The 72089-nt window shown below is 38.1% G+C and overlaps 4 protein-coding genes, 2 long non-coding RNA genes and 1 pseudogene across 6 annotated transcripts; 2 read left to right on the forward strand and 5 right to left on the reverse strand.

Annotated features, from left to right (window-relative positions):
• Nucleotides 1–8408: 8408 nt before the first annotated feature.
• On the reverse strand, nucleotides 8409–8502 carry LOC147487905 (small nucleolar RNA R71; annotated as a pseudogene).
• An 11580-nt stretch (nucleotides 8503–20082) lies between these two features.
• LOC147487906 (uncharacterized) lies at nucleotides 20083–22514 on the reverse strand. The gene is made up of 6 exons (XR_015202387.1): nucleotides 22378–22514; nucleotides 22239–22291; nucleotides 21928–22160; nucleotides 21388–21762; nucleotides 20657–20729; nucleotides 20083–20497 (listed from the first exon to the last, which is right to left on the reverse strand). It is a non-coding gene; the product is annotated as an uncharacterized LOC147487906 (long non-coding RNA).
• A 771-nt stretch (nucleotides 22515–23285) lies between these two features.
• LOC147487907 (uncharacterized) lies at nucleotides 23286–30643 on the reverse strand. The gene is made up of 4 exons (XR_015200737.1): nucleotides 30517–30643; nucleotides 23752–23856; nucleotides 23510–23671; nucleotides 23286–23419 (listed from the first exon to the last, which is right to left on the reverse strand). It is a non-coding gene; the product is annotated as an uncharacterized LOC147487907 (long non-coding RNA).
• Nucleotides 30644–34713: 4070 nt separating this feature from the next.
• Nucleotides 34714–38107, reverse strand: LOC147487908 (uncharacterized). Its single transcript, XM_086574188.1, has 7 exons — nucleotides 37622–38107; nucleotides 36251–37300; nucleotides 36108–36160; nucleotides 35592–35885; nucleotides 35443–35506; nucleotides 35229–35305; nucleotides 34714–35119 (listed from the first exon to the last, which is right to left on the reverse strand). Exons 1-7 carry the CDS (start codon nucleotides 38105–38107, stop codon nucleotides 34714–34716), a joined length of 2430 nt encoding a protein of 809 aa, XP_086430314.1.
• A 5644-nt stretch (nucleotides 38108–43751) lies between these two features.
• On the forward strand, nucleotides 43752–45514 carry LOC147487909 (bifunctional protein FolD 4, chloroplastic-like). The gene is given in 7 exon segments (XM_086574189.1): nucleotides 43752–43772; nucleotides 44059–44149; nucleotides 44269–44356; nucleotides 44451–44691; nucleotides 44794–44961; nucleotides 45345–45411; nucleotides 45414–45514. Coding segments are annotated over 7 exon segments (777 nt in total).
• Nucleotides 45515–46808: 1294 nt separating this feature from the next.
• LOC147487910 (protein FAR1-RELATED SEQUENCE 5-like) lies at nucleotides 46809–51882 on the reverse strand. Its single transcript, XM_086574190.1, has 3 exons — nucleotides 51580–51882; nucleotides 49142–49204; nucleotides 46809–49043 (listed from the first exon to the last, which is right to left on the reverse strand). Exons 1-3 carry the CDS (start codon nucleotides 51880–51882, stop codon nucleotides 46809–46811), a joined length of 2601 nt encoding a protein of 866 aa, XP_086430316.1.
• Nucleotides 51883–61163: 9281 nt separating this feature from the next.
• LOC147487911 (uncharacterized) lies at nucleotides 61164–61895 on the forward strand. Its single transcript, XM_086574191.1, has one exon. The coding sequence runs from the start codon at nucleotides 61164–61166 to the stop codon at nucleotides 61893–61895; it is 732 nt and encodes a 243-aa protein (XP_086430317.1).
• The last annotated feature ends 10194 nt before the right edge of the window (nucleotides 61896–72089 follow it).

A 72089-nucleotide genomic window follows, 5' to 3' on the forward strand; every position in this document is an offset into this window, starting at 1 on the left:
TACTTGAAATTTGCTTTCATTATTTACGTTTTTCAAAGATATTGCCCCATAAGGGGTGACAGCAGAGACAATGAAAGGACCAGACCAACGAGTTTTTAATTTTCCTGGAAAAATGTGTAATCTTGAGTTGTACAACAAAACTTTTTGACCAACTTTGAAATCTTTTTTCAATATGTGCTTGTCAGGCACTCTTTTCATGTTGGCCTTATAAGATTTCGAGAGATCATAGGCATCACTCCGAATTTCCTCGAGCTCATTTAACTGAAATTTTCTCTTTGCACCTGCCGCATTAGTATTATAATTGAGGCTTTTGATAGCCCATAGAGCACGATGCTCAAGTTCAACCGACAAGTGACAAGGTTTTCCAAAGACGAGGCGATAAGGAGACATCCCTATAGGTGTCTTAAAAGCTGTTCTGTATGCCCACAAGGCATCAGATAATCGTAGAGACCAGTCTTTTCTTGATGGATTAATAGTTTTTTCCAAAATGGATTTGATCTCTCTATTAGAGACTTCTACTTGGCCACTGGTTTGAGGATGATACGGAGTTGCCACTTTGTGCGTGACTCCATATTTCTTTACTAATGATTCAAAAATTTTATTACAGAAATGTTTTCCCCCATCACTAATAATAGCTTTTGGAACACCAAATCGAGAGAAAATATTTTCTTTTACGAACAAAACGACCGTTTTATGATCATTAGCACGACATGCCAATGCCTCAATCCATTTTGACACATAGTCAACTGCTACCAGTATGTAAAGGAAACCATGCGAATTTGGAAAGGGACCCATGAAGTCGATGCCCCATACATCAAAGATTTCCACAATTAAAATGGGATTTAAGGGCATCATATTGTGTTAAGTAATGCGTCCTAGTTGCTGGCAACGGTTGCATGCTTTGCAATGCTCATGTGCATCTCTAAACAGTGTTGGCCAATAAAATCCACATTGTAGAACCTTGGCCATTGTTTTCTTACCACTAAAATGACCACCACAAGATTGTTCATGGTAGAAGGATAACACGTTAGTGTGTTCCCAGTCTGGAATACAACGACGGATTAGTTGGTCGGAACAATACTTGAAGAGATAGGGATCATCCCAGAAATAAAATTTCACAGTGGATAAGAACTTTTTTCAGTCATCACGAGACCAAGATGAAGGGACTTCCTCGGTAACTAAGTAATTTACTATGTCAGCGTACCAGGGGGACGAAAAAATGGAATATAAGTGTTCATCCAGAAAGGAATCACAGATAGGTTCTCTAGCAGTATCAACATCACTGACAAGTCTTGATAAATAGTCTACAACCACATTTTTGTAACCTTTTTTATCTCTAATTTCTAGAGTAAACTCTTGCAAAAGGAGAATCCATCGGATCAACCTCTATTTTGCATCTTTTTTAAGCTAATAAACGCGCAGCACCGCGTGGTCGATTAGAGACAATTGTGGAAGAACCCACTAGGTAAGGACGAAACTTATCCAAGGCATATACAACGGCGAGAAACTCTTTCTCAGTGGTTGTATAGTTACGTTGAGCTTCATTAAGGGTTTACTCGCGTAGTAAATGACAATTGGCTTATCTTCTTGGCGTTGCCCTAGTATAGCTCCAATAGCATAGTCACTCGCGCCACACATTAATTCAAAAGGTTTAGACCAATCAGGTGGTTGAATTATGGGAGCGGTAGTTAAGGCGGATTTTAAAGTCTCAAAAGCTTGTTTGCAATTGAAACTGGAGTAAAAAACGGCATCTTTAAGCAAGAGATTGGTTAAAGGTCGAGCAACCTTTAAGAAATCTTGAATAAATCTCCTATAAAAATCTGCATGTCCTAAAAATGCGCGAATGTCGTGAACTGTTTTTGGTATAGGAAGTGAAGCAATTTTTTCTATCTTACCTTTGTCGACTTCGATTCCGTCTTTTGAAACGATATGTCCTAAAACTATTCTTTTTTTAACCATGAAATGACATTTTTCCCAATTAAGAACAAGGTTTTTCTCTTCACAACGTGTAAAGACCTTTTCAAGATTTGATAGACAGCTATCGAAAGAATCTCCATATATTGAGAAGTCGTCCAAGAATACTTCTATAAAACGTTCAACCATATCACTAAAAATGTGAAGCATGCAGTGTTGGAAAGTACTAGGTGCATTGCAAAGGATGAAAGGCATTCGTTTATATGCAAATGTACCAAAAGGACAGGTGAACGTAGTCTTTTCTTGATTAGCAGGATCTATGACTATCTGAAAATATCCTGAATAACCATCAAGAAAACAGTAATACGCATGACCGGCTAACCGTTCAAGCATCTGATCGATGAAGGGCAGTGGAAAGTGATCCTTACGAGTTACTGCATTAAGTTTGCGATAGTCAATGCATATTTGCCATTTCATTGGAATACGAGCGGAGATGCATTCATCTTTATCATTGCGCACAACCGTAATGCCAGATTTCTTTGGAACAACGTGTACTGGACTCACCCAAATGCTATCGGATATAGGGTAAATAATACCTGCATCGAGTAATCATAAAACTTCCTCCCGTACCACATCTTTCATGGTTGGGTTTAGCCGACGCTGCAGTTCACACGACGTCTTAGCATTTTCTTCAAGATGTATGCGATAGGTGCATACATTTGGGTCAATGCCCTTAATGTCATCGAGGGACCATCCAATAGCAGAACGGTGTTGTTGAATGACATCTATTAAACGGGATTCTTGATCATCAGTCAATTGAGATGATATAATAATTGGATGACTACCATCTGGATCAAGATGTACGTATTTTAATTCCGAAAGAAGAGGTTTAAGTCAGGGGCAGGTGGAGTGGGTATTAAAGATTCTTGATTAAAATCGTCTTCCATAGAGTAAACAGATTGATGTTCCTCCAAATCGCTGGACCTCACGGTCGTAGGGTCAAATAGTGGTATTGACCCTAATAATTCGTTTACTTCTTGTGTATAATCATTGTCCTTAAATTCAGAATCGCTAAAGGAAAGAAATTGGTATACTTCATCTTCAGGAAAAGTGTTTGTTAAATACTCTTGCACAATACTGTCAACCCTGTTCACCTCACCATCAATGTCAGGCTCTGGAATTTGTTTCATCATCTTGAACACATTTACCTCGACCGAAAAATTTCTGAAAGACATGGTCATGGAACCATCCCTACAGTTAATAAGAGCATTAGCACTTGCTAGGAACGGACGTCCTAAGATGATAGGAATGGAATCACATGCAACTTCAGCATCCAAAATAACAAAGTCGACAGGATAGAAAAAGTCTTGGACTTTTACAAGGACGTTTTCCACAATTCCTTTTGGGTACTTAATGGAACGATCGGCTAACTGTATAGTCATGGTAGTGGGTTTCAGCTCATGAAGACCTAGTTATTTAAATAAGTAATATGGAAGTAAGTTCGCACTAGCTCCTAGGTCTAGTAGTGCAGTAGCCGTATATTTGTCACCTAAGGTGCATGGAACCGTTGGTCTACCAGGGTCCTTGTATTTGACTATACCATTATATTCAATAATGGATGGAAACTGTTCGGTGAGGAACGCTTGTTGAGGAACATTAGTTCTCCTTTTTGTGGTGCACATATCTTTCAAAAATTTTGCATGTTTTGGCAATAACTTTAAGGCGTCGAGAAAAGGTAAGTTGATTGTCAAATTCTGAAAAGTCTCTTGAATTTCAGCAAAATTCTCATCAGGTTTATTCTTTGCCAAGCGTGCAGGAAACGGTGTCTTAGGGCAGAATTTGGCAAAGGGGTCCGCTTGCTTGTTTCCTAAATTCTGAGATGTTGACTTTGTTGTATTTGGTGAATCCTCCGTAGGTTCATTATTGGAAACATATTCATTTGAACCGTCGGATTCCTTTGGTTGATCATCTGGCATATATATTTGATTGTCTACAGTTTTTCTAGATCGAAGAGTAGTGATTGCGTGCACCTCACCTTGGTTGGAAGTACTTGTACCCGGTGCATTGGTGAGTTCAAAGCGCGTTTTTTGTCCTTAGGGTTTGGAACTGCTTGTCCAGGAAACACGCCTTTCTGACTCTTTTCTTGTGCCAATTGTTGAAGTGATTGTTGGATAGACGTTAAAATTTGAGATTGTTGGTTCATGTAAGCTAAGAAAGTCTCACTTGTCCTATCGATGAACGAAAGCGCGGGTTGTCTAAATGTACTAGATCCACGATTATTCTTTGAGAAGTTGTTAATTATAGTTGGGATTTGGATTGGCTGGAACAAGCCTACGGTTGGTTTGATAGTTAGCATCCGAAGTATTTTGAAATTGATTCTGACTTTGTTGGTATTGTTGATTATTGCCTTGGCGGTATGGAATAAAGTTGTTGGTTGGTCGAACAGTGGATTAGCGAAACCCGGAGGAGCCCCAACAGTTGGTTATTCCGCTAAAAGCGAAATTAAATTCGATCTTTGTCGCCAAGGTGCATTAGGAATGTTGAATGCACATGCCTCTTCCGATGGTTGAGAAGGGAGGCATATAACAAGGGACAATAAGCATCGATGGATGGTCGGCTGAGACAAAAGAACACATGGGGATGTGTCAACGTTCATGACTGTTTTGGGAGTTGATCGTTTACTTGAACTGCAAGGGCATCTACTTTTTAGTTAGGGATTACATCAAATTTTTAATTCGGGATCGGGTTTTACCTCAAAATAGATGTAGCCTTTGTTACTGATATCCTTTGATGATCCGACGGCTCGGTGTTACCCCGTGTGTACCTTTTTTCGCTCGTTTTTCAAGAAAAGTATATGCTTCAGTAGCTCCTTTGTCCATGAAGCAACCGCCTTTCATTATATCAAGAGTTTCTTTTTGATGATCAGAAAGTCCATTAAAGAAGGAACGAACAAGGACGGCTTTGTCTAGTTGGTGATGAGGACATTCTAAAAGAAGATCAGTAAAGCGACTCCATGCTTCCGTAAACGATTCATGAGGATTTTGACGAAAGAATTGAATTTTCTGAAGAATTTCAGAAGTTTTCTTTTGAGTGTAAAATTGAAGCATGAAAGCTGGAACAAGTTTATTCCATGTGTCTATGGATTGTGGCTGTTGTCCTGCAAGCCAAATTGACGCTTTTTCTGCTAAGGTGAATGGAAATAGCCGAAGCAAGAGTTGTTCCTTAGAGAGACAATTTGGATGGTGAAATGTTGTGGCCACTTGTTGAAGCCTACGAAGATGATTATGCGGTTTTAAGTGATCCAAACCATGATACACAGGTAACAAACTAAAAACGCGTTTGGTGGGATACGAAAATCACCGACAATGTCCTCAAGTTTGATGCAGGAAGAAGGTCCTTCCTATAATGCAGTATAGAAGTCCGACAGGGGCTTCTCAGCTGGTGGAGGATCGTCAGCCATAACTGCAGAAGTTAATGGCGACGAAGGAACTTGATGAAGGTAATTAACAGAAGGAGAACAATTTTTAGGTGAGAACTTACGTAGTTGCTTATCGTATTTTTTTCGACGATAGGTATGTTCAAATTCTTTAGTGGAACCAGACCTTAATCTCATGCAAGCATAAAATTAGATCTAATTGATAGAAGGAACTTATTATTACTTGAATTTTATGATTCTCTTAAAGATTTTAGAGTTGAACAACGTAGGCCTAAGTTGCTGCTAATGTAGCAGTGAAGCAAGGAATACGTGTGTATAAACCAACAGCCAGGTTACAAGAGATATGAAGGAGGCTTTCCGTGCAAGCACGGTTCTAATTAAGTAACCTCAATCTTTTAAGTTTCCTAGACACCGTTGGAATATGATTAAGATTTATGGAATTAAAATTTATGCAAGGTCGTTCTTAATTATTATTATTATTATTATTATTTTTTAAAGATTTATGCAAGGGTGAAATTACAAGCATGCAAATATGATCTACTCATATGATACTAGATGCAGTATGATAAGAGCCCAAAACTGTAGTTTTAACCCCTTAATAATCATCTTTGTTAGACCAATTATGTGAATAATAAGTAAGAGTTAACGATTCTGGCGCGTTTTATGCATTTCGGGTTTCAAAGTCCATTATGTGCGAGAAATGTACCACTTTAGCGAGATAAAGGAGCAAAGTCGCTGAACTTCTTCAAAGCCGTATCTTTGGACTCGGACCTCGAGAATTGGGCATACCTTATGTCAAAACGACCGGCTCGGAAAAGAGCTTTGTAATGGTCCAAGCCTTGACCCAATCAGAGGAGCAGAAGTGGACGAAAAGTCTGTGGAAGTCAACTGCAGCTGAAGAGGCCTTTTTGAATTGAAAGAAATGGGTTTTGGGCCTGATTCTCTGGCCCAAAACATGGCTCCAAGCCCATGCACGAATTTTGGATCTGAATGTATAAGAACAAAAGCTTAAGTCTTTGTTAATGGTAGCATATAGTAGATAGTTAGGTTAGAAAATAAATTAGATTAGTTAGCCTCCATTAAACCTTAATTCTAGATCTAGTTTTCATTAGATTAATTAAGTTTAATTTAGTTTCAAATCCCTCATTAGATTAAACCTTTGAATCTTGTTCTTCATTTGATTAGATCAATAAAGTAGTATTCTTTATCCATTTCGATTTTGTCAATTCCAATTCTAGATCTAATTTCAATTTATGTCCTTAGTTCAATTTAGTCATTAAATTAGATTTCATTATTGTTTAATTAAATAAATTTCAATGCTTTATATTATGTTTAGTTTTAATATAAATGGAAATGATTGGAATGATTCAAGGCTAAACCTCCATTAGAGGGGTTGTGAAGCCTTGATGAAAGCTTGATTCGATTATCGTAAAGTCGTCGTAAGTAATTTCCATTCCACTCTAGAAATGATTAGTTCACCATGAGAATGGGTTTAATTGTTCACATGCTAGTTATAAATTGGTAGAAATGCCATGTATGATTAGGGATTAGGAATAACCAATTGTTCTCAAGCGATTCAATTCAATTCGATTCTTACGATTAATTGTCGTTAGTGGATTAAGTTGAGTTAAGGTGGAATCAATCCCCTCTAACTCCTTATCATAGAATCAACGTAGCATTCCCTTAGTATTCCGATAACCGACTAGTTGCATCTTGTGGGTAGTTGCATCAGTAGTATAATTCCCTTTAAAACTCTCATAGACTTAAAAGCGACTAGCTAGATTAGAAAACATCCATGCTAGAGCACTAGGAGTGGAACGAACTTATCTACTCCACTATATCTCATAGGATTGAGAGTAGAATTCTTTGATAACTCAAGATAGCATCAAAATAGTTATAGTTTACTTACGTTTGGATTCATAGTTCATTTTAGAGGTAGACTATTCATTTTCATTTATCAAATGGGCATTGCATCTTAGTTGCACTTTAGCATTGTTTTCATAATAGAATTAGTAATTTTAAGTCCCATTTCACCCACCCACCCTTGTTTGATTCATCTTTGTGGTTTGCCGTTTCAGTTTTGGAAAAATTCAGCGAAAAACGATCGAAGCGCCAGCGCCAAAGAGAGCGACCAGCTATCTTCTTGGACTTCGTTTCTACACTAAAAGCGCCCATATCGCAAAGAGAGCGACCCAGCTATCTTACTTGGACTTCTCGTTTACACCGAAGCGCCCAAAAAAGAGCGACCACCGCTATCTTCTTGGACCTCGACTTTGCCTTGGCGCCCAGCGCCAAAGATAGATAGAGCGCCTTTCCCTGAAAATTCGGTTTTCCGCAGGGGTGATTCAAACTTCGAGTTGTCAAGTTTTTCAGTGTTCTATTCTCTTATAAACACTGAACACGTACCAAGACGCTATTCATAAAGCGAAGCAAGGGCCTTGTCAATCGTATTCCTTTCTTCCACACCTCGCATCTCCTGTTAGAGGTTTATACTAGTATATCGAGAATTGTTTGGAGTGTTGCATGTGTAGTTAAGCTCGACTTAGTCTTGCATGAGATTAAAGATGCAGTCGCACAAAACACCGAGCGTAAATACACAACAACATCAACAATCAAGTCTATCTAGTATACCACACACTACACCTCTAACTACTATCACACACACCATACGATATAATGGGGAAGAAAGAGAGACTCCTCTCGGACTTCTACAAAGCCTTGGCGATAGCCCCAAATCTTGCATCGTTCTAGCAAACCCGGTGAGGGATTTGAGAATCCCTCCAAATATTTTTAATTTGTTACCCGTTTTCATGGTTTAGACCATGAAAAACCTTACCAAAGATATCGCGTAGGATTGAACAAGTCCTAACAACATTCCACCATCCTACGGTTGGTTGAACAAATTAAATTAAAATTATTCCCTTCACCTTAGCCCGATAAAGGGCGTCTTGGTTAACTGCCCAAAGCCTAATTACGTGTGGACTTCGTGGGCTAAACTTGTTGACTTTGTTTATGGAACATTTTTACCCACCCCTAAAGACGGATGAGATGCTTTCTAAGATTCATTTCTTTTCGACAAAATCCTCATGAAACATTTTTGAGGCTTGGAATCGTTTCACCGATCTGCTTATAGAGTGTCCACATCATAACTTAGCTTAAAGACACGTTAGTTAGTTGCCTTTTCAAAGGACTTCAACATCACCATAAAGAAGTCCTTGACATAATGAATGGGGGGTAGTTTCTTAAACAAAGGAGCCTCGGAGGCTTATAAATTTTTAGAGGACCAAACTAAAGCGTAATAATAATTGGGGGGTAGTGGCGATTACTCCCGCTCATTAGTTCTTCTTCCACAGTTAAAATTTACCGGTATGTTTGAGGTTAAATCAGATCCACGAGCTTAAAACTCTAATTGAATCCCTCACAAAAAGGTAGATGCCATTTACGTACAACAAAAGCCAATCCCGTTATGAATGTAAATTCAAATCCATGTAGTTTCTGTTGGAGCCACGAGCATCCCGAATCCCACTCGTCATAGCCTATGAGCGGGCTTGTTCCATTAATAGTGAACCTAACCCGCGGAGACAAAATCCAACTTCGGTTGGAGAAATAACCAAAACGCGTCACACCTCAAGGGTACAATCATCAATATGTTAGGCCCATAAAGCTTTAACCAAGCCCCACTACGACAAGGGACGAGTGGTCGGGTAATTTTAATAATTATAACAACCAAGTGCAACCCGACAAGGTCAAGCACAAGGTCAAGGTAATTATAATAATTATAATGCTAATAGAGGTATCGTTCCGGTAAATAATAACTATCAAAATCCACGATAAATAATTCACGGAAATAGTTCGATAACACCACCCGTGAAACACTACACCCACCCAACCGGATCGTCTTGACACCTTTATACAAGTGAGCCAAAAACTTTTCCAAACCATGGCTCAATCCAACCAACAACTTCTAATCCGTAAACTAATTTAACCCAACGGTTGGCTCAAGATAAAGCCCAAACCAAAGGTGTGTTTCGAGTAACGCAATACCTAATCCTAAAACAACAAACCACGACCTTTGAGGTAACGGATAATACTAGTAATGAATATGAAAATGTAGGTGAGATAAATGCAATCACCACTCTCCGTTAAAGCAGAGTGGTTGATAACAAGGTAACTATGCCTATAGTTACCCCACCGATAGTTCCCTACACCGCTATATTACTAGATCTTGAAATAGAAACTGAAGAGCCTACCACCGTAGAGGTACCGGTTACAACAAACCAAAGAAAGCGAAGCTACGAGACAACATCCGGGGAGATACCATTGCTAAATATAGGCGAAACCACCGTTTCCACAAAAATTAGCCATGTTAACTAAGGATACAAATTATGAGGAGATTAGGGATGTTTTAAGAATCTAACTATAAACCTTCCCTTCCTCGAAGCTATTAAAAGCTACCACATCATGCTAAGTTTCTTAAGGAATTGTGTACTACTAGGCGTAAGACCAATATACCAAAAGACGCTTTTTAACGAACAATTCCCAACCTTATCGAACATAATGGAATTGTTAAGTACAAGGACCACAATTAGATCGCCCCATCTGATAATGCACCTTAGGAGATTCCTATCGGACGACCGTTATTAGACACGGGGGGCTAGTGTTAACTTACTCCCATTTTATTTGTATAGACAAATAGGTCTAGACAAAATGCAACCCACTAAAATGGCGTTGCAATTAGGCGATCGGTCTATTAAGTATCCTAAGGGTGTAGTCGAAAATGTGTTGGTAAAAGTTCGGGATTTCTACTATCCGGCTGATTTTGTAGTCCTCGATCTGAGGAAATTAAGCTAACGACTCTCCGATCATTTTAGAAGCGCCCTTTCTTGGCAACCGCCAATGCGCTCATTAATTGCCGTGATGGTTCAATGTCCATGTCTTTTGGCCATCTTGTTTGTTGAGGTCAATGTTTTTTAAAACAAGGACCGCGATTACCCGATTAGCCTATGGATGGAGAGGTTAGCATGATCGAGAGCTTTGCTCGAGATTATTTCAACAACACGCGTTCCACGATAGTCATATGCCCAAAATTCTTTCCTTTGGAAAGTCGGACTCAATATTTTCTTTCCTACACTAGTCGATACACATGTTATTGGCGAGGATGGGATAGATGACTTTCTCAAAGGCGTAGAGGACTACCATAGTAATGTGGATATGACCAATCTAGATGAGGAATTTGATGAGTTTCTTCGGTGGGTGACAATTCACCCTATCAAGAACTAACTAGCACAACATCCACCTCGATTCCCCTCCTTCCACCCTTTCAAAGGAACCCGAGTTTGCACTTTCGATCCCATTGTTTCTTACGTGCTCTATAATTTTTTAAATCCTCCTAACAAACAGATACTTCAGAAGGACAAACTTTGTGACACCTTCATTTTCAAAATTGAGACAGTCCCTACACACACAATGAATGAGTTCAGTGCTAAAACCAAATCCTCATTGTAATGTACAAAGGTCTTTCTAGAACTTATCCATACCTACCATATTCTCCACAACCATTCACTTTTCCACACTTATTTACTAGAACACCCACTCATTCAAAAATGAAAAAGAAGGTGCATGATAGGTTACACAATAGGGTTACCCAACTTCGTTTGGATTCCACTAGGCTGAGTCGTAGGAAATCTTGGTGTTTCATTGTATTTGGATATGTTTGCTGTGATATTTATTTATGGAATGATCCACAACTATTTCGGTTGTTGATATATGATCAACTGCATGTTCATACATATGTCTTAGATAAAGTCTTGAGTACCTGACTATAAACGACTCAATTTCTGTGTTGGTGCATTTCCTTTCATTCCAATATATTGGTGAGTGCACCATTAAGGTAACCGGCCCTCCCTATGGAGTGTGTGGGTCATAAGTACCGATCCTAAGTCCACGGTTCACATAGTTCCGCGTTTTCCACTCTTGCATGTTTTCTCGGATTTTTGAGTCATGTTTCTCTATGGTGTGAATTATGTCTTTATTGCTTATTGTTTTTCCTTCTAAAACTAAAATAAAAAATAAAAAATAAAATAAACATAGTAATCTAGGAAGTCTCGAAATCGACTTTAAAAGACCATTGCTAAAACAAATTTTCTAAAATTCTTGTAAAAATTTGTTTGGGGTGGGTGTGTTAAATGTTTCGTACTAAATGTTTTATGTCCCACTAGAGTTGCTTAGGCCGTTTTATTGTATTACGATTCGGATTGACATGATCTATTAATTTAGAGTTCATTAGTTAAGCATAACTTCGTCATGCACGCGTTTTTCCACTATCTCATATGTCATCCGAAGTCGGAATAGAGTGTTTTATGGATCATTGGATAGGAAATTCTCTCTGATCATTTCCATATCTCATTATAAATATCGGACCCGGTAACGGCGGGAATTTTGATTTGAAATTCAAAAAAATCGAAAAAATCGAAAATTTTGATTTTGGGCTTGGGCCTGACTTCATACCAGCCCATGGAGAGCGGCGCTTCGGCGCTCTTACATTCTCACGACCAGTTCATCGTTTCATCTTCCATTAACGCCATTACCAAGCTCCAAACCTAAAAGAAAATCAAAATAAAAAGAAAATACAAACAACCCACGCCAAAAATCAAATCCAAACCTCAAATCGACTTCAAAACACCAACCATCACTACCACCACCGATTTCTATTATCAAAACCACCGAAATTTAAAAAAAAATTTTGGTGCTGCCGCCACCGCGCCACCACCACTTTTCTTTAGGTCGGTCAAGTTAAACCACAACTACAACACCCTCTACAAACCCCAAACCGTAATCAAACTCTAAATGGCTCAACGCCGTATTATACCGGAGCAGATTTTCACCGCCGACCATTTCGGCGCCCGTTTTACGGTGTGAAATGGCTAGTAGAGACTGGAATAGTCTCGGTACTTTCGACGAAGACTTCTACCATGAAGACTTGGTCAGACGGTTCTACAACACCCGGGAGTTGGAGGGGAGTAAGATTTTTGTGTTGGTGAGGAAGAAGAGGAGGGAGTTGACTACGGGGCTGTTGGCTGAGATTCTAGGCATTCCGCCTAGAATCAATCTGGATGCCGTTTTACAGGAGCCCCAGTTTGACGGGGTTGAGCCGTTGATGGGCGTTACTGTCATCAATGGGAGCTACAATCCAAACTCCCATTGTGTGCGCCAGGCTTCTCTGAGGACCAACCAACTGGCTACAGCCCAGTGGATTGGTCGGAATGTCCTAGGCAAGGACAAGGTCAGTGACATCGGTCTGACCTGCCTCCACGTCCTATGGATACTCCAGGAGCGGAAGTACGATTTCTGTATCCTGGAGTTTTTGCTGAACATGATCAGGAGGTTCGGACGGTCGTTGGCACCTCTTCCTGTGCTTATCACTAAGATCATGTTGAAGATGAAGGCAACTCCGGCTTCTGAGAGGATTTACATTACCCCCGCGGGAACCCGCCGTATCTATAGGGAGTGTGTCCAACAAGTCCGGAAATTGCCGAGGATAGGGAACAGGTGAGGAGGACGAAAGCGGAGGGTAGATGAGGATGAGTCGGAGGAGGATGAGGAGGATGGCACCTGCTTTGATCACGGATGCCTTCCGAGGTGTTGGTCTGATCTTGGCGCATGACTATGCTACATAGGGGCATCGTTCACTCAACACTCTACATGCCGACCTCCGGACTCGACAGAGCGACTATTCATTCGCAACCGAGCTCCGCGCCCGGAGGGAGGATGAGATGGGGCTTGCGGCGAGGTGAGATGGAAGCCAGGCGTCGGTTTAGAGTAGAAGATGCTATACGCTTCCCACCTCATCTGAGACTCTACGCCTCGAGAGGAACCGGCTACTACTAGGCATGGCGTCGTCGACGGAGGGACGGCTAGCTTCTTTGGACCTTCCTCGGAGTTCGAGGAGCCACCACCCAGAGATACCCTCCGCCACCGGTGGCGAGGTGTTTAGAAGGATGAGCAGTGATAGTCCCATATTTATGTTTAGTAGTTGTTGTTTTATTTACTTTTGTTGTCTTTATTGTAATGTAATTTTTATTTCATGAACGGATTTTGTAGTGATACTCGAATGAAAATTTTAATATAAGGGGTTATTTTCAGTTTGTGTGCTTGTTTCATATTAATCCCACCTTCCAAACTTGTTTGGGGGTGGTTTGATCATTTCACGCTTTATTTTTTATAAAAAACCCTAGTGTTAGAATTTACTGCGGAGTAAGGTGAAAATATGGCCGTATAGGCATATCTGTGATTGAGAATCATTGTAAGATGAAATCTAGATTAAATAGGTACATTCAGTCATAAAATCCAAATAAGAGATACTGGGTTTGAATTAGAATCCAGGAGATGAGTTGTTTCCGTTTTCGAGTTTGGAGATTTTAGGATTTCCGGAAACTGCCGAAATTAGTTTTGGCAACTTTCCGATCCATTCTAGCAACTTTAAGCCTATTTAAACTTGATACAATCTATCCTCACAACTCACATTACACCTAAACTCCATCACTCACCCTTCAAACCAGCGATTCCCGTTTTAGACTTCATTTTAGCAATTCTGCAACTTCGGGGCTAGTTGGCGTTTCGAGAAAAAATTTGGTCGAAGCGCGCCCAGCGCCTAAATGAGTGCGACCAGCTAAAGTTCTTGGAATTCAAAATACAAAGAAGCGCCCAGCGCTAAAGTTAATGGCGCCAGCCTGCGACTTCTCGGACTAGAAATTTTCCAGTTTTCGCGCGTAGTTTCCGGATCATTCGCAGCTATTCCAAAGCGTAATTTAGAGATGACATCTCCAATATTGATACCGGAACAGTCTTTCGAAGATTTGTTCCAAAGCATTACTTACGGTGCTTGGTTTCGCGAGGTGATCACATATGTTGGTAGGGAACCTCTTATGGTAAGACCGGCTGAACTTTATTCTCCAGCACTTGCATCTTATTTTTATAATAACTGCATTTTCTTTGAGAGACCGGATGGAGAACAAGTGTTCTCCATCAACATTGACGATGAACCAATGGAGATTACCAGGTTCTTGCTAGCCTTTGTTCTTGGACTTGCTATGCCCGGCTGAGATACAAGACCCATGGTGCTATTAGATCGATAATATGCATGTCTACACCTATGAGTCTTTGCACGCAGGAGGCTTATGGGGCAGGCATTTTCCGTATTGAGGACCAAGGGGACTATAACGCGTTGCCGCCAATAGCCCTGTCCATGAACATAGGAACTGTTATGTTTTGGATAATGCTAAACATTTTAGGGAATGGCGTTTTCTTACGTGAATGGCGCCACTTGCAGCGTTTTCCTTGCTTTAGCCAATGGGCGCCCGGTTCTATGACCTTCCCGGGACTTTGATGTCTAGTTTAGCACGAGCCTATACTATGAGGCATAAGTACCTTCTTATGCCTGTTCTAATTTCAATATTATGCTATGTTTCTTTCCTGTTTTTGTACACGTTTCACGGATTGGATTAAGGTAGACACGGTCGACCCACCAATAGTATTATCCGATCTTTCCGTGCAATGACTTGGCATGGGTGGCGGATACAACCTCACCAGTTGCACCCTACACCCCATCGGACCAAGTGGCACTTAATAGGTTAACAACCATAGATGATAAATGGCGTGAAGCCCGGCAAATTATCATAGCATGGCAGATCGCCGAAGGAACCTCACTTCTTTATAGAAGAAGGGATGACGAAGATGACGAATAACAAACAACGAAGTGGAGGTAAGTTTTAGTTTCGTTTGTGTCCGCTTATGTCCCAAGCAATTTAATTATGTTAACCCCATTATGGGTGGAACTCTTATAGAGTTGTGTTAGTTTTATTTCCTATATTAGTACGTTCTAACATTGTTTTGCGGATGTTTACGAATTTCCATTGCTTCAATGGTATTTTTCCTACCCTCTTTATTTACAATGCTTTGAGGACAAAGCATGCTTCTTGTTTGGGGGGCATAGAATCAATGGTAATTAAGACATCTGTTAGGATATAGATATATATAATATGCATTTGTTTTGAGTTAAAATTTCAAAAATTTAAAAATATAAATAAATAAGTTTATGCTATACACTTAGAAATATTGGTATTGTTTTCTTTCTCCATGCTCTTAACAATCTAGAAATCTCACATAGTTGTTGCATCAGAATAATTGTTAGAAACTTAGGTTAATACGTAGGTAATAATCTTTGCATCTATCTATAAATATATTATGTGAGTATCTATGATTGTTAGCAAGAAAGTTTCAAATCTAGGCTAGAGTACTTATTCTACAAATCCTGTGAGAATATAGCCTAAAGCCTTATATGAGCGAAACATTTGAGAAATGACACAAGGGAGAAGTAAAATCCGGATAGAGAAATCACACGTCCACTTGCTTGATCACTAAACCATATCCTAAGTGAGAATTTAGGCCGCTCTTTGGATCGATATAGCCAGAAATTCAAACCTATGAATTATTTTCCGCTAGTCACCACTCGAGCCCTTTCTTTAGCCTTCCATACACCACAATTCCTTTACCTTTACAAAAACAAAACAAAATAAAAAAAAAAAAAGAGAATAAATCAACCTACCCAATTTAGAATAAGTCCGAGAATAGAATGAGTGAAGAAAGAAGAAGAGAAAACCCATTGTAAACAAAAATTGTTACTTGCTTCCGGAAAATAAAGAAAAGAAGTTTCCATCCAAAGAAAAGAAAAAAATAGAAATAAAATAAAAACTCCAAAAAAATAGAATAAAAAGGAGTCAAAAGCCAAAGAAAAGAAAAAGAAAAATATGGCTAAGGATGGAAACAAAGTATAGAAGCAAAAGAAAATAACAAGGTTTTCTCTAAGTTACATAATCTGAAGACTCTATTATCTCGGACTTGTCCTTTTGAATATCCATTTCCTTCCTTCTTAAACCATCTCCTAATCCCCTGTAACACCTAATAAAGACCTCTAGCTCAATTAGGAATAGGTTAGTGTGATAGTAAAGTGGCAATGTGTTTGATTGACCCCGGGCTTCCTTGTTGTCATTGAGATTGTAAGGTAAAGTGTGCCCACTGTACATTAATGGAGTAAATAAACTTGAGTGCAAAAATCGAGTGTTGTTTCTTGACTATTATTGTGAGAACCTATTTAAGGGCCGCTTATTCCGAAGTTCGAAAAACAAACCTCGCTAACATTTGATAGTACTACTCATTGTATATATGTTTATTGTAGATGATGATCGATTATTATGCATATATTAACTTAGGGTTTTGACTGGTTATTCTTATGTAATCGCTAGAGAGATGTATAGATAGTTGAGCATGAATAAGGAAACAATAGTTTTATTTTCTTAGTCGTTGTAGTATAGATGAAGTTTGTGAGTACCTTCACGGAAAACTCTCACGAGGCTATAACTTCGTCCACTAGGGAATTCCTAGTGGTTTAAGGCCTTGTTGCATATGGTCAATGCAATCGCACTCAGCGAAACGAGATTAGGTAGAACTCCATTTTTGGTCACTTATTCTAATTTCTCATCTTTGCTTGAGGACAAGCAAAATGTTTGTTTTGGGGGTGGTTTGATAAGAGCCCAAAACTGTAGTTTTAACCCCTTAATAATCATAATCGTTAGACCAATTATGTGAATAATAAGTAAGAGTTAACACCGATTACGCGTTTTATGCATTTCGGGTTTCAAAGTCCATTATGTGCAGAAATGTACCACTTTAGCGAGATAAAGGAGCAAAAGTCGTGAGAACTCCGAAAGCCGTATCTTTGGACTCAGACCTCGGAATTGGGCATACCTTATGTCAAAACGACCGGCTCGGAAAGAGCTTTGTAATGGTCCAAGCCTTGACCCAATCAGAGGAGCAGAAGTGGACGAAAAGTCTGTGGAAGTCAACTGCAGCTGAAGAGGCCTTTTTGGACTGAAAGAATTGGGTTTTGGGCCTGATTCTCTGGCCCAAAACATGGCTCCAAGCCCATGCACGAATTTTGGATCTGAATGTATAAGAACAAAAGCTTAAGTCTTTGTTAATGGTAGCATATAGTAGATAGTTAGGTTAGAAAATAAATTAGATTAGTTAGCCTCCATTAAACCTTAATTCTAGATCTAGTTTTCATTAGATTAATTAAGTTTAATTTAGTTTCAAATCCCTCATTAGATTAAACCTTTGAATCTTGTTCTTCATTTGATTAGATCAATAAAGTAGTATTCTTTATCCATTTCGATTTTGTCAATTCCAATTCTAGATCTAATTTCAATTTATGTCCTTAGTTCAATTTAGTCATTAAATTAGATTTCATTATTGTTTAATTAAATAAATTTCAATGCTTTATATTATGTTTAGTTTTAATATAAATGGAAATGATTGCGGAATGATTCAAGGCTAAACCTCCATTAGAGGGGGTTGTGAAGCCTTGATGAAAGCTTGATTCCGATTATCGTAGAGTCGTCGTAATTTCCATTCCACTCTAGAAATGATTAGTTCACCATGAGAATGGGTTTAATTGTTCACATGCTAGTTATAAATTGGTAGAAATGCCATGTATGATTAGGGATTAGGAATAACCAATTGTTCTCTTGAAGGCGATTCAATTCGGATTACTTACGATTCGTCGTTAGTGGATTAAGTTGAGTTAAGGTGGAATCAATCCCCTCTAACTCCTTATCATAGAATCAACGTAGCATTCCCTTAGTATTCGATAACCGACTAGTTGCATCTTGTGGGTAGTTGCATCATTAGTATAATTCCCTTTAAAACTCTCATAGACTTAAAAAGCGACTAGCTAGATTAGAAAACATCCATGCTAGAGCACTAGAGGGAACGAACTTATCTACTCCACTATATCTCATAGGATTGAGAGTAGAATTCTTTGATAACTCAAGATAGCATCAAAATAGTTATAGTTTACTTACGTTTGGATTCATAGTTCATTTCGTAGGTAGACTATTCATTTTTCATTTATCACAAGAGGCATGTGAAGATACTTTACTCATACGCATGCTACTATCACGAATAGGCAAGGTTGTATCATCGATAAATACTTCCATACGCATAAATATACATCGGTTATAATGTATATGCACGCTAATTTGTAGATCGATATTAAGTAGATGTATATCAACAAGAATAATGAGCAAATTTGAATCACTCATACGTATCTAAATACAGTAGTATGCGAATATAGTATACGTACACATATAAATACGTCAATGCTAAAACTAAACATGCAACGTATTATACATAAACTAAAATACGACTCTTGTATTGCATAATAAATTTATTTCGGCAATACTCATTGAGATTGTGAGTGTCATATAGAGAGCAGCTTCACCCTGTAAGGTTTAGAAACAACTTACCCAACTCAGATTTTAACCCTCGTTGGAATGTTCTCTTCTTTCTTGACAAAATCAAAATATTATACAAGACGTGTACTTATACGTAGAGAAATACTAAACATGCAACAATAGACACTTATGCGTAGAAAGACAGATAACCATGCAAAACAGTACCATTTATATGTATATATACATTAAGATGCAATTCATGCCCAGTTAATCGTATATAAATATTTACAGGTATATGAACATGATTCATGCATATTTCTAGGCTAACACGTAAATAATAATCCATAAACTAGTACATAATAACTACGTACATGGCATTCATGCAAAAACAGTAAAAATTTGGAACCTATTGTTTCCCGCAAGTACGCCAAAGAAATGAAACAGACGTTTCAATCCGTCGACGTAAGTAATCCCAGAAGATATTCGAATTTTTTTTTTCCACAGTTCCAGAGAGTTAGGCCTGGATATGGATCAGGATTTATCAGTGGATGCTGGAGGTAGAACATGAGCAGCAAAAGAGAAAATAGACCCACGGACGTGGGTTACACCTGCGGACGCGAGTCTAGTACCGCGCACGCGTGTCGATTATGCCACAATGAGTTCAAATTTTCACAGCAACCTTAGAATCTTGTGTAGTTTACTTTTCCGGTCCTAACTCTTTGTCCCTGGAAGTACAACAAAAAATTCGAGAGAGGTCAGGTCTTTTGCGAGACAAAAATAACGAAAATAAAACAAAAACGTAAAAAAGAAACGAAAAGGAAAGAAGGATGAGAGTGGGGGTTCCCCTTGGAGCAATTTCCAGTCTGTAGCACAAGCCCTTAGTCTTTAGAATGGCAGCGACGCCATTTTGATATTCAAATTTTTGCCTTTTGCTTTGTTAAAGATTTGAATCTCTTCTTTGGCGAAAGTGCGAATTCAAAGATTTTCCTTACTCACGATCTTCGTGTTCATATAGTTTGGAGTAAGGATCACTACACCATATTGACTGATTTGTAACGGATGCACATCCGTCACAAAAAATATTAGTAACGGTTATCTTGCGTTAACACAAAAGCGTGACAATCAACAGTAACGGATATTAGTCACGTTTTTTTTCCGTAACAAAATTTAGTCACGCATACTATCCGTCATTGAAATTAATTTCAGTGACATATGAAAACCGTTACAATTCCATTACCAACGTTTATTCGCAACTGAAAAAGTGTTGGTATTTTCCCTTTCTGACATTTTATAACCGTTACTAATTTTCCATTCCTAACGGTTAGTCATCCGTTACTAATGATTTCCATTCCTAACGGTTCTGTATCCGTTACTAATTATTTCTCATTTATTAAAAAAAAAATGGTCATGTACCTACACCCTTTTTAGTCTATAATGTATCAATTAAAATCTTCCATTCATCAATAATTCGATCTAGCAAACTCTAGCAATTAAATTCTTCTATTCATCCACAATGAAAAATAATGAACAACATAGATGTTCTAATTATACGCCCCGCCCCGCCAACCAAGTAAAATAGCAAAGTTTATACAGAGGGACGTTTTGCGATGAAGTTAGTTCCCTATTTGCTGATATTATTGCACCTGGATTTGAAAGTGGTGGCACACTCCAAAGGTATACATCTCCATTACTATATCCAACAACGACTTTACTTCCAAAGGGGCATGCCCAACATGAAGAAGAAACTTTCTTTGTTTCATAAGATAATGACAGCATGTTTCCACCCATAAGAAGAATTCCCTTACTTTCTTCAAGTCCCCATAATACAATAAGACCATCTCGGAAAATTATAAGTACCCTACATAGAAACAAGAGTCACGAAACAATATAGGAGATCATAGATTTACTAAACTTTAGACGTTGACTACTAACTAACTAGTGTTTATGGGAGAAAACCTTACGCATCTCAAATAAAGAAGTATATTTTCTAATTGTTTATGTAAATCCCAGAGATTACCTCTGACTCTCAGCCATAGGTTGTGGCATTATGGACAAGACTGCATTGTCATCAACAACTTCAGTTGCATTCCCTAGAGAAACACAGTAAATTTAGTTTATTTGCACATAAGTTAAACTGAAATCAAGTGTCTCACTAGATTCATAGATATCATCCAGTACTCAGTCCAAAAATAGATGCCACAACAGTAGAATGCTTTTACAAGGAACAGAAGTAGAACTAGAAGAAAAGAAAAAAAAAATTTGTTTCGCACTAAGCTTCTATTATAAGCGAAGCGCTTGCATAGATATGAGTAATAACTAATAAGATTTCGAAAGTTGAGAGAATAATAGAAACTTGCATAGATATAAAATAGTCACCTATAAGTAGAAATAATACAAGTTAAAAATCCCTTCTTTCCTTGAGACGACTGAAAAGAAGGGCATTTCATATTATGTGAAGTACACTAATTTCCTAAGCACCATAACTGGTAGCTGGTAACAGTGAGTAGAAAACAATTCTTCTATATTTTGCAATCAATTACTTAGACAAAAAGGACTCAGCATGAAGTCAAACCCCACAAGAACATGCATTCAACACTTCAACTAAAAGACTAAAAGAGTACTAAAATGGTTATGCGTCCCACCTCAAAGTACCAATTATTGATTTCCACGAGAAAATTATTTTCCATATAGAGGTCATAGATTTCAAAAGGTGCATTACCACGCAAACTTAGAAATGCAATTCATTACCTGGTTTTCTGAGGCATTTCCACCAACATCTAAGAAATTAGCAGGAGTTCCACCATGCAACTTAATTATATCCATAGTAGCCACAGCCAATCCTGCACCATTCACCGTGCACCCAATCTCACCATCCAAACCAATATAATTCAAATCAGCTTTCGCAGCAGCAACATGTCCAATAGAGCGAGAAGAAAGGCATTAGACTTTTTCTTATCTGGGAAAGAAAATCTACATTTATAATCCAGGGATCTTTTGCTCGCAGGACTAGTTACATAAGATAATCAAGAACTTTGAAATCCTACATAACGTTCGGATAGTTGGAAAAGCTTACGCATAAGAAGTTTGTTGAACGACTATAAAAGAGGTGATGTCTTGGCCAACCTGATTGGGAAGTAACCATTATAATTGATATCAGAAATAAAAAGAAAGACACAGTCTGTCAGGTTCAGTTCTTCGATCTTAGTTGGGTTGGGCGTGTTTGACCAGAAATGCAATGCGTAGAAATCAAAATAAAGCATAAACAACTTGGCAAAATAAATAACTGACTTGCCTCAACAGTAGGCAGCTTCTGCTGCCATGGAGGTTTGTCACTATAAACAAAGCTATGATTAACTCCCAAACCAGCTGCAAGCTTGGCTGCCTTATCTACAACAGTGTTACCTTCCCTCCATATATGAGAGATAAAGAAGGATTGAATATTTTGCAAACAAGACTCCTACCTTCCTTTCAACTGCCACGGTATGTTTCCCATTCTAAAAGCTGACATTGTCCAGACGTTCCTGTAATTCAGGTTGTGAAGCAAGCTTGTAAAGAGACTTGCACCATACTTTAAATTCAATAAAGTCTCAAGAACATACTTTTTCCTAAATTGTACTTGCTCCTTCTGAAATTGGATGTTGGAGCTTCTTGTCTGCAATTTTGTAATGTGGAGCTTTAGAAGAGCGAGCAAAAACACAAGAGCAAACCATATCAACATTCTAAGAAAAAAGAATGCACCTGCGGTGGTAGAATGGGTCTCATATCCTTAGTGATTGGAGATTTTATGCTACTAAATATTGCCTGCAAAGAACCAAGATGTAAGAAAAAGTGGTCACGCAAGCATAAGTAAAATTGCACAACTGAAACATTAGAACCTTTCTCTCTCAGCACTTGATATGCGCTTACAGAGTAAATTACTTGAAAAACATGAATCATATTTTCATAATCGTGACATGGAATGCAAAGCATGTAAACTAGTATTCATTTCATCAATGTTTAAAAATACAGTTTTGCTATCAACTATGAGGAAATTAGAAAAGATTCAGCAATAGAAAAAGTTGATAATGATTTGCTAGGAAGTAGCAATTTAGCAGTTCTGACTTTGTCATCCCAGAGAAATCAACAAAGACAATTACATTAATTAGCTCATATCCATAAACTTAAATTCCTTTTAAGTATTACTATTACCTACATTTCATTGGAGACGACATAGTCACCCATTTTCAGGAATCTACATTCTGTATCGAAATGACTATCCAAAACACACACGTGTTGAGTCCATTGGCTTGGCCCTTTTTAAAATGATCAATGTCTCAAACCAAAAGTGTGATCCATAAAACAGGTGGAAGGTTCAAATGGATCTCCAGTGGCTACTTCATGAGTGGTCTACTATCTACACAAACCATCTGGTCTGTTGCATTCTCTGTCCTCTTTAAGGGAATATTAAGTCGATTTGAAAGTTACATCAGTTTCTTAGAAGAAAAAAGGAACACAACTGAGTTTAAAAATCAATGATCAATCAAATCACAAGCAAGAATGTGCACCAAGTCACCTGATTGTCTATGAGCAACAACAGCAAGAAAAAAGAAAATAAACGCGTACTGTCAACAAATGCATATTTTAAAATGACAGCTGGAATGAAATTTGTCGTTCAAGCAGGTTACAGTGGGAAGGGGGAAGAGGAGAAAGAACTCTTAAGTGCTGGTAGTTGAAGGTCTATAAAGACGAAGGCTAAATCGATTCCCATCATCTATTATGTCAACTAGTGGTCTAGCATAACCTGTAGAACACCTAAAGACAATAAATCAAAATGAATTAAAGAAAATGCTATAGAGAAAAGTTCATAAGAATACTGAACAAAAATGCAAACCTTCAAGACCAGCAGTGAAGAGCACAAGATCTGCAAATTCACTTGTCTCTTTTAAAAAATTAGAAAGATCTTGCATTCTGGATCTTTGGTAAATCTCCTTATTGCAACATCTCTAGCAGTCATTGCCATGCTTCCCACTAGCTGGACACATTGTATTCTAGACTGCAAAAAGTTTAGTCATTCCTTAGGCCAACACCATACAACACACGCGCCATAGTTAAATTGAGGAGGGCTGGTTGTACCTTCTGTAGGGAGTAATTTATCAAATCCAAAAATGAAGTGAACTGACTAAACACAATCCCTTTTGCAGCACCATCTCTTTCAACCATGAATCTGATTTCTTCCCTCTTTGGAAACCATAGGAATCAAATTTCAGAAGTTTAAGTCTCTTGGTCTTTCCTGGTGAAATCCTACACTCTGTAGAGTGTGAGTTCGGGAAAGGCAAATCTTGGTGTATCTACCTGTTGTGGTGAAATCCTCCACTGAGTTACAGTGCGAGTTCGCTTAGGGCAACCAACATTCTTGGATTCCTTCAACGGTAAAATCCTCCACTACTAGAAAGTGTGAGTTCGTCTGGAAGAAATCGACATGGATCTATCAGAATTTGAACGGCCAATGACCATGAACAAGGAGGCCCCATCAAAAGGGAACCCTCCCGAGCTCATTACTGTTACAACCCCATCAGTTGCTACAATCAGGAGCTCAAATGTTGACGCTGTAATCCAACAAGTCCAACTTCCAATGGAATCACCTCAAAGGAACATGGCCTCTTTCGCAGATAAGGTTAGAGGAGCACAACCTCAACACCTGGACGTTGAGGATCTTCTTGTTCCAGAAATAAAAGGTAACATGCCCTCAATCAAACTACCTAAGAAAGCAGTTGAAAGGGGTAGACTTTACTGCAGATACTGCTTGGTGGGTAGGTTGGATACGCAAAAAATCAGGATGGATGAGATCAGGTCCATAGCAGCAGCTAAATGGAGCCCGCAAGGTGACTGGAAAATTATCCCACTAGGAAAAGGATTCTTCATCATTCAACTTACCACTGAGTCTGATTGGAGGAATATATGGGGAGGGGGGCCATGGAGGTTTGGTGAGCAAACTCTTCGACTCTCGAAATGGACACCAGACTTCGACACTGAAGTCCACACCAGAACAAATGCTCTCATCTGGATTAAGTTTCCGAAGTTGGGTAAGCAATACTGGGATTATGAGATCCTAATGTCTATGGGTAAAACGGTCGGCTACCCTATAGGAGTGGACAAACACACTCTTGAAAGAGACTTTGGCTACTATGCTAGCATGCTGGTCGATATGGATATTTCCAAACCTATCCCGAATCAGATTTGGGTGGAAGAGGAGGAAGGAATTTCCTTTGTGCAGGACATTGAAGTAGTGAAAATGCCTAAGTTTTGTGGGCATTGCAAGTCAGTGGGCCATTTGGTTGCTGAATGCAAAGTACTTCAGAGGTCTACCAGTAGGGATGCAGCCGCAAAGGAAGCGCCAGAGCCTGCTCTTAATTCCAGGAAACAAAAAAAGAAAAATAGAAGTAAAGGAAAAAACAAGCAGCATGAAGGTACAAGCGGTACTAAAGACTCAAATAGCGAATTCATCAATACTCCAGTGGCAGCGCAGCCCAGAGATGATAATGTTATTGAGGTAGAGAAGGAAGCTTTGCAAAGTAACAGAGCAGATACAGAAGATACATATGGTGGGGTTCACACCTCCAAAAATACACAAGCATCTCACCTTGGTGATGGGAATGCAACTGACAAGGAGCAATCGGGGTCTGTTGAAGGGTCAGGACAAGCTGAGACCATTAGGGCAACTGATGCTGTCCCCCTTTTAGCTCTGGATGGGTCCTAAGGAGCCGTAAAGGTATTTTCTGGGACAACAGAAGGGTCAGGACGTGTACAAGCTGAGTCTCAGGCTCATGGTTTGGGCAATAATTTCATTAGGGGCCCTGAAGCTGCCCCCCCTTCAGCTTTGGTAGTTTTCCAAGCTGCAAGAGAAAATGATTTTTCTGTCTATGCTTCCTCCGATAGCATGAACCTGGACAGAGTTGAGGCAGACGTAGCTTCTAGTCTACCCATCACACCAAATCGGTTTCGGGCTCTTGAGGAAGCAGACACTTTGTTACAAGGAAATTGGGCGGATCAAGTCGATGAGTGGCAGGTCAACTCAAGGAAGGGATACAAGCCTCAGTGGCAGGTTCAGGAACTAACTGCACCGAATACTAGGGCTAAGATCAACACTGCCAAACAGAAATGAATACAATATACAGGAATGTGCGGGGAGTCAGACGACAAGAACCTTGGTTACATATTGAGGAGCTGATGTCAACTCATAACCCGGATGTTATTTGTATAGCAGAACCACTTATTAAGCCGCCTACATTGCTACCTCCAGTGATTTGTGGACATGGATTTTTAGCAAACTTCTTGCATAATGATATCCCTCACAAGGTAGGTAACATCTGGGTGTTTTGGAGGGAAGGGTTGGCCGTCTCTTTAGTCAGTCTTTCCCATCAACAGATCACAGTTCGTGTAAATAGTTTCCTTATGTCCTTTGTTCACGCTAGCAGCTCCTATGGTCTCCGCAGAGAACTATGGCAAGATCTTTCCCAGTTGCGGACGAATAATGAGGCATGGGCAGTTATAGGAGATTTCAATATAGTCAGTTCTGTGGTAGAACGAAAAGGGGGCTGCCGACCTTGTCTTACGGCTATGAATGAGTTCAACTCTTTCATCCACTCTAATGCACTTATAAACTCAACCACTTTGGGCTATAAATTCTCATGGTGCAATAAAAGATGGGGAAGTAGGAGAATGCTCCAGAAGCTTGATAGAATGTTGGTAAATCAAGAATGGCAGCAGGGGAATGTGGGATGGCGGAGCAAAATTCTCACACAAAAGCTCGATCACAACCCTATTGTAATGAACTCCCCGTGATCCCCAAACCCCACAACATCCCTTTTCGGTTTAGAAAGGCTTGGACTCATCATGAGTCACTAAAGGCAGTGGTAGAAGCCAGCTGGAACGAACCTCTCTATGATGTGCCTATCACGAAAGTGGTCAAAAAATTAAAAAGACTCAAGCAAAAGTTGAAAATCTGAGTTCTGAAATTTTTGGAAGTCAAGCTCAAAGACATCAAAGTCCTTGAAGATGAACTAGAGCAAATTATCAAAGCTCGGAGAGAGTGATCCTTTGGACCCCACCTTGCACCGGGGAATTTGACAAGGCCTCGAAATTGAGGAAGTCATCCAAGATGTCCACAATCTCTCCCAAAGAGAAATCCAGAGTATCAGATGCATTAGAGGGGGAACGGAATTCAGCCTACTTTCATGCCATTATTAAAATGAGACTTGCGAGATCTCAGATTACAGAAATTAAGAACCGAGAAGGTACTATTCTTAGTGGAAGCCTACCAAGAAAAGTACAAGCACCAAACAGTAGAGATGGATGAGGGCCTCATGAATCTGATTCCTAAGCTGGTAACAGAGGATGACAATGCCTCACTCTCAGCCATTCCTTCTTGTGAAGAGGTCAAAGTCGCGGTCTTCTCTATGGATCCAAACAGTGCCCTGGGGCCAGATGGATTCCAAGGCATATTTTACCAGTCTTTCTGGAGCATCATTGGACGAGATGTTAGCTACGATGTTATCTCCTTCTTTAGAGACAATGTTCTCCCAAAAGGCATGAATTCTAGTTTTCTTGTTTTAGTGCCTAAAGTTACAAATGCTATTGATGTAAATCATTTTCGGCCTATATGTTTAAGTAATTTCCTGTTTAAGATCATTACTAAGATTTTATCCTTGAGAATTAAATTCATTGTAGGCAAGATCATTAGCGGGGAACAACTAGCTTTTATTCAAGGTAGAACAGGCACGGTGGGAATTGCTCTGGCCTCGGAGATGATCAACGAATTGGATAAGAAGACCAGAGGAGGAAATGTGGGCATAAAGCTAGACATCACTCAAGCTTTTGACTCTCTCAGCTGGGAGTTTTTGTTGGAGGTCCTCAGAAGACTTGGATTCTGTGACCAATGGTGCTCTTGGATCTCTACTCTCCTCAGAAGTGCCAACATCTCCGTTATGATAAACGGTGGACCTTGTGGATTTTTTGAAGCAGGAAGAGGGCTACGTCAGGGGGACCCATTATCTCCCATTCTTTTTGACATAGCGGAGGATGTGGTAAGTAGAGGAATAAACATGCTTTTCCTCTACTTCAAGATCAAGCACATGACGGCAGCTGGATCTTGCCCTATCCCCACACACATACTGTTTGCGGATGATGTGTTCCTATTCGCAAATGGTGGCATACGGGGACTTCGACACCTTAAGAGACTGCTCACTGCCTATGAGTAGTCAGCAGGGCAGTATTTCAACAGCTCCAAAAGCAAGCTTTTCCTAGGACCTATGAGCAGAGAAAAGAAAGAAAGAGTAGGCAGAGTTGCTTGAGTACACTGAAGGAACTCTTCCAGAAAGGTACTTGGGGACCCCGATCTTCAAAGGGAGGGTCACTAGAGCATGCATACAGACACTGGTTGACAAAGTCAAAAGACGAGTGAGCGGCTGGGCAGGAAAGATACTTTCTTTTCAAGGAAGGGTGGTCATTGCCCAATCCATCCTCACTAGCTTGCCAGTGTATAACATGTCGGTGTACAAGTGGCCTTCAAAGTGTATCAAAGAATGTGAAGCAGCTATAAGAAACTTTGTGTGGTCGGGGAACCCCACGGTGAGAAAAGGTACCACCCTTAAATGGGAAAAGGTGTGCCAGCCCCTAGAGGAAGGGGGTCTCGGCTTAAGGAAATTCAAGGAGCTGAACTTAGCACTTCTCATGAAGCTTGCTTGGGTTTTCATTTCGGGAACCACAGAGTGGAGCTTGTTTATGCTTGCAAAGTTCACCATGGCATCAAGAAAGCTGCTTACCTACTTCAAAAAGTCAACTATTTGGTCAGGCATAAGATGGGCACTTGAGGAGCTGTCACCTAACTTGGGATGGATAGTGGGCCAAGGAAAGGACATTAGGCTGTGGCAAGACGACTGGGCAGGTGCTGCTCTAGCAGATAAAGTCTAGGGGGTCAACTGGAAAGGCCTCAAAGCGAAAGTATCGGACATCATTACTGAGGGAGAATGGAACATTCCAGCCAAAGTGCAACAAGTGTTTGGCCGAGCGGGCATAGACCTTCTCTCCTTGCCACCACCTTCTGGAGATGAAGAGGATGTTAGAGTCCGGAAATTTATGACAAATGGTAAATTTACAAAGAAAAGCCGCTTTCGAATCAATCGGCGTAAAGGACAAGTGGTGGCTTGGCACAAATGGGTATGGAATAAATTTGTGCATCCTAGAACCGCTAGTACCGTCTCGAAGCTCATTCACGCAGCAAAGGCCGACCGATGATGGTAAGAAAGCAAGGCCCACATGGTCTCTAGATGCGGACTCAGAAAAAAGAGGAGGAATCGGTATCCCATATTCTTTGGGAATGTGAAGTTACTAAAGAGCTTTGGTCATGGCTGTTTGAAGCTCACAAGTTGCGTCCAGTTCTTAGTTTGGAAGGTGTCCTAGATGCTCCCAAGTTGCTAAGCCCTATCAGAAAAGAGCTTTGGAACGCTGCTGTGGCACATCTCATGTCCCAGATTTGGAAGACGAGGAATAGAATTTTTTTTGAGGACAAGAGCTTGAACAGAGACTACATCAAAAACGAAGTAACCAAAGGTGTTCAAGCCTCGGGTAGAATAGCTTCTGGGTATATGTTTAACTCTGCAGAAGACTTGGAAGTGCTTCACTCTTTTAACATCAAGGGCAGAGCACGTGATAGATGTATACAAGAAGTCAGGTGGAATTCACTTGAAGCTGGTGAAGTCAAAGCAAATACAAATGGTTCTTCGGCTGGAAATCCTGGTAATGGTGGAGCAGGGGTCATCTACAGAGACCACTCGGCCCAGGTTATCGAAGCCAAGGCCTATGGGCTTGGGATTACCACCAACTTTGTAGCGGAGTGCTATGCCATTGTTATGGTAGTGGAACTAGCAGTGGTAAAAGGTTGGAATCATTTATGGATAAAAAGTGATTCACTAGCTGCTATCATAGCTCTTAGTAGGGACAACGCTCCTTGGGTGCTCAATGCAAGATGGCTTCGAGCAACCCATAAACTCTCTAGCTGGAGACTGTCCCACACTTACCGAGAAGCAAATTTTGGCGCTGATGCTATTGCCAAGATGGGAGCAACTCTAAACCAAGGTGAGGAGTGGTGGAGCTCCGGCAGACCCAGCTTTGTCTCTAGCCTAGAAAGTCCCTACAGGACTTACTACCGGTTTAACTAAACTAGGAAGAATTTTTTTTCCTTTTTGTTACCTTTGGATGTAAGCTGTCTACTCTCGATGTAACATTCTTTATTAGATAAATAAAATATCCCTACTTGCGTGCAAAAAAAAAAAGGAATCAAATTTCAGATGGAAGTTTGTAACAATTAAATCAACTGCTAATAAACCATTAAAGAAGCACACCAAAAAAAGGAAACACTAAATATCTAGATATCTTAGATCATCAAAATGTGTCTTGAATATAAGTGACCACTGGCTAACCACATCACCAACTCTACTCTTGAAAACTATATTATATGGGTTCCTACAATACATGTAAAGTTAGTAATTAATGTAGAAAGTATCTTCTATACTCTCCGAAAATGGACGCATATTTAAGGGGTCTAATAAATACTTGATGATTATGATATTGACCAAACTGAATTCAACTATTCAAGATTCAAGTGAAACTTCAAGGGACTTCCCTTTTAGCAACTGAAATCCTAACAATCCTTTTACACATTAAGTCCAAATAAGATGGAAAACTTACTTCATAATGATTTAAATCAAAATCTTTCCAATCCCACGTAACCATTTCGTTACATATAACAACTTTGCTTCAGTTTCTTTTTATTACAAGAGAATTATAGTAAATTTCATAGCAAGTCAATAAATTTAAAAAACCATAATTCATAAAACTTACCAAAGCATCTATTTTCGTGCTTGTTTGGAATTATGGGAGAGAAATTCTATTCAAAATACTTGAGCATCTATAACCCTTAATGGTTGTTTTAGGACCCATGTCTCCTGGATTCACCTTTGCTGTGAAATCAACAAAGGAGTGGTTTTGAACAGAGGGACAAGAAACTCGGTCCTAAGGTCAGCAAGATAATATGTAAGACAAGCCTTACAAAAGCGTGCTCACAAGAATTAACCCGCAGAAAAAAAACAAAATGTTAATGGAGAAAAAAAAAATAAGTCACGTCCAGACAACAAGGCTCAGTAAATTGACATAAATATTTTAAAAATATGATCGCTAACCACTGGATCTTCTGCTCGGTAATGACTAATGCCACACTCCTGTTCACTAATATAAGTATTATTTTGACTCCTCGATGTGGAACTACGTCTGTCTTTTATATAATGAGCCTGTAACAGCAATAAAATGTGACTATTAGTTATGAAGTGCAACTTTCTATAGCATTTCAATACAAGTACATCGAAACCTTTTCATTGTTACTTACTAAAGTAAATATGATAAGCATTACATTAGTAATTACTTTAAATCAGTCTTACAAATTCATACAAAAATGCATACAAGCAATTACAACTATCAGACAAGATATTGTCTCATACAGGACACAAAACTCGAGAGTTCGTGTGCCAAAAGGACCGAGATTAGTATGGACAGGCAATGCCTAACAAATGAATACCTCCCAGGCAAGCACACACTTTTCAATGCCCCTTCCAAAAGCCCGTGTTGGAGAAAAGAAGCAGAACAATCTACACTAAAAGAACCACATAGCTAAAACAGGGAAGGCAAGTGTGTAATGAACGTGGTGCATCCTATTCGGGTAGCAGAAGGCTATGAAATGGCTTCTAGGATATCTGTTGAACATTTAGAGAACATTACACAGAAGTTTGTTTTTGATGGCACAAATATTGAGCCTTTGGTTCAGACTTGCATGACGACTTTATCTTCAAAGATGTAAAGTCAACTATTATAGCTACATCACATAGTAATCAATCATAAGAGATTACGATTCAAACTAATTAATGACAAGTTTTTTTTTTCTTGCAGTGTCAATCGATGCAAGCGCACTTTGGCCGAGATTGCTGTTAAAGCAGTTGTGGCTATTGCAGACTTAGAGAGGAGGGATGTCAACTTAGATTTGATCAAAGTGGAAGAAAAGTTTGGGGAAACTTGGAAGATACCGAGCTAATTAATGGCATTATTGTTGACAAAGATATGAGCCATCCCCAGATGCCAAAACAAATTCGAAGCGCTAAGATTGCTATACTGACATGCCCCTTTGAACCCCCAAAGCCTAAAACTAAGCATAAGGTTGACATCGACAATGTTGAAAAGTTTCAAACTTTACGTCTACAAGAGAAAGAATGTCATGCAATTAAAAGTTTCAAACTTTACGCCTAAAACTTTACGTCTGCAAGATAAACCTGTAAAAGTTTTATAGTGTCATGCAATTAAAACTGAAACAAATTAGAACTACAGTTCAAAAAAAAAATAAAAAATAAAAAATAGAGAAGGAATGTCACCTGCTAGCATTGTACAGAGAGACAGTAACACAACCACTACCTTTCAATGCCTACACTCAAGTTCATCAAATACATCTCAGATATAGCAATTAAAAGCCTATATTGCTGAATAAATACCAATAAAATCAGACAAGGTATGTTTACCTTTGAAAAGTGATCAACACCAAAAGCTTTCTTGAAATGGTGGAAATCGGGCTGGGAAAGAGACCCCCTTCTACCTCCTCCTTTGTTCGGGCTGGGAACCAGCAATGCAAAGATTTTCACAAGTTTGCATTGGTGGAGTTAAAAAGGGGTTAGAATACTCACAAACCTGCAAAACAAACAAGCATATATATAATACATTCAACAATAGTAAAGATTACACATATATATCCAAAATAGTTCAGCAAGTTACAACTAGAACCTTTATACAATATGCCCAAAAAGATTACCAAATTACAAGAACATTAACCATACTTAATGCTTCTGTGAGCACATATGTCCAAAAAGATTACAAAATAACAACTAGAACATTAACCATACTTAATGTTTATGTCAGCCCATATGTCCAAAAAAATTTGCTACACAATATGTCCAAAACGATTAGCACTAATAAACCATTCTTAATCATATTTCAACCGTCCATCAGCCCAAATCAACCACCCTCCACCAACAAAACCATGAAGGGTTTTATTTCCATACTGGGGACCATCATAGACTAACGCATCACCCATAAGCACTTCATTAATATTAATCTTTTTCTCACCTCTAAACACTTTTCTGCCATGACAAATATCTTTGTGAATAGGATCGGTCACCACAAACCCCTTGGCTACTTCATTACCTTCTCTGTCCAATAAGGTAACTCTAGGCTTATCAGACAATCCTACATGAGCACTTGTCGCCTCAAAAGGAGAAGCCAAGTTTTGACGAGAAATTGGAGATAGATGATGAGGTAAGTTTGAACCATTAGGTGCATTCATCGCAGGCTGTGGGGGGACAATTCCCGGTGCAATATGAGTCTGTGATAATAGAAAACACATGTATAAGGCAAAATACAAGTTATATGTATGCCTAATTATAAAAGTTACAAACTCACCATCAACAAGTTAGTTAAACTGGCTAAAGAAGCTTTAACCTCACCCAACTCTTTCTCGACGCTGGGACTAGCACTAGCAGATGACGCCAATGCCTTGTCAAGTAAGTATTCACCAACCCCAGCATGTTCAACTTGTTTCGGTGAGATTTGAGAGCCAACAGCACGAGTACGCCCTTTATTGTCCTTCCCAAAGACTTCAACTAGTACATTGCCTTCAAGGTCTACGATCTCGTCAATATCATTCTCTCCCCTAATGCTTGCTTCAGTAGCTCTCCTTTCTTTAACGACCTTCACTTGTTCCTGAAACAACAAGCACAACCAAATAGAGACACTCATGTATATATACAGTTTGGGAGTAAAGATTCACCAAGTGATACATGATTAAATTCAAGAATTTTTACTATGGTCCTCAACACATTTAAATGTAACAAGTATAAATACTTACATATGCTACATGAGCACTCTCCAAAATAGAGCCATCATGACGCTCGTGACTTGTTAGCCAATCGTCCTCTCTACGGACTTTGACATTAGGATTCTTTTGTTTCTACACATGTAAAAGAATATCAAATGTTACTACAGACCACTTCCAATAATAAAGATATTGAGATAGGACTGTACCTTCTTGTAACGCATTTGGGCATATTTTTGTCGCCCAAGAGTATGACCAATGGTGTTCTTTTTCCTATTTGCTGCATTTATTGCATTCCTTCAGATTTACTTCAGTCTAAATTCACGGGTCACAAACTCGGCCCAAAATGTTAGATTCATACCATCAGGACAAGCGGCAATAGCAGCTTCCTTGCTTAAGGCTTTCTTTATGATATGTTTTCGGTAGTTGCATTTTGCAGTCCTGAATTTACAGGAAAACTCCCTCTGAAGATTTTTATAAGCCAAAGCCATAGGCACATTATATTCAAACTCACCCTATCAAGAATTATAATAGTTAGAAATTCATTTTTGGTAAAGTTTAAATGATAACATTATCAACAAGAATAGAATGTTACCGCCAAAGCTTCCCACACTGCATCCTTAAAGGTTTGTTTCACAAGCCTCCAATCCTTGTAATTCAAAGGGATGGTTACTCGAATAAAATGCCCCAAGCGGGTTGCCCATTTCGCCCCATAAGGACCAACAACAGTGCCCTTACTCGACACCAAGACAAGCATCTTAGCCTTAACTGATGAAGGTGCGCCAGATGATTCAGATGTTACCGGGGGTGTTGCTTCACCAGAGGGGGGTGTTGCTTGACCTGATGGGGGTGGCTGCAAGGCATTAGGGCCTGAAGATTGACCACTTGATGCCATTAAACTATCCTGCAAATAGTGACAACGGAATGCATATAGTAGGTACTGCATATGTTAATCTTTAAGTGAAATCACTACAATTCAAATCGTAAAACAAATCGCATTCAACTTTGAGGCACAACCATCAAATTACAGTGTACAATCATCAAACTTGCAGCACAAAATCATATAATTCACGCAATATAAAACTAAACACAAATAGATGCATCCATAGCAAAAAGTTATATTATACATTAAGTTAACGTCGTCTTTCTGGCAATGGTTTCAAATTGGGTTGGTCTTCAAGAGTAGATTGGAAGTCAGTTGGTACATCTAGCTCATCCACTCGACAAGTCAACCGCCTTGGAGAATGTATAACCACCGACCAATTAGGATGTTTCAAATCTTGTGAATAAAACACTTGATATGCCTCTCGAGCAAGAATGGCTGGCTCATCCAAAAAGTTACTTGAACTTTTTAGTTTGTTGAGGTTGACCATCACCAAGCCTGAGTCTGGACAGATTTTACAGCCATTAGTCTTGTCCTCCACCCTCACCCAATCGCAATAAAAGACCACCTCTTGAAAGTCAGTATAGTCTACCTCAATTATCTGTTTAATGACCCCGTACAACATCGTTGTCACATCAATAGGATTCTTATCTTTCCTACTTGCAGTAAAAGAAGTAATTGCCCTCATGAAAACAGCACTGTCTTGGGTGGTAATAGTATCATCATGAGACTTGGGAGAGAAACACAAAACCATTGGCACAGTACTTCTTGTATGTCTTAGCTTTAGTAGGCCCTTTGACTAAATGCCATAACATAGAATTCGTGGCATCGTCCTCCAACAACTATAACAATACACAAGAAAACAATTTAAAAACATGACTAATAAGTGAACTATCTTAGTATTTCTAAATTATATTGTTTTTGTAGGAATTAATACTTTCTTATATAACCAATCAATGAAATTTGTTTGTATCTCTACCTTTGTTTTTGCAATCCCTTTTCCTTTAGCATGTGAACCGGATTGCAACGAGTCATAATACTCACTGCATTTTATTCATTCAAGCTTTAATTAAAGTATCTATATAATAACACAACATGTTCGATGCCTACATAGTCAAGAATTCAAACCTGTAGAATGTATCGCATTCTTCAACTTCAAGTCGAAAAAGCACCCATCGACGTATCTGTACAAATTGATGAGGGGATAATGACACATCCTTACCATCTAGCATAGGCCCTTCATCACTATACTCGCCATTTTCATCTAAAAAGACTTCTTGACTGTATTTGTGATTACCGGCTCGTGGATTGGACATATACTCCATGGCATACCTAACAGATTCAGCAACAAGATATGATTCTGCAATAGAGCCTTCAACATATCGTTTGTTGCTAGGAATGTCTTTACACTCTTTCATCGACCTAATGGAATGAAATATTCCAAACTTACATATGTAAATTTTAAGTTCAAATACACGTCAAATAAAGTCAAAGACAATTGAAATAAAAGTGATTTATCGTTCGAATGGATACATCCACCGATCTTGGGTAGGTCCACAAAACAATGCCTCATCTACTAGATGCACCATAAGGTGGACGCTTATATCAAAAAAGGATGGTGGAAAGTGTTTCTCTAACACACACAATGTTTCGGCAACCATGTACTTGGCTTCTTGAATATCTTTTCTGATCAAGACCTTTGAACATAGTAAATTAAAGAATAAACTTATTTGGTATATAGCTTTCTTTAAATCGCGGTGTTTTGGAAAGGCTTGTTGAAGCAATACAGGTAACAAGTACTCTATGATGACATGATAGTCATGTGACTTCATTGTTAGCAAACCAGGTGGATTGAGACTAACAATGTTGCTCAAGTTAGAAGAGAAACCTGAAGGGAGCTTTAAGTACTTCAAAGTTTTTAAGAAATTCATTTTCTCACTCTTATCCAAAACAAAAGAAGCATGTGGCTTAACTGTTTTCCCGGTGTTCAAATCAGTTTGCATCCACTGCCCACTGTGTATGCCGAGAAGCTTCATATCCTCCCGTGCATTTACAGTATCTTTTGTTTTACTCAAGCAAAGGATCGTGTTTAGTAAATGTTCAGCAACATTCTTCTCGGTATGCATCACATCAACAACATGGCGGATTTCGTGGTCTATCCAGTACCCCATACCAAAAAAGATAGACTTCTTATACCATGCCGCAGTAACTTCACCACCATCACCAACATCATCAACATTCACATCAGTTCTTTTTCGCTTGCCATCACTGTCTTTCCAAGTTACAAAATTGATACGATCTAAATGTTGTAGAAGTTTTTCCCCTTTTAGCGGTTCTGGAGGAAGATTATCTTCTACTGTCTTGAGCCCCAAGTACTTCCCATCTCTAAATGGGTGATCACTTCTAAGAAACTGCCGATAGTTAGTGTAAATAATTTTCTTGCTGACAGGTAGATGAAGAGATGGAGTGTTGTCACCACATCGTGGACAAGCTTTGTATCCATGGGTTACACAACCGGATAAGTTCCCAAAAGCAGGGAAGTCGTGAATCCCCCACATCAACATAGCTCTTAGTGTGAAATGTTCCTTTTTATACATGTCATAAGCCGACACTCCATGATCCCACAACTGCTTCAACTCATCATACAGTGGCTCGAGAAAAACATCAATGTCTTGACTCGGTGCCTTTGGCCTAGGAATTAACAAAGACAACATTTGGAATTCTGCTTTCATACATAATGATGGTGGGAGATTATAAGGCACCGTGATAACAGGCCAACAACTGTAACTAGTAGATTGAACTCCACGTGGGTTAAATCCATCTGTTGCAATAGCAAGCTAAACATTGTGTTCCTCATATACAAACTCTTTATAATTCTCTTTACATACTTTCCATTGGCCAGAATCAGCTGGATGCCTCATATAATCTCACGAAGATTCTGATCTAGCATGCCAAGTTATGTCACATGCTATCCATGGTATTGTATACAACCTTTGGAGTCTCGGAATGAGAGGAAAGTGTCTCAACACTTTGTTAGGCTCTTTTGAAACCTTTCCTCCTTTGCCCGCTATGACTTTATATCTAGGTTTTTTACAATGACGACACTGCTCCAATTTTTCGTCAAGTTTCCAGTATAACATACAATTATTTTTGCACACATGAATGCACTTGGCCTTCATCCCTAGGTCTTTCAACATTTGCTTCATTACAGGATACTTCACTGGCAATGTGTTTTCTTTGGGTAACCATCTCCTCAACATGGACAACAATGTTGTCACACTATTTCCAGACCACCCAAACTGTTTTTTCAGATTATGAAGTTCAACAACTACTGAAAGTGTCGTCTCGGGTCCCTCACAAGAAGGGTACAATTTTTCTATCGCTTTTTTTTTGTAGTCAAGATACCTCTTACCCAAGTCTGGTTCGGGAACAAATGGTGGTTCAATATCTCCTTTTTCAATACCATGACCCATATAAGCATCAACAAAGTTATTTCTTCCAAGCCCTTCTTCCTCGATGTTTTTTTCTTCCATGTTTCCCACCACCGGATGCTCCATCAAAGTCTGTGAGCGTCTTTCACCATGTAAAACCCATACACGGTATGAGAGATCTATACTGTTTAGGTTCAAATGATCTTCGACCATATCATATTCTAGTCGGAACCTATTCCTGCAGTTTTTACATGGGCAAGGACAAGCAGACCCGCCCAACTTTGTTTTGGAAAATGAAACAAAATCCCTAGCCCCATCTTCATAAAGTGTGGACCTCTTATTTGTTTTGTCTATCCAAGCATTCTGAATTTGCTCACTCATTCTACAATAAAACAAAACACTTTCTAGCATGTTTATAGTTAAGAAATTTAAGACAAAATAAGCAAATAAGTTCCAATCATTCGACTATCAAACAGACATAAGTGTTTTCATATGAAGAACACCACTAAGATAACCTTGATGTTCTCAAACAATCCCGAACTTGACAACTCAAGTTCCAATCATCTAGATTGGTCTACGAAATGGCACATTTAGTCATACTAGTTAATGACCTGATCATACGATACTTATAATTTATGTCATATCATTGAAGAATAATCGGCAAAAAAATAGAATAAAAAGATCAAGCAATATGTTCTTAACATTCCCTGTCCTATGCAAAGAAAGCACATTGATACAACATATATAACCCAAAAGTGAAAGGCCATATAAAAAGTAAAGATTCGACTAAAAAAATTATTTTGGCTAAGTAGCACTCTTTTTGCTTCAAGCAAGCACATCCCATACTAACAGTGATAATAACAATTATATATCAATCCAAAATATATAAATATAAAATAAAAAGAACACAATCAATAATATATCTTACATAAAGATCTACTGTAAATTAAAACATGTCACCATTGTGTATTAGTTGGCTATAACAAATTGGACAAGCTAAGATATCTGTGTTAGTGTTGACTTCCTTCTCATTCTAAGGATAACATAATGGCATGTTAAAAGAGAAGGGAAAAAAGGTACAACCAGATAGCCTACATGCTTATACACAGTAAAAAAACCTCCAACGTAGACAAAGACATTCATGTGATGGTAACGCCGCATTATGTGTCTACACAGGGTTCTACCAAATCAGATTATTCTTATCACCAACAATCCATATATCAAAGAAGAAGACGAAAAAACAAAACGAAACTAGGTAGATAACACTATGAACCATTAATTACTTCTTAAGCATTTTGCAGTGATCAGTGCATGTAATCATGCATTGAGGCTGTTGTCATGTAGAAACATAATGCCGCATTGCAACAACAATCATAACGCCGCATATAAGAAACACACAAGTAAAAGATGTCAATCACTAATGGTTTTGCAAGTATGCCCTTTGCATTCTCTAACATGCTTTCCCTATCTGTTTGCTCTCAAGACTTGTATTTATCCATATGCATGCTTGTTTGTTTAGTAGTGATTGTAATTGTGCTTTGTTTCTTTTTACATTTTTTGTTGAAAAGATTCAATTTTGATTATGTAAATTTGCTTTTGAGCATGTTATACTATACTTTTCACCTTTATATTAGATAAAGAGCTATGATAGGTGGAGGAACTCATAGATCATATGCAACAACTAAACAGGACAAGAATCACAACAACAATGAATTAAGACATGTATTTTCTCATCAGTCATAACTGGTTGCCTTAAACAAGTTACTTATAATGTACTAAATGTGATAGTCTGAATTATTGTCTTTGTTAACATTGAAGTGATGAATTGGTTGCATGACCATGTTAATTGTGTCTACTCCTTTTCCTTCCCAATTTCCAAAAGAATGACCCAAAAAAAAAATCTGTATGCATATGTAGAAAAAATATATTACTTTTGAATAGCGCAACAAACAAGAAACAAGGCTCCTGTGCAAAGATCTATGTTTTATATATCATTTTGTTTCGTATTGTCTCAATCATTTTGTGTTGCATTGTTATAAACCATTCCCATCTGTTTCTTACACTTCTTAGATTTTCTAATTTGATGTTGCTGAAGCAGGTTCTAAGCAGTGTTATAAGCCAATACTTACTATTATAGTGTTAGATAAAACATCGATCTAACACTAAGTAAATCAAGTCACAACACATGAGATGCGTCTTTTATCTCATAATCGAAAGTTGGAGAAAACCCATAAGCAAGAACCCCACTTTTTTAAAAACAATTGATGAGTAAATTAGTTACCTTGAGCAGATCGAATTGACAAAAGCAACGACAGCTTGTTTAATCTCTGAGATACACTGAGAACATAGATAAAATTTTAATTGGAACCCCAAATCAATTATTGAAAGGGGAGAATAGAAGAGGAACAAGAAGGGAGTAGAGCATAAGAAAAACAAGAGAGAGGAAGAGAGGACGACTTACCTAGTAAGGAATCGAAACCTTGGCCGGCGCGGCAACACCACTCCACTGTTTTCTCTTTTTTCCTATTGTTTTTCTTTTCATTCACTTATTGATTTCTCCTTTTTAGGGCATTGGGATTTAGATGAGCGGCTAGAGCAAAAAAATCCCGCTTAAGTTTTCGTTATATTTTAAGCAAAGAGATTTTTGTTTGACAATTTAATTATTTTTCCTTTTTGTTTATCAACTAGGTAACATATATACAAGCGTTAGAAAATATACAAGAAACCATTACATAATATTTACCAACGGATACTTGTATTGCTAATGGTTATTAAATGTTGGTCCATTAACTAACGGATGTATATGTGTTGGTAATGAAAAATCCCAATGGTTGCAAAATAGCCCAAATGGTGTAGTGGATTTGAACCAACCTAAATTCTAGGATCACTTACAACTTGGTTTTTACTCTTTTAGGGAACTAGTGAGTAAGTTTAAATATGATTATATTAATACTAAATATTTGGTTTGTTTACTACACAAAAATTAAAAACATTAAGTTACGAAATCATGCAACTAAGACACAATAAAATTTTACTAAAACAAAAGCGGAGAGTTAATTCTCCTCATGTGAAGATTACTTTTGTTATTTGATTTTTGTAAGTGCATTAAAATCTTCCTAGAACTCATAGACAAGTTCTACTAAAAGAAAACTTGATCCCTAATAATTATGACTCATCTCTAAGCTCATACATGCTAGCATGTGGAACCAAGCAATGACTTATCTCTAAGCTCATCACTTGATCCCTAACTAGACTCTACACCAACTATCATTTTGGGATAGGATGTAGGCCTAGTTGTTCTTCCTAAACACCTACTAAACCAAATAACAAGACTTTTCCCTCACATGAGTGTTATTAACTCCCCACAAAGGGAAGGTTTAGCTCATGATCCTTGGGCTAAAACTAAAACAAGTGTGGAATGTAAAAAGAGAGAGAGAGAACAAAAAGAAGAAACTATCTATTTATAAACTCACTTGCATGAAGAAGTGAGAATTTTTCAAGAGGAACACAAGGTTTCCTCCATTAAAACTATTACAAGCTTTTTTTTCCAAAACCAAAAACTAAAAAAATACTAAAGCTAAGGAACTAAAATAATACATGGTAAAGGAAAAGAAGTCAAGGGAGTAAATGGATTGTCCCCCCTTGTTTTGTTTTCTTCTCCATTTGAGAGAAATCTCATTTCCTCCCACGTGAAACACCAAACCACATTTACTTCATTTTTATCCACCACATTAAAACAAAGTGACACCTTGCATTTTTTTTCACTATTAACACCTAATCTAATTAATTACATGCAAGGTGTCAACTTTGCACCTATAATTTGACATTTTTGTCTTGACATGCTCCATGATTGATGACTCATCAAATCTTGCGGGCCCGTATAGTGGGTCCACGTGCAGTCCAGAGGCGGTTCGGTCTTTTGACAATTTTACAACTTCCCGCCTATGCGTAGGCTCACTTGTCGCATTCGGAGTCCTGGTTCAAAAGGTAGGAGCTTCGGAAGTTTGATGCTTCTGTGCGGATTTGTTGGGCTTTACATGGCTGATTTGAAACAATTCATATATACGTCGTTCCCCGTGCTTTAACGCAAGTTTAACCAATATTTTCATGTTTACTGCAAATACCTACAAAAGTACGAAAATATATTTATTTCATGATTATTAAACACATAATTAACCAAATTTATATATCTCAATGGGGTTTCATATTACAGTTTTTGGTGCTTATCAATAGTCAAACCTGTTAATTGTTAATTGTTTTTATTTACTTTTAATCCAATTGTTTTCCGTTTTCATTACTTAAAACTTGAAGCTTTGTTGAATCGTGTAGATTTTCTTCCATTCAAGTTGTGTTATCTTGCTTTTCAAAACAATAGTTTTTCAAAACATCTTCTAAATCATCATTTACCAACCACAGTTAGTTATACTCATTTGAATCAATCAAATGAGTATAACTTGCTAACCAAGTTACCTTTTTCATATCAAGTTCTTCATGTTTTTCATGCCAAAACAACACTTATTTCTATGCTTTCATTATCAAAACAATAATAGCTAGTTCTCAACATCATTATACATCAAAAACCATCCTAAAAACAATAGAGGATGAACAACTTCAAAACCGCAACTTAACACAAATCTCAACATGCCACTAATGAAAGATCACACGTAAATGCATTCGACCAACTGTGTTTGCATTTATTCAATTAATCAAGTGTTTTCCATTCATTCTAATGCAAGCTCCAACGAGGATGCATTCAATCAAGTGTTTTGCATTAATTCTAATGCAAGCTCGCTTGTAGGCGCGTTCATTCAATCAATCAATTGTTTTGCATTCTTTCGAATGCAATCTCGCACGTAAAAGCATTCAATCAAGTGTTTTGTATTTATTCTAATGCAAGATCAAATGTAGATGCATTCAATCTAATGCAAGCTCGCTTGTAAATGCGTTAATTCAATCAATCAAGTGTTTTGCATCCATTCTAATGCAAGCACACAAGTAGATGCATTCAATAAAGTGTTTTGCATTCATTCTAATTGATCCGTCCCCAAATATGCATTTTTATCCTCTTATAATGATTCAATTATGTTAATTTATATAATCAATAATGCACAAAACTCATGTTCTTATCGCTTTTTCAGGATACAAGCTTATTCTTGACCAAGTAGATCAAATGATGTGATCTAGAGCCAAAAGGAGCCTAAGAGGGACCATATGGGACAACTGAGAAAAAGTGCCGAAAAGTCAACGATCAAAGTCACAGTCAAACTTGTTAATTGTTAATTGTTAATTGTTAATTGTTTTGTTTTTACTTTTAATCCAATTGTTTTCTGTTTTCATTACTTAAAGCTTGAAGCTTTGTTGAATCATGTAGCTTTTCTTCCATTCAAGTTGTGTTATCTTGCTTTTCAAAACAATAGTTCTTCAAAACATCTTCTAAATCATCATTTACCCAAGCACAGTTAGTTATACTCATTTGAATCAATCAAATGAGTATAACTTGCTAACCAAGTTACTTATTTCATATCAAGTTCTTCATGTTTTTCATACCAAAACAACATTAGGTGGTTCTAGGGACTCAAATTTATTTGACTCAAGTTTAACTCAATTTTTGGACTCTTGGATCATCTTAATCTAACGGTACAAAATTTCTACATGATAGTCATTTAAAGTATGACGTCATGTAGGCCCTCTTATCATTTCTTTTCTTCTTTCCGTTCGTCCTCGCAAAAACTCAAAAACTCTGCCCACCCTCACTGGCTCACTCGTCACTCTCAGGGCTCCATTGATTCCTAAAAAAAAAAATCGTCTCATGATTTAACTTATATTAGTTTCGATATATTGAAACCAAGAATGCAAGATGCTTCCATTGTATGAGCTCGTATGTGACTGAAATTTCATTGTGAAGATTCTCCCATTTTCGCTGCTACTAAACCCAACAATGGCATCAACGATATTTTCAGATTGTTCTTCAACAACAGGTTTGTTCGCCTCCTTCCTTTTCTTCATTTCAATCCTAATAAGCTCCACATTCATACTCAACGTCCACGTGTCATCTACACCTATTAAAGGTATGTATATTTTACTTCTTTCTTTCAGGCATTTTATCATACACGTGTTAAATTATTTTTATACAGTTTCAATGAGTAATCGGGCTACAAATAAAGGTAATTGATGGGAAGTTAATTTCAAAGCAAATAAGAGAGGAAGTTAAAAGTGAGATATCAAGAATGAAGGATGCAACCGGTGTTGTTCCCGGTTAGCTGTTATTTTAGTTGGTGATAGGAAAGATTTTTCGACTTATGTAAGGAAGGAATAAAAAGAAGGCTTGTGAAGTTTGTTGGGATTAATTCTTATGAAGCTAATTTGCCTCAAAGATTGTGTGGAAGAAGAAGTGCTTAAGTATATTGATGAGTATAATAATGACCCTTTTGTTCATGGCATCCTTGTTCAATTACCTCTACCTCGCGTAATTATATGTTCTCTTTGCCAAATTACTTTCTGTTTAACAATGTTTCATTTGAAATTGAAGCTTCTTATTGTTTTAATGGATTTCATGCCAACATATGAATGAGGAGAACATCTTGAATGCTGTTAAGATTGAGAAAGATGTGGATGGCTTTCATCCTTTAAACATTGGTCGTCTTGCCACGCGAGGTCGGGATCCGTTGTTTGTTCCATGCACCCCAAAAGGATGCATAGAGTTGTTGCATCGGTATAGGATCACTATCAAGGGAAAGAGAGTAGTTGTAATTGGTTGTAGCAACATTGTTGGAATGCCTGCTGCCCTGCTTTTGCAAGTAAAATTTTTGTTATATATGTAGCATTTTATTATTATGGCGATTCTTGTTGCTCGTTTTTTACCATTTCATATGAACTTGACATTGTGATGTTGTTTGCAGAGAGAAGATGCTACGGTGAGTATCATACATTCTAGAACTGAAAATCTGGAGGAAATGACAAGAAATGTAGATATTATAATAGCTGCTGTTGGGCAACCAAACATGGTGAAAGGGAGCTGGATAAAGCCGGGTGCAGTTATTATTGATGTTGGAATTAATCTAGTTGATGTAAGTTGGTTCAGTCTTTGTCCGTCTATGTGCCACTTTCGATTTTGTCACCGCTAGGATTTTCTCATTTCCGGGTTTATTTATTGATATTAAAGGGCAAATAGGAAAAAGAGAAATTAAAAGAGCTTATCCCCCATGGGAATGCATGATTTCCATTTGAATTATAATATTTCTTTGCTTCAAAGTACATTATTAGGTAATAATTTAGATGTTTACATATCTAAATTTTGATATAAATTCAAGTTATTGTTAGTTAAACTTAGGCAGAACTCAGAGTGGGTACCAAATGGAGTACCCTTTAGTTACAATTAGCCACATTAATTTTTTCCTACAACATGAAGAGGTTGATGCATTTGGTTGACAAGTGGTTCTTTATGTCACAGGATCCAGAAAGTCCTCGAGGGTATAGGTTGGTTGGAAACGTCTGCTATGAAGAGGCCTGTAAGGTAGCTTCGCTATTACTCCAGTTCTCGGTGGAGTGGGTCCAATGACCATAGCCATGCTTCTATCCAATACTCTCAGCTCTTCTAAGAGGGCATACAACTTTGTATGAGTCTTCCTTCAGACTGCTCAATTCTCTCGAAATGTAGCAATCTCCGGTTGTACAACATGGAGCAGGCACAAGGCTTAATAGGCCGCTTCCCATGATAAGAGTAGGTTTTGTGGTTGTGATGTGAACCATATGTAGATTGATAGTTTATCTTGTCATAAATATTACAGTTTCAACCTGTTTTTCCAGCAGGGACACTTAATGTATTAGCATTTGTTTTAATATGCAATGAAAGAAATGGTGTCCTTTATTTTAGTTCACATTGATGTGCATGAATGTAATGTTTGTAAGAGTATTTTTTTGGCATTTGGGGTAAGGCATGATAAAAGGTTTTGGTATTTTTTTCTGGGTTTTAGCTGCATATTCTCAACCCCGGTCCTGAATTGTTAAAATAGCCCGACATAACCCGGCTCTGTCAAAGGTTCAACCTTGTCATTTGGAAGAATGGACTAGAAGCCAATGTTGCTCCATAAATGGGAGATTGAGAAGTTGTTCCAGTTTACAAAGATATGTTTAGCTGAAACACAATTTTTGGTTGGTCTTGTTGTTAGTTGCTCCACAATTTAACTCTCACTAAATTTAGCTCGAAAATTTATCCTACATACTTACATCTAGTTATCTGTACGTTGTGGAAAAAATTTGTATTGGTAATGCTAGGTTGTTGATGATGCAACAAAGAAAAATGTTATTGAACTGGAACGACTTCCACAATTTTTACAAGATGAACTCATTACCTTAAGGAGGAGTATCCACAGGAAGACACCTAATAATGAGCTTCATAGAAAACTGGAACAAATGACCAAAAAACATATATAACTTAAATGGTAAATTTGCTTGAAATTGTGACAGAGAGCCAACTCTACCAGTTTTCAACATTAAAATGACTTGTCCACGAGTACAAATTCACAAATATAATTAACCATTTGATACAAGGGTCCTTGATACAATACGACGTACACAGTTTCAAAACCTACAAAATAAATGAAAAGGGTCCTAAAAAAACTCCTCTCCTCTGTTAGAGTTCATCCTCTTCTTGCAAAAGGGTACCCCTTACAAAATGCAATTCAAATTCTTCAAAATAGTTCAACTCCAAATTCTTTGAAAAATCCCAAACTGCCATATAGCTCCTGCCTAAGTTTTCAACTACCACAAATCCATGTAGCTTCTCGTCCAAAGTGTCTGTTGAAATTAAAGACACATTAGTGTTCTATAAATAATATTCACCGAGAAGAAAATAAACAAATAGATGAAGCAACTCTATAAAAAAGTTTTACAGACAAAAGAGATGAAACAATACCTAAGTTTTTTTCAATTCCAGACATGTTCGCTTGTCATGATCCTGTGATTTACACTGGCTACATTTTCTTTTCTTGGTCACTGCAATTTCAACAGGATTCTTCCATCTACCATGTGTGCTCTTACCATCCTTTGGTCTCCCCACCGTTATTGAGATATTCGGATCAAGAATAGGAATTTGACATGAAGTAGTAGCATCTTCTTGAATGTTTTGAGCCTCCATTGAAGCATCAATAATATTAGGAGTTCTAAATAATTTGTCGTGCTCTTCTAAAACACCTATGAAAAGTTTTTCAAGTCCATCCAATGCTATTTTGTACAAGCTCTCATCTTCAGAAGCAACACTCCACATTTGCGTAGATCTTCTACATAAATGGCTCATTCGGAAAGCCTTAGGACACTGGTCATTAGGTTGCACTGCTTCCCCATCCATCACTCTAAATTTGTTTGCCTCCTTTGTCCATCTTTTTAAAATAAAATATGAGGAAATTTTATCCACATCGAGATGATCAAATACTCTCAGCATATGTCTGCAAACTATACTTGTAAACTCGAAATGGTTGCATTCACAATAACCTTCAAGTGTTATATCATTCCATCTCACTGTAAATTTTTCATGCACACCAGATTTTGATTCGACTATATAATTGTCATAAACACCATCTCCTACTGATCGACATATTTTCATGTTTTTCACCGTTGAGAATTCACCACGAAATTTTTCAAAAATGTTCCTCGTAAACACACATGCTGCATGCTTCAATAGAAAATCATAGTCATTAACAATATGGTTCTTGTGCTCTGAAACGTAATCTTCGTCACACTCATTTCTAACAATCTTCTTCAATGCTTGCTCATATCTTGTGACAAACTCTCTTAGATTTGTATCCTTATTGACAAATTCATTAAAAAATGCGTTGATCCCCTCACTGCGTCCAGTTGTATTCATACCACCATAGAATGTGATGCGATGGTATACAGGAACCCAAGATTCTCTAATGGCATACAAACCATTTAGCCATTCATTATCTATCAACCCAAATTCTTGCATCAGATCATTCCACTTGTTCTCAAACTCTTCAACCTTATATGTGAACTTAAGACATCTCTCAATTCGGTTCCTAAAGCTCGCATTCATAGTATAGACATGTAATTTTTGTGGAAATTTCTGTTTTATGTGCCAAAGGCATAGACGGTGGCGTGTGCTAGGGAAAACTGTTTTCACAACCGAGCACATGGCAGCACATTGATCAGTAATGATGGACTTTGGAGCACGATCTCCCATTGCCTCAAGCCATGTATTAAACAACCATAAAAATGTAAACTCTGTCTCATCTTGAAGAAGGGCACATCCAAACTGTATGGACTGGTAGTGATGATTAACCCCTGTAAATGGAGCAAATGGCATCTTATATTTGTTCGTCTTGTAAGTGGTATCAAAGAAAATAACATCTCCAAACTGCTCATATGCCATACGAGATCTTGCATCAACCCAAAAAAAGTTCACTACCCTCCCGGTTAGATCTAGTTGGACATCATAATTAAATTGAGGGTTGTCTCTTTGTTTTCTCTGAAAATAAGATATGACAGAAGCAGCATCACCCTTTTCTAATGTATCAAGCCTTATCGTTCTCAAACAAGTGTAACAATCTCTTGATCTAAACCCTACATATTCTCCAGCAAAGAGGTCAGGCACCTTGGAAATTTTCATGTTTTCCCTCTGAAAAATCTCTGTTAGATCTTTGGCAGCAACGGGCATGTGTCGGTTGGACGACATATTCATTCTCTTTAGGGGAGTGACAAACTTATGATTGTGATGATCAGAAAAGACACTTATAATCCATTTTTTTAATTTTTTCTTGTGCAAAATCCGTATTTGTGCCTGACATTCACATTTCATTGTTGATGTACTATGAATTCTTCCTTCATCACCATCATTTGCAACTCTCTTCTGAGCCTTTCCCTCGCGTGAACAAACAAATCTAACACTTGTTACTTCATCTGCACGATCTTGAGTTTTATTTGATGACCTTATCCTCACAACAAAACCATTTTGTCGACCATAATCTTGATAGTAGTTATGTGCTTCTTCCACAGAGTTGAATAACATCCCTAAATGTGGTGCCTCAAGCTTCTCAACGACCTCCTTATTAGGGGTTGAATTACCACCAACCCCACTCCCACCAAAATTATCACATTCCTCTATAACCATAGAATCAACAGATGGTGCATCCATCTAAACAAAGTGCATAAAATAACCTTTAGAAAACACAACAAGAAGTATACAAAATCGTTTGAAATAGAAAATGCAACAGTACGAAAAAAAAAATATACCTGTTCTGATTCCTGCATTGTTGTTGGAACCTCCGACGACCTTGTTTCATTGAGATCATATAGCTGTTAGAACATGACAGGAGCTCGATAAGATTTTTTTATAAATTGACTTCAAGCAACTCCAAAAATAAAATAGTAAAAAATAAAGAATGTTGAAGTGTTATTTATTCTAGCAAAATATCATGTAAGAGAAAGGATAACCTATGAGTGAATGGAAGTTGGGATCGTCTCCTAACAAACAAGCCATCTCAGGTTGTGCTGCAACCTGAAAAAATCTCAAGCAGTTAGCCATATTGCATTTCCTTTCACTTTCACTGTTTATTCGTAATGACAAATGAGATGAGTCTAAAAGCTTACAAAAGGGACATGAGTGATAGCAACAACAGAAGAAGATGGACGTGTCTCACAATCTACCATTACAAATGATAATGGGTGAGAGGGAGATACATTAGAATCTTCCATTGAACTAGGAATTAATTTTTTGTTGTTTCAAGAATTTTAATTAGAGATGGAGGTAGTGAGAGAGTTATGAGAATGGTGTGGGTTGGAGAAGAAGAAGAGTCTCGCACCAAAACTTAAAGGAGAAGTTAGAGAATGGGGCGTAGGAGGAAAGACCCAGGAGGAAAAACACCGTAAGTTTATTTTTATTGGTCCTACATGAGATCATTTAAAAGAGTAAATAAACGTGGTAGACAACTTTAATTAGATCCCTTAGATTTAGAATATCTAGTGGCCAGCAAATTGAGTCAAAATTGAGTTAAAAATTCCTGAGTCCCAGGAACCGGACCCAACAACATTTATTTCTATGTTTTCATTATCAAAACAATAATAGCTTTTTCTCAACATCAAAAACCATCCCAAAAACAATAGAGGATGAACAACTTCAAAAACCCAACTCACCACTAATCTCAACATGTCACTAATGCAAGCTCACACATAGATGCATTCAACAAAGTGTGTTTGCATTCATTTAATCAATCAAGTTTTTTCCATTCATTCTAAGGCAAGTTCAAACGAAGATGCATTCAATCAAATGTTTTGCATTCATTCTAATGCAATCTCGCACGTGGATGCATCCAATCAAGTGTTTTGCCTTTATTCTAATGCAAGCTCAAACGTGATGCATTCAATCAAGTGTTTTGCATTCATTCTAATGCAAGCTCGCTTGTTGATGCGTTAATTCAATCAATCAAGTGTTTTGCATTCATTCATCAGTAAAGTGTTTTGCATTCATTCTAAATAATCAGTCCCCAAATATGTATTTTTATCCTCTTATAATGATTCAATTATGTCAAATTATATAATCAATAATGTACAAAAGTCATGTTCTTATCGCGTTTTCAGGATACAAGTCTATTCTGGACCAAGTACATCAAATGACGTGATCTAGAGCCAAAAGGAGCCTAAAAGGGACATTTATGGGACAATTGAGAAAAAGTGCCAAAAAGTCAACGGTCGAAGTCAACTCAAGGGATCAAACACTCGAAAGCTCAAGAAAAACTCCAAGGCTTCAAGGACCAAGGACTCAACCCTTTGCAAGACAAGGACTCATCACAAAAGTCTCAAAATACCAAAGGATCAAATTCCCAAAAGGCTTGACGCTATCCACTCAAAGAAGGAACAAGAAACTTTTAGATTAGGTTACTTGTTGGATAAGATTAGAGGAGGGCAGACGTGTATCTTTACACATACATAAGTGTAGAGATTCTGCCCACAAAATAAGGGAGCTGGTTAACTAATAGCTACACTCTAGTAGGAGTAGGTGATAAGAATTAGTTAATTGTTTTTATTTACTTTTAATTCGATTTTTTTCCATTTTCATTACTTAAAGCTTAAAGCTTTGTTGAATCATTTCGCTTTTCTTCCATTCAAGTTGTGTTATCTTTCTTTTCATAACAATAGTTCATCAAAATATCTTGTAAATCATCATTTACCCAACCAAAGTTTGTTATATTCATTTGAATTAATCAAATGAGTTAAACTTGCTTACCATGTTACCTTTTTCATATCAAGTTCTTCATGTTTTTCATACCAAAACAACACTTATTTCTATGCTTTCATTATCAAAACAATAATCGCTAGTTATCTTTCTTTTTTTGTTTTTTTGTTTTTTTTTTATGGTAAGCGAGGTTTTTTAATTAAGAGGTCCCCTACCCCTTCCTCATATAGGATAAAAAAGTTGAATTATTACAATCTTAGATACTATTTACCACTAGCATCTTCAAATATATTTTTCTTTACATCCTCAGAAAATGAACTTGGAACTAAACCTATGTAACTAACAGCTAATATGTTCGTTTCCCTATAGACATGATTAATTTGAAAGTGCTCGAACTGTTCTTTCAAGTTCTGGATACTCCGAATCATTGCTTCTGCTGCCAAGGATACTTGTTGTTCGTGTTTAGAAACGATATTACATTTGTCGAATCAGTTTGTACCTCGATTTTCTTGATGCCCTTTCGCGCAGCCATTCCCAATCCTTGCTGAACTGCTTGTAGCTCTATCAGTGCAATATCTTGTATACTTGCTTTTCCATGACTTGCTGCTAATACATCTCCTTGCTCATTGCGTAGTGCTGCTGCCCAACCACCTGCAGTTCCTTGTAGCGTACCATCTGTATTAAGGTTCCAAATACCACTACCAGCTTGCACCCATTTGCAGTACACACAGTTCCTCTGTTTCACACCAATGTCTATATTCCACTTTTCCATAAAGTTTTGAGCATCAGGGCCTAGCTCCATTCGGATGTTTAGTCCCAACAGTTTGGTTCTAGTCTCTCTGAACACTTCATCGACCAACTAGTGTGCATCAGAGTGCTTGTTCTTGAAAATACGGTCATTCCTTGCTTTCCAAGTCTTATACATGAAGGCATTCCACACCAACCTAATTCCATCTTGTTCCCATCCCTTTCCTCGTGTTACTGATATCAACCATTCAATCTCACCTTCCCATGAATTCGCGACCACTCTCCCATATCCCATTCTTTGAAGTAGCGAACCCCATATTGTACTTGCGAAACTGCAGCTGTAGAAGATATGCTCCTTTGTCTCGATGCCTTGCCAGCAGAGTACACATGTGTCTGTTGGCACTTTGTTCCACTCCTTCAGTTTTTGTAAAGTCTTGAGTCCCCTTTTTAAAGCCAACCAGCTGATAACTAAGTGATGCAGGATTCTATTTGAATACCACACTAACTTGGCCCACTGTACTTTTTATTGTACACTTCTTAAGCTGTCATAAGTCCCTTTCATACAATACTCACCATGTATAGATGACGTCCAGACCAGTTTATCTTCCATCCCCATAATCTCGACTTGTTCTATGTCCCTTCGAAAGTTAGAAAAGTGTACTAGGATTCTCTGTGGAATGCTCCATCTTCCCTCCTCAATGAAATCAGATACCCTGTTATTCACATGACATGTGCTATCATACCATAAGGCCTGAGGAAATTTATCTCTCAGAATCCCAGCATCACTCCAAGGTTCATTCCAGAAACTTGTCTCGCATCCATTACCAATTTGATAAATCACTATTTCTGCTGCCCCCTTTCTTACCTTGAGTATATTCCACCAACTCCACGAACAATCTTGTGGAGTCTTTAATAGCCAGAAGCTTCTATCTTTGATCAAGTTCTTATATACCCACTTCACCCATAAGTTCTCTGCCCTTGTAACAATCTTCCAGACACGTTTCATAGTAGCTGCTTGATTAACTGTGGCTAAGTTTCTGATGCCCAGTCCACCCTCTTCATAAGGATGGCAGATCTCATCCCACCCTATAAGTGCATGCGACTGAGTACAATCTGGTCCTGTCCATAGGAAATTCCTACACAATCTATTAATATCATCATAGGTCTTCTGTGGTATAGTGTATGAGGCCAGCCAGTATACACTTAGATTGTTCAACACTGCCTTCAGTAACTGTAGCCTTCTTGCATAAGATAGAAGCTTTCCCTTCCAACTCTGAATTCTTTTAGCCACTTTCAACAATAAAGGACAACAATCAATCGACCTTAACCTCGTTGTGATTAAAGGTAGGCCCAAGTATTTCACAGGTAGCGCCCCTCTTTCAAACTGCAGAATTTGCTCAATTTCTATGCAACTGGCATCATCCACTCCTGCAAAGAAGATGTTGCTCTTTTGTAAATTAACTTCTTGCCCTGTAGTGTTCTTAAAGACTTGCAGATTCTGCTTGAGCTGAGTAGCAGATTGTACATCTCCGTTCATAAATGCCATCAAGTCATCTGCAAAGGATAGATGTGTAATAATAAGATCTACACACTTATAATGCAGTTTGTATTGCCCATGGCTCACACTATGCATCATAATATCAGTGAATAAGTCCATTACAAGTACAAAAAGGTAAGGGGATATGGGATCACCCTGTCGAATCCCTCTTTTTCCTTTGAAATAGCCGTAAGATGATCCATTTATCATTATGGAGTAAGACGCTGTTTCCACACAAATTTTAACCCAGGCAATGAATCTCTCTAGTATACCCAATTTTCTCATGGCAAATTCCACTGCTTCCCATCTCACCGAATCATAGGTCTTCTTTAAATCCACTTTTACAGCACATCTTGGTGGGTGGTGATCACGATGATAATTGTGCATAATTTCACGAGATAACAAGATATTGTCCTGTATGCTCCTCCCAGTAATAAAGGCTGATTGGTCAGCGCCAGTTCCGAGACAACATGCTTGCACGCTTCCCACCCCAGGGGGGCTCTTCTTTGGAGGAGCAGTCTGTGAGGCACGAGCGTCGTCGCCGCAAGACGGATGGCTCTGGCCCATCGGAAGCCCAAGGGCCATCTGCTTCTCGAGCGCATTCCACTACTAGCAACGAGTGGTTTAGAGATCTAATGAGTTGATTTGTTTTATTGTATTTGTTTTTATTTAGTATGGATGTAAAAAGATTAGTTTAGTAATTAAATTTGAATTTGGTTGTCGTATGTTATTTGAATTCAATTTTAATATAAGTTGGTTAATTTCGAATTATGCGTTGTTTTTTTTCATTAATCCCACCTTCCCGAATTGTTTGGGGGTGGTATTATTTAGCCTAGCATAATTCGTTATATGATCATCTATTTTAAGAAGTTGTTTTGGAGTGAGGGTTGAGAATATTGCCGATATGGGTATCGCTATAAATAGATATTGTGTTAGGATAAAATCTCGATAAATTAGGTAGTATCTAACCTAAATTCAACCTAAAAGATATTAGGTTTGTTTTGGAATAGAGAATATGGGTTGTTTCCGTTTTCGGTTTTGGAAATTTTATTATTTTCGGCAATTGCCTTAAAACTTTTTGGTAACTTCCCGATTCATTTTAGCAACTTAAATCCTATAAAAACTGCATTCATTCTACACTCATAACCACATTCATCTCTCACATTCTACACTCACAACTACATCTCACATTCATCTCTCACATTTTATTCCCACTTTACCTTATTTTTCCTTCGCACTTCGGCCTCACAGCTCCCCGAGCGTACCTGCGCCCCAGTGGAGCGCCACCTGCGCCCTTAGCACAAGTTGATGACACACGGCGGCAGGCTTGGCAAGTTGTCATGGCATGGTAGGATGCGAAGGAACCTCAACTCTTTGAAGAGGGAAATAAAGAGGACAATGTTTAAACAGGAGTGCAGGTAAGTTTTTATTTTAGTTAGTGTCTGCTTATGTCCCAAGCAAATTTGTTTCTCATTAACCCTATTACGAGTGGAACTCTTATAGAGTTACGTCAGTTTTCTTTCCTATATTAGTATGTTATAATCTTGTTTTGCAGATGTTCCGGAATTTCACACGTTTTAATGGTATTTTCCTACCCTCTTTATTTAAAATACTTTGAGGACAAAGCATGCTTCTTGTTTGGGGGCATATAAACACGTGTAATTAAGGCATCTGTTAGGATATAGATATGTATAATATGCACTTGTTTTCTACTTAAAAAAATTCAAAATTTTTAAAAATATAAATAAAAAGTATGCTATACACTTAGGAACATTGGTATTGTTTTCTTTTTCTATGCTCTCAATAATCTAGAAGTCTCACGTAGCTTTTGCATTATAATAGTTTTTAGAAACTTAGGCTAATAGGTAGGTAATAATCTTTGCATTTATCTATAAATATGTTACATGAGTATCTATGATTGTTGGCAGTAAGTTTATGAAATCTAGGCTAGAGTACTTATTCTACAAATCCTGTGAGAATATAGCCTAAAGTCTTATATGAGTGACACATTTGAGAAATAACACAAAGGAGAAGTAAAATCCGGATAGAGAAATCACACGTCCACTTGCTTGATCAATATACCATATCCTAAGCGAGAATTTAGGCCCTCTTTGGATCGATATAGCCAAAAATTCCAACCTATGAATTATTTTCTGCTAGTCGCCCCTCTGAGCCTTTCTTTAGCCTTTCATAAACCACAAATCCTTTACCCTGTTACAAAACAAAACAAAATAAAAAAAATAAACCTACCCAATTCTTTGAATAAGTCTGAGAATAGAGATGAAGAATAGAAAAGAGAAGAACTTTTGAAATCAAGAATTCATTAGTCGTTTCAAATAAGAAAAGGAAGTTTCCATCCAAATAAAAAATAATAAAATAATAAAAGAAAATAAAGAGTTAGAACTCAAAAAAAAAAAAAAAAAAAGAATCAAAAGAGTCAAAAGCCAAAGAAAAGAAAAATATGGCTAAGGATGGAAACAAAGTGTAGAAGCAAAAGGTAAAGAATAAGGTTTTCTCTAGTTACATAATATGAAGACTCTATTATCTCAGACTTGTTCTCTTTGAATATCCATTTCCTTCCTTCTTAAACCATCTCCTAATCCCCGCAACACCTAATAAAGACCTCTAGCTTAATTAGGAATAAGTTAGTGTGATAGTAAGTGGCAGATGTGTTTAATCGACTCCGACTTCCTTGTGTGTCATTGAGTTTGTAAGGTAAAGTGTGCCCACTGCACACTGGAGTAGCGAAACTTGAGCAGAAAAATCAGAGTGGTTTTTGTCTTGACATTTATGTGAGGACCTACTTATCCGAGTTTTTAGAAACGGACCTGCTAGTTCATCTCATAGTACTACTCATTGTAAATATGTTTCTTCATAGATGATAGATTATTATGCATATATTAACATAGGTTTCGACTTGATTATTCTGTATTCATTTGCTAAGTGAGATATATAGATAATTGAGACATAGATAAGGAAACAATAGTTTTATTTCTGAGTCGTTGTAGTATAGATGAAGTTTGTGAGTACTTTCACTGGAAAACTCTCACGAGGCTATAGCTCGTCCACTAGGGAATTCCTAGTGGTTTAAGGCCTTGTTGCATATGGTCAATGCAATCGCACTCGGCGAAACGAGATTAGTTAGAACTCCATTTTTGGTCACTTATGCTAATTTCTCATATTTGCTTGAGGACAAGCAAAATGCTGTTTGGGGGTGGTTTGATAAGAGCCCAAAACTGTAGTTTTAACCCCTTAATAATACTACTTTTAGACCAATTATGCGAGTAATAAATAAGAGTTAATGCTAATTACATGCTTTTATGTATTTCAGGCATGGAACTCAATTATATGCACAAATGTGCCACTTTGGCGATATAAATGAGCAAAGGGATTGTTACTAAGAAGTTTTGTGATAAAGGCCAAGATTTAAGGAGACAAAGCCTTTATAAAGCCCAGTCAAAAATTGAAAACTCAACACGGGCAGAAACAATGCACAAGTCAGCAAAACTTCCGAAGACCATATCTTTGGACTCAGGCCTTGGATTTGGACCTACCTTACGTCAAAACGACCGGCTCGGAAAGAGCTTTCCAATGGTCCAAGCCTTGATCCAATCAGAGGAGCAGAAGTGGACGAAAAGTTTGCTGAAGTCAAAGCCAGCTGAAATGGGATCTATGGACTGAAGAAATTGGGCTTTGGGCTCGATTTTCCGGCCCAAAACATGAGTCCTCAGCCCACGCACGAAATTGTGGATCTGGTCTCCTCCTTTACATAAAACAAGACTTAGCTCTTAAAAAAGAGATAGTTAGATAGCTTAGAATAGAAAGTAGCTATTAAAATAGCTTGTAGATCTAGTTTTTGAATTCAATTAGTTAAATTAATTAGTTTCATTCCTTGTTTTAGATTAATTCTTTGAATCATTGTTCTTCATTGATTAGATAAATAAAATAGTTTATTCTTGTTCATTTCAAATTTGTCATTTAAATTTGTAGATCTAATTTCAATTCTTGTTGTTATTCAATTCTTAGTTATTAATTAGATTTGAAGTATTGTTTAATCAAAATTAGTAAAGTTCAAATCTTTATATTATGTCTAGTGTTAATTCAATGGGAAATGATAGCTTGATGAATCAAGGCTAAACCTCCATTAGAGGGGTTGAAGAAGCCTTGATGAAACTTGATTTTTGTTAACTTAGAAATCGCCGTGAGAGTTTATTCCACTCTAAAAGGTCGTTGATTCGCCATGAGAATGGGTGGACGACCTCACATGTTAGTTATTAATTGGTAGAGATGTCATGTATAATTAGGGATTAGAATTACCATTTTGATATGCGAAGCATTGCAATTTGGATCACGATGAGTCTTTGTTAGTTGATTAAGTAAAGTTAAGGTGGATTCCATTCCCTTTAATTCTTTATCTAGATTCTTAGCATCTTGTCATTTCGTTATTCGTATCTTGTTATTTGAATTCACATCGTAGTATAAATTCCCTCGTAAATCTCTCATTGACTTTGGATAGACCATCAATTGTAGAAAACTTGAATGCTAAAGGACTAGGAGTGGAACGAATCTTCTATTCCAACTCTATGTCAATAGATTCGAGAGTAGAAAACAAATATCTTTGATAAGTCTAGTAACAATCCAGTTTGTAGTTTTACTTGCGTTTAGAGTTTCATCGCTTTATTTGTGAGTATGACTATCTTTTTACGCTTATCAACGCGCCTACAAGACAAGATTAAAGAATACTGATTGTGTGGCCTTGATAGAAAAGGTAAGGACCAAGATAAAAGCATGGAAAGGACGCGCACACTATCGTATGCGGGGAGACTTCAGCTGTTAAAGGCAGTACTAAATAACATGAGCATCTACTGGACGTCCTCTTTTGTGTTGCCACAGTAAACAATCGATAACATAAATCAAATGTGCAGAAACTTCTTATGGTCGGGGCCGGAATGTGCTACATCCCATGCACTTATTAGTTGGGAAAGTCTTTGTTTCCCTTATGAAGAAGGTGGTCTCGGGATTCGGAATCTCAGCACCTCCAATATGGCAACAAATCTAAAGCACAATTGGAATCTACTGAGCTGGAAGGAGACGCTATAGGTAAAATGGATTAAACTGAACATGATTAAGGGCAGAAACTTCTGGCAGCTAGCAATACCCAATGATTGTTCATGGGTAAGGCGCAATATCTTGAAGAACAGGAAGGAAGCGAAACACATTGCACAACACCATATCGAAGATGGAAGGGATACCAAGTTTTGGTTGGATCCATGGCATCCGATGGGCATATTGAAAGAGCATTTCCCTCTATCTCTTCTATATGACTCAACCTGTAAGTTGAACTCACCTATCGCAAACTTGATTGAAAATGGGCGCTGGAATACACCATGGCACATTCGAGTACACATGCTAGACATCATCACCTAAATGGAAGAAGAGGTTAAGGTGGGCAGAGGTAAGGACACAATTATCTGGAATGCATCACAAAAAGGGGATTTCACACTCAAAGACATGTATGAGAGTGTAAGAGAGACAAAAAAACCGATTACATGGCATAGCATCATCTGGTTTCCCAACAGAATTCCGTGGCATTCGTTTGTAGCTTGGCTATCATTGAGTGAAGGACTAAAGACTTTAGTCAAGTTGAAGGAGTGGAATACAGTACAAGACAATACTTGTGTTATTTGTTGGAGGGAAAGAGAGACAGTGATACATCTTTTCTTTGATTGTACGTACTCATAGTTTATATGGCAATATGTGCTCAAGTTTGTAGGTTACCAAAGGCCGAGAGCTGCTTCATGGCAACTAGAAATAGCATGGGTGTTACAAGGGGCAAAGGGAAAATAGCATGCAGTTCGGTTATTGTTTACTAGCTTTATTTACAAAGTGTGGCAAGAGCGAAATCAGCGCATTTTTCAGCAAAAAGAAAACATGGCAGAGCAGGTGGGGAAAGAGATCATACGGGATGCAAGGACCAAGCTACAATCACTCAAAACTGAAATGGAGGAGGGGCCTGAACGAAACAGTTTCATGGAGAGATGGGACATTAATGTGAGACGAAGCATAAAGATGTGAAGCGCTGTTGCTGGGAGAGAGCTGGAGTAGGCATATACAATTTGAATACAGATGGCACACTCCAAGGGATTCAAGGAGGATGGGCAGCAGCAGTTCGGGATGAGAATGGGGTTGTTGTTGCAGCAGCACATGGCAAAGCAGACTATAATTCAATATACTTGATTGAATTGCAAGGGATTGAACAAGGACTGAGACTAGGATTGTAAAAAGAATTTCAAAGAATGGGGGCACAAACAGACTCGACTTGTGTAACAGCTTACATGAAGAACAAAGGGCAGCACCCATGGCGGGCACATCACATAATGAAAGGGATACATGACATGATAGAATAGCTAGAAGAATTTTCCATTAGGCATGTATTTAGAGAAACAAATAAACTAGCAGATATACTAGCATCTACCATACTTACTGTTAGTTATATATGATGATGTCAGGGGCAAAGAATATGTAAGAATGTAACCAAGCTATGATTTTATTATGACTAAAATAGGGGTAAGGGACCTCTCAAAAACCCTACTTGTCGTTCAAAAAAAAAAAGCAAGCGAGCTTGCATTAGAATTAATGCAAAATACTTGATTGAGTGCATCTTTGTTTGAATCAATCACTTGATTGATTGAATGAATGCAAACACACTTGGTTGAATGCATCTACGTGTGAGCTTGCATTAGTGGCATGTTGAGATTCGTGTTGAGTTGCGGTTTTGAAGTTGTTCATCCTCTATTGTTTTTGGGATGGTTTTTTATGTATAATGATGTTGAGAACTAGCTATTATGTGCAAGAAAATAAGAGCACAAAGTTTTCAGATCCAACATTAGTTGTTAATAGGGACTTCTAAGGGGTGATTTTAACCTTAGAGGTATTTAGGTCTTTTACACAAAAAATAGGAGAAAACATGAAAAAAATACGAGAGTTAGGAAATTTTGAGAGTGCGAACCCTAGCACACCAGCTGGGAGTTCAGGGAAATCTTCATTAGGTCAGGTAGAGTTGGATGAGGATAGTTTTGAGAGTGACATAAAGGTAAGATATGGCGAGGGATCGGTCGAGAAATATTGACGAGTTTGGAATGAGTCTAAAACCGAGTGTAATGTGTGAAGAACCAGCATATACTCTTACAACTAAAGAAGACCTACTAAGAGAGGCCAAGAGATTGTTGAATGCAGTGAAAGGGGTCGAAGAGCTTGAGGAGTATAGAGAATCCGTGCAACCCATAAATCTAGCATCAAATACAGCAGAAAGAAGAATTGCTAGTGTGGGAGAAGACGGAGAGTTCATCTTCAAGAAAGTAACTAGAGACAACAGAGAAAAGAATGGCAAAGAAGTGGATCCGAGTATTTCGGATCTGACTGGAGAGAAAGAGCTACATTATCGTGAAGGTCTCGAAATAAAAAAAGAGGCGCTGGATTTTGTGTTTCAAAAAGTGGAAGAAACTAAAGCAACAAGGACACCAGTTGATCCAGCGTCCTCAAGCAATACTGGAAGTTCAAGCAAAGGGCATGATGACAAAGAGGCAAAAGATATAGAAAGTGAAACACAGCTAGAGAAAGGGGGAAGCTTTGAACCCAAGCAAGGTGTGTCTGATACAAATATTGCACTCGAGGCTTCTGCTATTGAGAACGAAAAATAGAAACAGAACAATGGTGGTCTCAAAGCTAAAAGCTCATGGGCAGAAGTTATTGGGAAGACGACAGCAGGCAAAGAAGAACTAAGATATGTACCACCAACCATGGTTAATGGTAAACCGATTATCCATGTACAAAGTTCTCAATTTGCAGGTTTCAACAAGAAATTTGAAAATCTGGTTGTGGGTTCTTTTGTGGGGAAAAGGATGAACTACAACTATGTTAAGGAGATAGTTAGTAGCACATGGTGGTTGAAGAGTTTCATCATGAAACCTTATGGGGATAGTATGTTTACTTTCCAGTTTGAGAAGGATGATGATCGAAAAGCGGCATTGGACATCAGATCATTTCACATCGCAAGTAAACTGTTTGTTGTTAGGCCGTGGAGACTCTTTGTCGAGGCAGAAATGCGAGAGTTGAGAATGAATCCTATATGGGTTGTGGTCAAGGGATTACCCATGGAAATGTGGAACAAAGATGGCTTTAGCCAAGTGGGAAGTGCTGTTGGAATCCCTATGTTCACAGACCGACTCACGAAAAACATGGCCAGAACATCTTACGCAAGAGTGTGTGTAGAGATTGATGCTCAATGCCAATACCCAAACAATATCCCAGTTGTTTTAGACCAGAGAAGGGCATACAAGGTGGATTTCGAATACAATTGGAAGCCACCAAGCTGCCAATCATGTAATGTGTTTGGCCACACGAAACTGAACTGCCCAAAAAAGCCTTTGGTAGACAAGCCAAAGACAGAGAGTGGAGGTAAAACGGTGTGGCGGAAAAAAGAGACTAAGGTGGCTGATGCACACAAAGAGGCAGAAGGTAAGGGTGAATGAAGCAGAATAGAAGGGACAGCAGAAAACAAAACTAAGCAAACAACAATAGAAAAGGCAGAAGAGGCAGAAGTGCAAGAAGTCGTGCAAGTAGGAGAGGAAGATGGGTGGGAATCCCCTGGGAAGAAACACAGATGCAAGTCCAAAAGCAATGAGGCTACGAGCAGATCAGAGGGAGATAGTATAAGGGGTACAGAGAGGATAGGTAATCAAACTGATCAAGAAACACAAAATATGAGTTCTGAAACTGAAGGAAACATTGAAAGAAGGTTGCTACTGTTACAGCATGGGGACAATAGATTCAAGCATCTCTCTTACACCTCTGAAATTTCGCTGGAGAAAGATGGAAACGCATCAGTTATACAAGAGATTACAAAGCTGAAACAAGAGGTAACTAGAACAGCATAGACAAGTGGGGGGATTGGCAGTAAGAGCAAAGAAAAGACTAACTCTAGTCTTCTAGTTTTCCATAAACCCATTAATGATAAGTAAAGCCTGTTGGAACATGAGGGGATTCAACAAAGCTTTTAAGCAGGTTGAAGTCCGAGATATGGTGAGGAAGTTTGATATAAGTTTTATGGGTTTAGTTGAAACACGAGTAAAGGGGAAAAATCGAGACAGAGTGTTCAACAACACTTTCACAGAATGGCAAATGGAATGTAATGAGAACGGAGATCAATCGGGGAATATATGGGTCTTTTGGAATTCGAGAGAGTGCGAAGCTAAGCTGATGACGAAAGATGAACAACAAATCACAATGGAAGTGGCAACAATTGTGGGGGAAGAGTTTATTATAACAGTTGTGTATGGCAGTACCGACATGGGTACAAGGAGACAGCTATGGAGGACCATCATTGACCTCTCTTGCACTATTCAGAAGTCGTGGCTGATAATGGGGGACTTCAACTCAATTTTAAGTGCCCAAGAAAAGGTAGGGGGGTAGAGGTCAGACCATACCACTTCGCAGACCTGTTAGATTGTGTTAACACCGTGGGGTTGGTAGATATCAAAAGCAAGGGTAACTTCCTTACATGGTCTAACAAGAAAGAGATTAGAGTTAGTAGTAAACTCGATAGAGTAATGGCTAATGCGGAGTGGATAGGTGAATATAAGGATTATGAGGCAGAGTTTTTGAACCCAGGAGCAGTGTTAGATCACTCGGCAGTTGTGGTGAAATTGATTACTGAATGGAATCAGAAAAGGAAAACATTCAGGTTCTTTAATTTCTGGCATAAGGAGAGAAACTTTATGTACACTGTAGAGAAAGCTTGGCAGAGTGCAGTGGTGGGCAACCTAATGTTCGTGTTCATGAAGAAACTCAAGTTAACTAAGACCGCACTCATTCAGTGGAATAGAGAAAGAGTCAGGAACGTGGTTGATAAGAGCCCAAAACTGTAGTTTTAACCCCTTAATAATAATACTTTTAGACCAATTATGTGAGTAATAAATAAGAGTTAATGCTAATTACGTGCTTTTATGTATTTCAGGCATTGAAGTCAATTATGTGCAGAAATATACCACTTTGGCAATATAAAGGAGCAAGGGTTGGTTGCTAAGAAGTTCTGTGATTAAAGGCCAAGATGGGCAGAAACATTACACAAAAGATAGTAGAACTTCCAAAGATCATATCTTTGGACTCAGGCCTCGGAATTAGGCATAACTTATGTAAAAACGACTGACTTGGAAAGAGCTTTCCAATGGTCTAAACCTTGACCCAATCAGAGGAGCAGAAGTGGACGAAAAGCCTGTTGAAGTCAAATCCAGCTTAAAAGGGCCCTGTGGACTGATGAAATTGGGCTTTAGGCTCAATTTTCCGGCCCAAAACATGGACCCTCAGCCCATGCACGAAATTATGGATCTGGTCTCCTCCATTTCCACACACAAGACTTAGCTCTTAAGTATCAATTAGGGTAAGGATAGAAAGTAGCCATTAAAGCTTAGTTCTAGATCTAGTTTTTCAATTAATTAATTAGTTGTTATTCTTGTTTTAATTTCAGTATTGAATGATTGTTATTTAGTTGTTAGATCAATAAAATATTTAGTTCTTGATAATCTAATTTCGTTTTCCATTAATTATTAGTTTCAATTCTTAGATTTACTTATTTGTCATTATTAGTTTAAATCAATTATTGCATGAGTAGTTTCCATTTAAGTTTAAATAAGAAAAGTTCTAATCTTTTTATGATGTCTAGTGTTAATTCATATGGAAATGATAGTTTGATGAATCAAGGCTAAACCTCCATTAGAGGGGTTTGATGAAACCTTGATGAAAACTTGATTGTGTAGTGTAGAATCGTTGTAAGAGTCTATTCCACTCTAGAAGGCCGTTGATTCGCCATGAGAATGGGTGGACGTCCTCACATTCTAGTTATAAATTAGTAGAGATGCCATGTATAATTAAGGATTAGAACAACCAATTCTTACCGTATTACAACAATCTATACTAGTCTATTAAGTTGGATTCAAGGTGGATTCAATTCCCCCCTAATTCTTATTCTAGATTCAAACCTTAGTATCCCGTAGCATTTCGTAGTTGAATCATTATAGTTAGTATCTTGTTCTTAGAATTCCCTTCGTAAAACTCTCGTTAGACTTTGGATAGATTCGCAATTATAGAAAACTTGAATGCTAAAGAGCTAGGAGTGGAACGAATCTTCTATTCCAACTCTACTTCAATAGTATCGGGAGTAGAAATTTTTGATAATCACGAGTATAGTTCAGTTTTAGTTTTACTTGCGTTTAGAGTTTCATCGCTTTATTCATTAGTAAAATTATATCAATTTTATCGCCTTATCAAATGGCGCTGCTACCATCTTTTTTTTTTTTTTATTTATTGGTAAGCCTGTTTTTAAATGAGATCAGTAACTCTTTGATGCTGGCGGAATTCGAGCCCCAGACCTTTGGTATCATCACTCAAAGGTTTTACCGACTTTGCTAGTCGGCACCTGCACCGCCGCTACCATCTTAGTTCCTTTTAGTATTGTTTTCTTTAGAATTGATAGTTTTCCAAAGTCCCATAAACCACCCACCCTTGTTTGATTTTCACTGTGGTTGTCCGTTTCAGCACTGAAAATTTTCCTTGCAGAATTGCACGGAGCCTGACCCGTGCCCTGGGCAAGCTAAATTGGAGCGCCACCCGGGCCCAAACGCCTGGAACTCCACTTTTTGGCTGAACGCGACCCACGCCCTGCCAAGGCAAAACACGAACGCCCTGCGCGCTGAAGCGCTTGGACCTTGAGTTTTTCCCTGAGCGCGACTTGCGCCCTCTGCTAAAACTGCTCGATTTCCACAGGTTTGTTTCAAACTTCCATTTCTTTCAAGGTTTTCAGTGGTCTAACTTGTTATACACACTGAGCACGCGTATGCAAGACGCTATTCAAACGCGTAGCAAGGAGGCATTCAGGTACTCCTTCTTCCACTCCTCGCCTCTTATGTCAGAGGAGTTTAATTATAGTATAATCAGGCTTCTTTTTCATAAATGTCAACGCACATGCCTACCTAGAAATTTATAATTAGAGTTTTTTTTGCATATTAATTGTCTTAGAATATATTTTTAAAACCAATATGGCATATCAATATGTAGACGAACAATCATGTGATTATTATGTAAACCCTTCACCATGTTCATGCTGTGGTAGTCCTTAATTACCATTGGGCTTCTCATTGCCCATCATACCAAGAGTTTGGACCTACTATAGGATATAATAATAATTATGAACCGCAATTTTCAAAAATTCATAGTAATCCATACAATCAAGAGTTTTCTAGTCATCCAAACTATACATGGAGTCAACCTAACCCAGCACAGTACGAAATCAACCAGAGTTACTCAAACGCCAATAACTATGACTATCAAACACCGTACCAACCAGAGCCACACCACCAAGCTTCCCCTTCGCTAACAACATTTGATAAAATAATGGCCCAAAACAAAATAATACTTCAGAACCTAGAACGGACAATATTGATGCTAACCTCACCTACGCCATACCTTTCCACCATGCCAGAAATCACCCACCCATCTAGCTCGCCACCCTTCCCAGACCAAATTTCCTAACAAATAGCCAACAATGGAAAAATATTTAGAGAACAAAATGCAGAAACCCAAACTATGCTTCAGAATCTAGCCAAAATGATTTCCATGATCCCCTCACCTAACACAGAACTTTCAACCTTGCCAGAGATCGAACACACAAGATGAACCATTACCTTCTCATGACCCTCCCATTTACCATTATATTAACTCCACACACAACCTGGATGAGGAAATTCTTGAAGATGACTCTGTAGGACTTGTTTCGGATGACCATGATGCCATTGAGGAAACTTATATTGTTTTAGAGGACGAGAGTGAGGAAATAGAAATCAACAATTCTAATCTAAGGCATGAACAAGGTAATGTGCAGGAATTAAAGGAAGTAACATCTTTAGAGCAATATGAATCTAAATTTAGTTTGGCAGCTGAGGAAATAACAATGGAAAATATAGATGAAATTCTTACAGATAAAGTCATGAACCACAACTTTATAGGTTCAACTAAGCTAGATGAAAAATTCTATGGTTTCTTAAGAGCATGTGAGGATCCACCAACTGATAAACCATCAACTGACCACCATCCACCTAAGTTACCACCTCCTACAATCCAACCATCTACCACAACTAAGCCATCCATTCACCCACCATTTCAGAAGAACCTCGAATTTGCACTTGAGCCTATTGCCTCAGAGACCTTCTATAATTTTTTCAACCCTCACGGTGAAGAGTGTTTGCCTAGTACACAATCCCATGAGTACACCATTCCTGTAGTTGAGAGCCAAGCTTTGACCGAGTGTAGTGAGAAACCTAGTTTGTCTCATTTTTCCTTATCTAAGCCTCATGAAAGACATCAAAATCCATACTTCATTCCTTTCTCATCTAAAATATCACTAATTCATCTTTTGGGTTATTCTAACTCTTTAAAACAGCAACAACATGATGGTTTGCATATGTTCTTTGATGGGTTGCATAAATTTTTTTTCATTCTTCTACATTATTGCTTCCAATTATACAACTTCATTCTGTTTGGAGGTGCATTTAGTATCATGTTTTTATGGCTAGACCCCCAACTCTTTCAACTATTAGTTTATAGTTGACCACGCATCATCTATTTTGTGCCACCCCAGTTTCTTGCTTGTTTAGGGGTGTGCACAGTCTAGGGGAATCTGACTTAAAACGACCCCATATTAAGTCTAGGGGAATCTAACTTTAAAAGACCAACGTTTAAAATAAATTTTCTAAACTCTGTTCTATAAAATTTGTTTGGGGGTGGGGTGTTTGGTTTTTCCATTCTTGATCACTCAACTTCCTATTCTTATCCCTTCCTCATCTCGTAACTAGATTTCTTGTTGTTTGTTGTTTTGATATTGTTTTTATTTTTTTTAGTAGATTGGATGTTAAGTTGTTAAATTCAGTAGTTAAATTTGAATTTGGTAGTTAAATGTTGTTTGAATTTCAATTTTAATATAATGTGGTTCTTTTCAAATTGTGCGTTGTTTTATTGTTAATCCCACCTTCCTGAATTGTTTGGGGGTGGTATTATTTATTCTAGCATGATTTTTATATGATCCTCATTTTTCAAAGTTGTTTTGGAGAGATTGTTGAGAATATTGCCGATATTAGCATGCCTAAGATTAGATGTGGTGGTAGGATGAAATATATAAGAGTTAGAAGTTACTATTCTAAATTTAGTCTAAGAGATATTAGGTTTGTATTAGAATCAAGAATATGGGTTGTTTTCGTTTTCGATTTTAGAAATTTTTGTTTTCGGCAATTGCCTTAAAACTTTTTGGAAACTTCCTGATTCGTTTTGGAAACTCAAGCCTATATAAACTTCATTCATTCTCCACACAAAACTCACATCTCTCACATTCATCTCTCACCTTTCACTCACATGTTTCCCATTTTTCTTCTCTATTTTCCGCATTTCAGCAGCTCGGAGCGCTCTTGCGCCCTAGTGGAGTGCCACTTGCGCCCTAGGCACTGTCAGTCAGAATTTCATCAGAGCGACCCGCGCCCTACGAAGCCCAGAGCTGAAAGTGCGACCTGCGCCCAAAACACTGGAGTTCCAGTTTTCATCCTGAGCGCAACCCGCGCTTATCCCAAGCAAAAAGTGAGCTCGCCCTGCACCCAAGTGCCCGAAACTCGAAATTCACCAGAGTGCACCCCGCGCCCATCCCAGGCATAGGTTGAGCACACCCCGCGCCCTAACCTCGTGGGCACGAAAAAAAATCTGATTTTTTGTGGGTTGTTCCAGGATCCTTTGCAGCTATTCCAGCGAGTTTATTGGGGATGACATTCCCTCGTATCATACCGGAACAGTCTTTTGAAGACTTGTTCCAAAGTGACACCTATGGTGTGTGGTTTCGCGAAGTGATCATTTTAGCAGGCTAGGAGCCACTATTGGTAAGTCCCGATGAACTTTATTCTCCCGCACTTACATCTTATTTTTATGATAATTGTAAGTTCTTTGATAGACCAGATGGAGAACAAGTGTTCTCCATCACCATTGGGGATAAACCGATGGAAATTTCTAGGTTCTTGCTAAACTTTGTGCTTAGACTTGCTATGCCCGCCGAAATACAAGACTCATGGGCCTATTTGGTAGATAATATGTACATGTATAACTATGAGGATTTGCATGAGCATTACGGGGCAGGAATCTTTAGGATAGAAGACCAAGGGGATTATAAGGTCGCCCTTGGTATAGCCTGTCTATGAACGTGGGCACTGTTATGTTTTGGATCATGCTAAACATTAGAGGGGAATGGCGTTATTCTTCTGTGAATGACGAAACTTGCGATATTTTCCTCGCTTTAGCTGGGGGACGTACACTCTATGATATTCCCCAAACCCTAATGTCTAGTTTAGCCCGAGCCTATAGCAAGAGGCATAAGTACCTTCTTATGCCTGTTTTAATTTGCCGTATTATGCTATGCTTCTTCCATGTTTTTTGTGCCCATTTCACAGATTGGGTCGACATTGTGAGACCCACCAATTGTATTATTCAATCGTTCCGTGCAATGACTTGGTAAGGGTGGAGGGTACAACCTCATCAGGTTGCACCTTACACCCTATCCGACCAAGTGGTACTTGACAAGTCATCTATTGTAGATGATAAGTGGCGTGAAGCCTGGCAAATCATCATGGCATGGCAGGATGAGAAGGAACCGCAACTCTTTATTAAAGATGAAGAGGATAATGCTTAGAAATGGGAGTTAAGGTAACTTTTTACTTTCAGTTAGTGGACGTTTATGTCCCAAACAATTTGATTCTTCTTAACCCCATAACGGGTGGAACTCATATAGAGTTGCGTCTGTTCTTCCTTTTCTATACTAGTATGTTATAACCTTGTTTTGCAGATGTTCCAGAATTTCACGCGTTTCAATGGTATTTCTCTACCCTATTTATTTAAATACTTTAAGGACAAAGCATCCTTCTTGTTGGGGGGGGGGGCATAGAAACACGTGTAATTAAGGCATCTGTTCGGATATATATATGTATAATATGCACTGGTTTTCTAGTTAAAAATTCAAAAATTTCAAAATAATAATAATAAAAGTTATGCTATACACTTAGGAATATTGGTATTGTTTTCTTTCTCTAGGCCCTTGATAATCTAGAAATCTCACGTAGTTTTTGCATTAGAATAATTTGTAGAAACTTAGGTTAATATGTAGGTAATAATCCTTGCATCTATCTATAAATATGTTACATGAGTATCTATGATTGTTGGCAGTAAGTTTCTGAAACCTAGGCTAGAGTACTTATCCTATAAATCCTGTGAGAATATAGCCTAAAGCCTTATCTGAGTGAAACATTAGAGAAATGACACAAGGGAGAAGTAAAATCCGGATAGAGAAATCACACGTCCACTTGCTTGATCATTGTACCATATCCTAAGCGAGAATTTAGGCCCTCTTTGGATCGATATAGCCAGAAATTCAAACCTATGAATTATTTTCCGCTAGTAGCCCCTCTGAGCCTTTCTTTAGCCTTTCATAAACCGCAAATCCTTTACCTTGTTACCAAAAAAAATAAATAAATAAAAAAAAATAAAAAAAATCAACCTACCCATTCTTTGAATAAGTCTGAGAATAGATATGAAGAATAGAAAAGAGAAAGACCTTTGAAATCAAGAATTTGTTAGTCACTTCAAATAAGAAAAGAAAAATTACATCCAAATAAAAAAAATATATAATAAAAGAAAACAAAGACTTAGAACTCCAAAAATTGAATCAAAGGAGTCAAAAGCCAAAAAAAAAAAAAAAACATGGCTAAGGATGGAAACAAAGATCAGAAGCAAAAGTAAAAAAATAAGGTTTTCTCGAGTTACATAATATGAAGACTCTATTATCTCAGACTTGTTCTTTTTGAATATCAATTTCCATCCTTCTTAAACCATCTCCTAATCCCCGCAACACCTAATAAAGACCTCTAGCTTAATTAGGAATAGGTTAGTGTGATAGTAAGTGGCAGATGTGTTTGATCTACTACGACTTCCTTGTGTGTCATTGAGTTTGTAAGGTAAATGTGCCCACCGCACACTGGAGTAGCGAAACTTGAGCGAAAAAATCAGAGTGGTTTTTGTCTTGACATTTATGTGAGGACCTACTTAAGGACGCTATTCTGAGTTTTCAGAAACGGATCTGCTAGTTCATCTCATAGTATTACTCATTGTATATATGTTTATTCGTAGATGATTGAATATTATGCATATATTAGCTTAGGTTTCGACTTGATTATTCTGCATTCATTGCTAGTGAGATGTATAGATAATTGAGACATAGATAAGGAAACAATAGTTATTTCTGAGTCATTGTAGTATAGATGAAGTTTGTGAGTACCTTCACTGGAAAACTCTCACGAGGCTACAACTTGTCCACTAGGGAATTCCTAGTGGTTTAAGGCCTTGTTGCATATGGTCAATGCAATCGCACTCGGCGAAACGAGATTAGTTAAGACTCCATTTTTTGGTCACTTATGCTAATTTCTCATATTTGTTTGAGGACAAGCAAAATGTTGTTTGGGGGTGGTTTGATAAGAGCCCAAAACTGTAGTTTTAACCCCTTAACAATAATACTTTTAGACCAATTATGCGAGTAATAAATAAGAGTTAATGCTAATTACGTGCTTTTATGTATTTCAGGCATTGAAGTCAATTATGTGCAGAAATGTGCCACTTTGGCGATATAAAGGAGAAAGTTGGTTGCTAAGAAGTTCTGTGATTAAAGGCCAAGACGGGGGCAGAAACAACACACAAAAGTCAGTAGAACTTCCGAAAATCGTATATTTGGACCCAAGCCTCCGAATTGGGCGTACCTTATGTCAAAACGACCATCTCGGAAAGAGCTTTCCAATGGTCTAAACCTTGACCCAATCAGAGGAGTAAAAGTAGACAAAAAGCCTATTGAAGTCAAAGCCATCTGAAAAGGGCTCTGTGGATTGAAGAAATTGGGCTTTAGGCTCGATTTTCCTGCCCAAAACATGGACCCTCAGCCCATGCACGAAAATGTGGATTTGGTCTCTTCCATTTCCACACACAAGACTTAGCTCTTATGTATCAATTAGGGTTAGGATAGAAAGTAGCCATTAGAGTAGCCATTAAAGCTTAGTTCTAGATCTAGTTTTTCAATTAATTAATTAGTTGTTATTCTTGTTTTAATTTTAGTATTGAATGATTATTATTTAGTTGTTAGATCAATAAAATATTTAGTTCTTGATCATCTAATTTCGTTTTCCATTAATTATTAGTTTCAATTCTTAGATTTACTTATTTGTCATTATTAGTTTAAATAAATTATTGCATGAGTAGTTTCCATTTGAGTTTAAATAAGCAAAGTTCCAATCTTTTTATGATGTCTAGTGTTAATTCATATGGAAATGATAGTTTGATGAATCAAGGCTAAACCTCCATTCATTTATTAGTTGGATGGCTCTGAGTGGAGGTATCAAGACACTACAGAAGATGAAAGAACGAAAGGTAGTGGTAATAGATATGTGCGTCTTTTGCTGGCGCGAAATCGAAATTGAGGAACATCTGTTTCATGAATGTTACTTCACACAAGCTGTTTGGTGCACTCTACTCAAACAGATGAGATATAACAGAATACCAGAGCTGACATGGCAAGGTGAGCTACAATGGATACTGGACGAGACAAG

Source organism: Coptis chinensis, chromosome 7, assembly GCF_015680905.1.
Source record: "Coptis chinensis isolate HL-2020 chromosome 7, ASM1568090v1, whole genome shotgun sequence".
Lineage (NCBI taxonomy): Eukaryota > Viridiplantae > Streptophyta > Magnoliopsida > Ranunculales > Ranunculaceae > Coptis > Coptis chinensis.

Excerpts from the sequence above, each read along its gene's own strand:
- LOC147487910 (XM_086574190.1), bottom strand. The coding sequence starts at position 51,882 with ATGGAGCTAGGCCCTGATGCTCAAAACTTTATGGAAAAGTGGAATATA. Across the intron at positions 49,205-51,579 it reads AGGGCATCAAGAAAATCGAG|CTATATGATCTCAATGAAAC; the intron begins GTACAAACTGAT and ends ATGTTCTAACAG. Across the intron at positions 49,044-49,141 it reads CAATGCAGGAATCAGAACAG|ATGGATGCACCATCTGTTGA; the intron begins GTATATTTTTTT and ends CACTTTGTTTAG.
- LOC147487908 (XM_086574188.1), bottom strand. The coding sequence starts at position 38,107 with ATGGTCGAAGATCATTTGAACCTAAACAGTATAGATCTCTCATACCGT. Across the intron at positions 36,161-36,250 it reads TCATAGAGTACTTGTTACCT|GTCTTGATCAGAAAAGATAT; the intron begins GTATTGCTTCAA and ends CTATGTTCAAAG. Across the intron at positions 35,120-35,228 it reads AAAGCTAAGACATACAAGAA|GAAAGATAAGAATCCTATTG; the intron begins GTACTGTGCCAA and ends TACTGCAAGTAG.
- LOC147487911 (XM_086574191.1), top strand. The coding sequence starts at position 61,164 with ATGGTTAATGGTAAACCGATTATCCATGTACAAAGTTCTCAATTTGCA.